The sequence below is a fragment of the Emydura macquarii genome, unplaced genomic scaffold (assembly GCF_026122565.2).
Source record: "Emydura macquarii macquarii isolate MOO-44397 ecotype Brisbane River unplaced genomic scaffold, CSIRO-AGI_Emac_v2 contig_3671, whole genome shotgun sequence".
NCBI classification, from domain to species: Eukaryota; Metazoa; Chordata; order Testudines; family Chelidae; genus Emydura; species Emydura macquarii.
This window is the reverse complement of record NW_027133808.1, coordinates 8149037-8216874: the sequence shown is the minus strand read 5'-3', so window position 1 is coordinate 8216874 and position 67838 is coordinate 8149037. Positions and strand designations below refer to the sequence as shown.

At 42.0% G+C, this 67838-nt stretch overlaps 1 protein-coding gene and 1 long non-coding RNA gene across 6 annotated transcripts in view; one reads left to right on the top strand and one right to left on the bottom strand.

Moving 5' to 3' along the window:
* Window positions 1-7270: 7270 nt before the first annotated feature.
* On the top strand, window positions 7271-42659 carry RAP2A (RAP2A, member of RAS oncogene family). Of its 2 annotated transcripts, none has more exons than XM_067536839.1 (2): window positions 7271-7626; window positions 42527-42659. In XM_067536839.1, exons 1-2 carry the CDS (start codon window positions 7313-7315, stop codon window positions 42531-42533), a joined length of 321 nt encoding a protein of 106 aa, XP_067392940.1. In that variant the 5' UTR covers window positions 7271-7312; the 3' UTR covers window positions 42534-42659. The 2 variants fall into 2 exon arrangements, with proteins under 2 accessions (XP_067392940.1, XP_067392939.1); XM_067536838.1 differs by lacking the exon at window positions 42527-42659 and adding an exon at window positions 36799-38592.
* Window positions 42660-66085: 23426 nt separating this feature from the next.
* LOC137145889 (uncharacterized) overlaps window positions 66086-67838 on the bottom strand; it is a 4521-nt gene continuing 2768 nt past the window's right edge. For all 4 annotated transcript variants that reach the window (XR_010917780.1, XR_010917781.1, XR_010917779.1 and 1 more), the window contains 2 exons: window positions 67301-67426; window positions 66086-66306 (listed from right to left, as the gene is read on the bottom strand). This is a non-coding gene — a long non-coding RNA (uncharacterized lncRNA). The remainder of the gene's footprint in view (window positions 66307-67300; window positions 67427-67838) is intronic.

The following is a 67838-nucleotide window of genomic DNA, read 5'->3' as shown; positions in this document are numbered from 1 at the left end:
GGAAACTTTGATGTGCCTACTACTGCTATTATGCTGCACATTTTTTAAATTGTATTTCTAAATAATTGTTTAAAAATTAAGTACTTACGTAATGAGATAAACAGTAAAGCAAATGAAGGATTTGGGATTGTGATGCAGCACAAGCCTTTTTTGAAAGTCTACACTACTGGAGACAAGTTTAAGCTTCAATCTAGAGGGTCCTCTGAGACCCAGTGGGGAACAAAAGTGAGTACCATGAAAAGGGAGAATAAGAGTAGCATTGTACTCTAGCCCCACCCTCTCTTCACTCCTTCCCCCCACATCTAGCCTACCCTTGACACACCCACTATGCCAGGAAGCATAAAGACCAAAATGGATATAGAAGAAGAGGCAGGGGTTAGAGAAAGGAACTGAGAATGATCAAGCGAATGGAACATCTCATCTGAAGAGACTGAAAAGATATGGCTTGTTTACCTGAGACAGGAGATGTATAAGACATGATAAAAATATATAAACTGATGAATAGTATAGAAAAGATAGATCAGGAACTTCTGTTTTCTCTCTCACATAACAAAAGAATAAGGAGGCATTCAATGAAATTAAAAGGAGACATTCAAAATTGATAAAAGGAAACACTTCAACACAATGTATGCTTGGACTGCAATGCCATTAGATGCCACAGCAGGCAAGAGCGTTGCAAGATTCAAAGAGGGATTGGACATTTTCACAGCTAACAAGAATATCCAAAGTTCTAACAGTTAATGCCAAAAAAAGGGTATTGCTCAGGGCATACACCAATACTCTTTATTAGGAGTTAAGCACATTATCCCACATATGCCTACTACAGGGTTCTTACACTTTTATCTGATGCATGTGGTGCTGGCCACTCCTAGAGACAGGTTGCTGAACTAGATGAACCATGGGCCTAATAGATGCAATTTTGTCATGGTAAAATTCACAGAACAGTCTTGGTAAAAATCTGGGTGCGGTCATGGCAACAAAAAATGTGTAACAGTTTTCAAAATAAAGTATTGCAGTGTAACGTGGAGGTGTTCACACTGACTCACAGGCTGGGTGGCCCACTCAGCTAAGTCGGGGGGAGGTGGTGCTCCCTCCCCAAGCCCTGCCATGCAGGGCTGAAGCCTGAACTCGCAGACAGCTCTTAAAATTACAGAATCAATTATCTCTGTGACCTAATCATAGCCTTAACCATGGGTTTGATCTAGTCTGGCACTTCCGATGTCCCCTTTTACCATTTAGCTGGCATTTTCTTTTGCATCTTAAATTCTCTAAAATTAGAATTTACTAATGAAAAACATCAAATTTAGATTTGCTGTGAGTGATATTTTAGGAAACCTAGAAATAAATAAGCTCAATCTTCTAAAAGTAAAATGATCTTCAATCTTACCAAATCAGGCAGTAAACCAATGAAAGTCTGGTCTAGTGATTAAAGCTCATGAAACAAGAGCCAGGAGATCTGGGGGTTTTTCCTAGCACTGTGACATAGGTCACTGCTCTAACCACTAGACCATAGAGTCACTGTTTCTGACCTAATTCAGATTTATTTATTCAATCATTCAGTTAAAGTGGAACATCTTCAATAGGAGAGACGGAGGAAGCCCCATATCAGAATATTTCATAGTCTAGTGGTTAGGGCATTCACCTAAGATGGGGCAGACCCCTGTCCAAATCCCTTCTGATCATCAGGCATAGGGGGAATTCAAACTGGGAGTCTTTCACATCCTGGGAGAGAACCATACCCACTTAGCTAAAGGTTATATAAGGAAGATCCTCCCCCTCCGCCTCCTTCCCCTCAGCTGTTTAGTGTGAACTCTCCTAAGGGGCCCAACTGATAGGTGGACTATGCGCAACCCTACCAGCATGGGACCCTTTATATGATTCAGACAGCTGAATGGTGTATCTTTCCTTGGTTTGTGACTCATAAATAGAAATGGACACGTCTCTGCAACCCAGACTTAGGCACCTATCTCTGTACCATCATCTCCCATGGGCTAGTGTAGGTGGCTCACTGCCTAGCATGCTGGTTTTGCAGTCATTGCCAGGTGCCTCTCTCCCATTATATAGGTGCCTAACTCAGGCTTTTTGCATTGCAGGGTTATTCCTGTGATTTTTCTAGGCATTGAGACACTCAGCATCTCAACACCCAAGTCCTTTAGTGGGATCTGGTCCTTAACATTTCTGTGCCTCAATTTACCCAACAGTAAAAAGGGCATACTTATCTATTGCAAAGGATGTTATGAGGCTTAATTCGTTACTTTTTAGAAAGTCCTTTGACATCTGTCTGAGTGAGTGATAACAATTACATTCCTTCATTGCAAATTCAGATGCTGATTCTGCAATGAAGCCAGGATGGATGGACCTGTCTGCATGCATGGAGCCCTGTTTACTTCAAAGGGGCTCTGCATAGATGCAAGGGTCCACTCACCCAAGACTCATTGTAGCCTTAGGCAGTATAAAACAAAGTAGAACTGTGCTCTAATCTGTTCATAAAAACAACTGTCTTGTGCTCTTCCTTTAAAAAAGTGTGTATGTGAGAGAGAGAGAGAGAGGGAGGGAATCAGGCATCTTTTCCTCCAGCAGCCAGCATCTTAATCTACGGATTAACCTTTTTTTTTAAATCTAATGAGAATACCAATTCACTCAACAAAAAAAGGATAAGGCAATAAACAAACATTCTGTTTCCTCTAACAATGTGAATTAAAGACTGATCTGTGCTTCATAATAAAGAACTGTGCTAGTACCTGGCTCAGGGCAATCCACATTATGACAAATCTGATTGCCAGCATGGACAGAAAAATATGGGTGTTCAGCTGTGTTTTTCTGTCCACTGCCCTAAAAAAACTGCATAACTGAGTGGAAGAGAGCTGTGTGCTAGCACAATTCTTGTAAAGTAGATGGGCCCTTTATTTTATACAATCTGTTGTATTCAGATATTAAAGGAAATCTTTCAGCCATAGCTATGCAGTTCTTTCCTTTTATTGTTTTCTGTCACAACCTTAATTTTTAATAGTGTAGCTTTTGTTGCATGAATAAAAAAGCTTGCATGCCGTATGAGCCCAGAGAAATTGATAAAGACTTTGTATAAGCGGAAAAAAATAAGAACCAGATATATTATCTTAGATGAAGACAGAATGGTCTAATATCTAGCAAGAAATTGTGACATTATGTTGTTAGCAGAAGATAAAAATCAACATTTGTTGAGAAACTATATTCAATCATAAGACTGTGTGGCTAGCCACAGAGTCCTGAAACTGTCTTCTGGCTTGAAGTGCAAAACTATAAATGTAAACCATAAAAGAGAAGAATATATTGTGAGACAGACTGTAAAACTGTCCAAAATAAGGCCACACAAAAGTTTTTAGCACTTTAGAAACTAGCCAAATCCCAGCTGGATGGCACGTGGGGATTAGATATCTTCCAAGAAGATGGAAGGTCTAATAGGAAGGCTGTGATGCGAAAGAGGGAGCCTTTCTGCTTGTATGAATGTATGGCTGAGATTTTTGCCTGGAGTAAGTCCTGTCTGATGCCTCCTTCTCTCTTCCAGGAAAAGTCCCTCTCCCCTTAATTTGACCCAAATTTCCCTTGCTGCTGGTTGCCAACTACTCTGAAACAAGGAATAAAATGAATGCAGGTAATGTGCATGACCAGGTGAGTCCAGTATAACTGGCACAGAGCCCACAGGGCTCTACATTTATTTATTTCTATAAAGGAGAGAGAAGGGAGTCCTTCTAGGGCAAGGAGAGGCTGAAGAACTAAGGGCAGGTATATCCTCTTCATTCCCCAAGTGCAGAACACCAAGGAGTATACTTGTTCTTGCTGAGAATACATTATGCAAGTAACTCTGAAAACTGCATGTCCAGCAGCAAGTTGTTGTAACAACTGTCTTTGTTTCCCTCTCTTACAGGGTATGCTACAATACATGTCCTCCTTCCATTTGTACTAACGATGGATTTTTTGAAGGGGTCAAATAGAAAAGGGCTTCAGCACTACTGCTTTCCTAACACTTCCTGGTGGGTACTCAACACTTTTGAAAAGCAGACCATTAAGTGCAATCTTTTTATGCTACCACAGTACAGTGCAAACACAGTACAGTGTGGAACACACAAGTGCTCTGATATCTGATATCCATTAGTGCACTGGAGCTTCAGGTCATTGGCATCAGTGCCTCATTCAGTTACTGCTGGAATAAAGGCACAAAGGCTGTTTGGAGCTACCCTCAAAATACTAGCCAGACTTGTCTACAATACTCAAGGCTGGTTCGGGAGAGGATAGCCAAGATTGCTAAGTACAGTCTTACAAGTGCTGACACTTGCAGAAATGCCACTGGCCCTCAAAGAATACCTAAACCATATGCCAAGGTAGGGCTGATATCGCACGTGCCAAATTCTGATGAGACATCATTCAGAGGCTCTCAGCTACTGGCATGAGACAGACTAGAACTCCCCAAGTTCTCTAAGAGTTGTGCCTTTGAAGCAGAGTAGTTCAGCCCAGTCTGAGCCCCTGCACCAGTGCCATTTCAGTTCCTTATAGAGCAAGGAGCAGAGAGCTCACTAAGTGTAACAGATACCCAAATAATATTTTTCTGGTATGACAGAAACAACAGAAACAAAAAAATTAGTCACTGAAAATGTTACCCTACTCAATTCTGAACACACTGACTGGAAGCCATGACCCGAGTACATAGGAATCTGGACATGTCCAATTCCCAGGCAGAAGATACATGGAACATTCTCATTAGAAATCATTAGATAGATATCCATTTGCCACGAGCATCACTACATGCTAATGAGCAGTCTTCCTTCTTGAGAGATTGGGGTATGACAACCTCCTAAAAGACAAAAGGAGATCCCTTGAAGTAAAAATCTTCAAAGTTCAAAACTGGAGCCACAGAAAAAAAAGGGCCTGTGGAAAAAAGGAACCGAAGTGCCAAAACAAAACATTGGGATGACGCACTGGAGACGTAGACAGGGAAAGTACAAAAACATCTAACCAAAAGACCTGACCACAAGACAAGGATTGTGCAAGGTCTCCAGAAACCAAAGACATCTGCTCCCACAACCAAAAGGCATGGATGCCTGAAAACAAAATTAACAAGGAAACAGAACTGGATTTGTCTGAAAAGTAGAGACACAAAAAGGATACTCAAAGCTGACTAAGAGCTAGACAGGATGAAGAACAGAGCAGCACCTGAAGAGGTCAGTCAAGCTGCTCGTGAGCACATTTGCTGATTGCTGTAAAAAAGGAACTTGAGCAGAAGATTTTAAGGGCAGTGGTTAGACTCCTAAGCCACCAGTGGAGTCTTGCCAGTCTTGCCCCCCACCTCCAACCACTACTGCTGACCTTGCAGATCAACAATTTTAGAGAGTGGGGCGTTCCACCTCTCTTTTGTTAGGGAGAGCGAAACCCAGGAGTGAGAATCCTGCCAGAACGACATCTTCAGCAAAACAAAAGTCTGAGGCAAGTATTCTTCCTTTCCAGGTACCTCCTTCATTTGTTCTTTTCTGCTTACCTTCCTCAAAATGTGCTCATCTACATTTATCCCAAAGGTAGAGCTTGCTCAAGATGGGATTTAAACTAAACTATGATTAGAAACAAAAGTAAAGAAAGGTGTTTTACACCCCTGCCCCTAAGCCTGCAAACACTTACACAGTGCAGTAGCCCCACTGCATTACAGGTGGCTGTTCATACAGGCTTGCAAGATCGAGGCCAGGATTGTTGTTGGAAGTGTCTTGTTAAATAACACAAAACACAGAGCCTCTGGGTGATGCAGTGCCAAGTTAGCTCATTATAAGCTGATTTGGGCCTCTTTGCAGCCCAGGCACTTGTTGCCAGCTGAGTGGTGTGGATCACTTTTTTGGGGCCTGTTCCGAGCAGGCTTGCTGCGGCTCCACATCCGGGTCATTTTGTTGAGTCTTATGCCCGGTCGCTTCTATAAGTTCAGCTTCCAGCACCATATGACCAGAACCAGAAATGCATAATCCGTCATCTTTTCTGGGGGCACTGGAGCTGGAAATACATAATCCGCCTCCTTTGTTATGGTAAAAAAATTGGGTGGGGGTGGGTTGCATTTTTGCCGGATGTGCTTCGCTCTCTCTCTTAGGACAGGGCATGGCAACTTCAGCCCTACGTCCCATTTTGGGTGGGACAGTCCCTTCTGAAAGCCCTGTCCCAGCTATCCCTTCTTTTTTGTGTCAGATCAAATGGGACAAATGCCCAGTTTTGCCAAAAAAAAGTGGGGTGTGACCCCCTAAGGGGCATAGAGGAATGTGCTGCGGGGAAAAGGAGGTGGAGAGGCTGGGACAGTCTCAACGTGAACGGGCAGTAAGGAAGGCGGGCACTCGACCGGCCCTGAGCCGTGTCCCGTTTTCCCTATGGGCAAATATGGTCACCCTACCGATAGCGGCGATGTGCATGGATGGGTGGCCGCTGTCTCTGACAATCATACCGCACGTTCGCCCCCTGGCTCCTTGGGCCGCCCGCAGAGCCCGTGTCAGCGCGGGCAGCCGCGGACCCCCGGCCAGGAGGAAGGGGAGCCCGAGCTTGTTCGTCCAGGCTGCTGCTGCTGCTGCCCGGCCTTTGGGTCACGCCGGTGGCGCAGCGAGCCCGACTCACGCCGTCCAGTCCCGTCCCGTCCCGTGGGGCTACAGCAACAGCAGCAGCCGCGCCCCCCGCAACAAAGCCGGGGAGCTGCCGGAGCAGCGGGCGGGCGCGCACGCGGCGAAAGACGCTTCCGGCCAGGTGTTACCCTGTACGGGGACCGCGCCTTGTCTTAATACCCGTCCCGCTCCTGCCTTCCGATTGGCTCACTTGGCCGTGCGCGTGACGAATGCGTGGCCTCCGGTTGGCCATCGGGGAAGCGCGTGCCCGAAGCTGGGCTGGAGGCGGTGGGGGCGGGTCGCTGTTCCCTAGGCTACAGTAGAAGGGGAGGAAGGAAGGCGGCGGCGGCGGCGGCCTCCCGGGCGACGCCCCCTTGCCCTGTGATTGGTGGGAGGCCTCAGCTTCGCTCCCGATCACGTGGCGGCGTGGCTCGCGCTGGCTGGTGGCCGGTGGTTTCCTAGGCGACAGAGGAATAAGGGGGCGGGGAATCTTCGCCGCGCCGCCGCCGCCGCCTGGGGGAGCGCGGCCCCGCGCCAACCGGCAGAGCCAGCGCCGCCCAGCCAGGAGCCGTCGCGGCGGGCGGGCTGGCAGGAGAGTCTCTGCTGTCCGGGCGAGAGCGGGGCGGGGGCGCGCCTATGGCGGGGGGTGAGCGAGCGAGCGAGCGCGGGAGAACGGCTCGCGCTGGCGGCGGGCGAGCGCCGGGCCGGGCGGGAGGATGCGCGAGTACAAGGTGGTGGTGCTGGGCTCGGGGGGGGTGGGGAAGTCGGCGCTCACGGTGCAGTTCGTCACCGGCACCTTCATCGAGAAGTACGACCCCACCATCGAGGACTTCTACCGCAAGGAGATCGAGGTGGACGCCTCGCCCTCGGTGCTGGAGATCCTGGACACGGCCGGCACCGAGCAGTTCGCCTCCATGCGGGACCTCTACATCAAGAACGGCCAGGGCTTCATCCTGGTCTACAGCCTCGTCAACCAGCAGAGCTTCCAGGACATCCGACCCATGCGCGACCAGATCATCCGCGTCAAGAGGTGACGAGCCCCTGCCCCCTTCCCCTGCCCTGCCCCCCTCCCCGCCCTCCGGTAAGCGCCCGGGCGGCGCCCCCGCACGGCCCGCCTCGCCGCGCCTCGCCTCGCCGGCTTCCCCGCCCCACCCAGCCACTCGCCGGCCCGACCCCGGCCGGCTGCTGCCGTCCCCCTCCCCGCCCCGCGCCTGCTCCCACCCCCTCGGTCGCTGCCCGTGGCCGGCTGGGACGGGGGCGTCCATCGGCTCCCGAGGTGTCTGGCTGATTAGACGTTGCCGGGGCTGGCTGTTCTCCGCGCCCTGGGAACCCCTCTCTGGCGTCCGGGCCTCCGCGCTCAGCCGCTTCCGCTGGCCCCGGGCAGAAGCTGGGCTCGGTCTGGGGCCGAGGGTGGAGGATGGCAGCAGGGGCAGTCAGGAGATGCTGGAAGCACAGACAAGTTGGCGATTTTCCTGTCGGCAGTGGGGCGGGTGACTGTCCTTAGTGTAACCCGGTGGCTGTGAGGGAGGTAGCTGGTACTCGGGTATCGGGCACAAAATCCCTTCTTAAAAGTACTTCCCTAATCCATTGTTTGGCAAAGACGGATCCTACAGTGTGCATGCAATATAGGTGTTTAACCGATTGCAGGATTTACCTTGACAGATGACTGCATAGATTTCACTTACCCTCCCCACACCACATCAAGATACTAGAGGACAAACCCTTTCCTCACTACAGAAACTCTGTATTTAAGAATGACTGTGATGCTTAGGCCTCATCTACACACTCCTTTCTCTTACATCTTAGCTGGCTGTTTTTGCCACCAGTGTAGCTTCTGTCATAATAGCAGTGTTTGGTGAATTAGTGTATATGGGCCATCTGTTTTTAACCACCGTATCGAGATATGGTCTGAGCATGGTTGGGTGACACTGGTTGAATATAGGTGGCCAGTGTACATTAATGCTATCACTAGCGGAGCTGCACTAATGGCAGTACAACCATCTGAAATTTTTGAGTGTGGATGAGGGCATAGCTGTGGCCAAACCATCTTAAAGCTGAGTTTATTCTTGTTTGTGTAGACAGAAATAACTGTCAAAGAACCAGTTAAGTAAGTATCAGCCAAGGTTAAATCATGATTCTCCAACACAGACACTTGTTTTCTCTCTACATGTGGAAGAAAAACCTTTGTAATATAACATAGTGTGGCCACAACCGTCATCTTTTTTAATGTAGTTAGGGTGTAGAGCAACAACATTTAATCATGTAAGTTTGTTTATAGTATTATCTATGCAAGCTGTCATTCAAGTTCCTAAGATACAGGTAAATATTATAATGGGAAGGGAAAAGTACCCAAATTCTGGGAAAACAAAATTCTCATTTGAAGGAAGAATTCTAAGTTCCTGAGTAATTCCCTGTACAGGTACTTTATACCTTGTCATAGATTTTTTTCTTTTCATTTCGTTTGAGGTAGTGGGGAAATTTAAAGATGGAGGGTGGGATTTTCAGATGGACCAAAGTTATTTATGAGCACAAGTTCTATTGAAAGTCAGTTTAAACATTATTTGCACTGTGCTGTTCATTAAGGGTCTTTTTTTTGTTTTTGTTTTTGTTTTTTGCTCTACATAATTAGCTATTGTGGATTTTCACATTTATTAACTTCCTATTAGATTGGCTTAGCTAATCAGTCAAAAGCTGATCTTACAACTGCTACTTGTGCAGTTTATATCATAACCAGTAACAGAGATTCTGCGATCAGATCTAAATGAACAATTTGTGGATAGCTGAAGCAGTATAGAATCCAGCTTGCATTTCCATAGTTAACTTGAGTCAGCACTGCTACCATTAGATCTACATGCCTCTCCTTTCCCCCCCCCCCTGTGCCATCTACTCTTACATCTTCTATTATTGTAACACTTTCACTTTTATAACTGGTGCACTTGGATAGTTGTATGAGTAAGATGTCATAATATTAAAGTGCTTTACAAAAATTAAATATAATGCAGGGCTGCAACTAATAATGAAAATACTTTGCCAATCATTCAGCTTTAAATGGAGACTTGAGTTGTGGTTGATAAGGGGAACACATCAACTTTAAACCTAGTCAGTTTTTTAAAAAGCTAATTAAAAGTCATTTTGCGTAGTATTGCCCATTTACTACCCCTTTCCATGCCAACTTTTGCAGTTTTATTATCGCTTTTTTATTTTTCATTTAAATATTTTAACCTTTTTAGTTTTAGTAATCTTAGGTATAGACTTGTAACAATAGTAAGCTAAAAAAAATCAGATGTCATTAAATGGAATGATGAAAGTGACAAGCTAAATAAAAAAAAAAAGACACTGGAATAAGTATGTACACACAGGGAGTTATAGTGCTATAATTATATCAATATAGTTGTGGTGGTGAATTTCCCCATCTGTGTAAGCCCATAAACTCAGCCCTGTTCACAAAGGTTAGGGTTTTACGTCCTGATCCTGCAAACACTTACACAGGTGCTTAACTGTGTAAGTGTTTAGTTCCAAATGCTAAATGATTGGAAACTTTGAGCCTGCCAGAAATATTAGACTTGGTGTGGATACAGCTTCCAAGGGCACTTGATGCATTCTGTGTTGGATGGCAAAGAGAAGCAAAATCTACCTTACTTTACTGCCACCGAGTAAAAATATAAAATATATAAAAATATTAAGAATGCTTACATTTTTCTATTGTACTAAGATTTTTTCCCACAAAAATGGGTGGACAAACTTGGAAACATAATTAACTTTGTGTTGTTTACATTACGCAAATAATCCACTTAATTTCAGAATGAGCTGGATTGTTTCTAAAGAAATGTACTTGTTTGGACAAGGCTAAGCTGTTAGACCAGTGCTACCAGGAGTCAGCAGTGAGGTAAAAGCACAGCAGTTTTCAATGAAAAAAAGATTGAAAGTGACACACCCCAATAGGTTTTCAAGAAAATAAACTAGGTTAATGAAAAAGAGCTAGTGAATGCACAGGCTAAAAAATGTTTCTTTTCTTGAGAGACATTAGCTACACCTACTAATGTTAGAATTTATCTTGAAATATCACTTGCATGATTCAAAAACATATATAGAGAAAGTGTTAAAAATGCAGCTTCCATTGTCTATATATATGCATATACTGCAATGTGCACCCATGTTCTGGCTTGCGTGCATCTTGTTACGAACTAGCCAAGCCCGCCTGTGAATGTCCACACTGCAGAACCTTGCACAACCCATGCCCTATAGGCATGTTCACACAGACGCTGCAGTTATGTGGGTTTGATGCTTGGATTTCTGGATGCATATCCAGAATTCTTCGTGCCTCACTATCTGGTACCCTACCACTCTAGGAATCAGTGTGTGGTATATTATATGTCCTTCCTGGACCACTATGCAGAAGTGGTTTTAGTCCACCAACTCTTTTTGTTGAAGCATTCCAGTTTTGCACGCTTCTCACTTCCATCTGTTCCGGCTGGGGCCAAGTTGGTGGATGAGCTGCCCCTGCTTATGGCTGAACTGTCCATGCAGCAGGGTAGACGTTCTATCAAACAATAGATAGCAATTCACCAGCAGTTTCTGAATGGTGAAAGGCACAGGACTTGAAGGGGTGCTCATTCATTGCAGACTGGAGACATCTTTCCCTTGCTGCAATTGCTGCAGATTCCTCATGTGTAGACTGATTCTGCTGGAACAAGACAATTAGCATACCATGGTGATATCCCATCGTCATGCAGATTTGAGACCACCAGCAGTGGTTCCAGAACTTTGACACACGGAAGCAGGAATTCCTAGAGCCATGTGAAGAGCTAGCCCTGACCCATCAGTGCCAGGACATTCAAATGAGGGAGGCCATGCCTGGGATTCCAGTCCTTCTTCCACTGCTGTCTCCTCCATCTCCTCTGTTTCTAGTGTAAGCATTAATCCATCCCTGTTCAGAAGCGCGTTGTACAAGGCTGTTGCCTCTGCTATGTGCTTGGGGCAGTTATGAGCACCCATCCAAACTCCTTGTAATAGGGACAGATAGAGGGTGAGTTGATGGACCTGTAGTTGTCATACTTAGTCTTGCAATAGAGGGTCTTCAAGTGTTTTGACACGCTCCCTGCTGTGCACACCAGTCCAGTTGATCCCCCATCTCCACCAACTTCTATGAGATGATCTCAAGGAATTGCGGATTTTGGGTGCCTCTCCCAAAATCATGCTCCTTGCTTTACTTAAATGTTAACAAAAACCCCGTAGTGCACTTTTGAGTAGCTAGAAGTATGCTGGGTATGCATCTTGTAATGCTGTTTGGCAGAACTGGGCAGAGCTGTGTTTGAACGAAGGATTAAATGCAGAGCAGGGTATATTTTTGGCAGGTAGCTTTTGGTGCAGACAAGTGAGTGGGAAGTGAGTAGATAGGACTGGGGCAAAGAAGGTGAGTGGGAAGTGAGCAGGTAGGAAGAGCAGAACAAACAAGCCCCAGGAATTGTGGGATATAGTTCTGTGGGAGTTTGTGTCAATGTGGAAGTGATTCTTAGCCACATGCTCTTTGGCAGTTGTATTGTCTTAAATTTCTTTGAGTTTGTCTAGACACATAAGTTCAACTGGCTTAACTAAATTGCTTTTACAACATTTTAGTTCAATCCATGCAAATCCAATGTGAACATTCTTAAATCTGTTTACACTGGGCTTGTGCAGACCGATTTAAGTTAAAACAACGTTAAGTCAGATGCACACCAATTGAAAAGTGCCCACACTGGGAGTCTGCACCAGCTTATCTCAAATCAGTTTTTAAAATGATATAGCTAACACTGGTGCAAATTTTGTATGAAGACAAGGCCTCACTCAGCAAAATTGTCCTTATAGATAGGAGGAAGCTCAAGTTAAAATATTACAAGCTAATATGGTTGAAAATGTGTAATTGTGTACCTTAAACATGCTCACAGAACTGGCTACATGGTGGTATAGTTTTTTGTGATAAATGATGAATTGGTTAACTTTTCCTTAGAAGCCAAAGAGATATGACATAATGCTCTTAGGGTGAGAAGTTTAGGCTAAAAATGTGCTGAATTGCCCTGTTATAAATAGTAGTTCATGCGGGGATAGTATCAATCTATTTAAGATTTCTGGAAAGAAATCTGTACTCTGGGAACAAAATCCAGAGTGCTGGAACTAAATTGTACTGCTATGTGGGAAAGTGTCCCAACAGAGCATTGTCCTGCTGCAAAATTTTTCTTGTTAGTCATGTAGGAGATTTTTTTAATAACTTGAAGGACGTTAGCTTTATTCTGTGGTGACTAAGATAACACACGACTCTCTGGTTTATGTCTACACTGCAGCTGTGAGTGAGCCTACACGCCTAGGTAGACACTCATGCTAGCTGGACTTGAGCTAGTGTGCTAAAAATAGTGTGGATATTGCAACTCTGGCAGACTCGGGTATGTCTTCACTGCCGTAGTAGCAAGCGTCAGTGCAGCAGAATCAATTGAGTGGGTCTGTGTAGATCCGCTCAGTCGATTGAAGAGCGCTCTCTGATCGACTCAATTAACTCACCTCCCTGAAAATAGCAAGGCTGTGTCGATGAGAGGGTGTTTCCCGTCAATGCAGTGCTGTGAAGACACCATGCTACGTGAACATAAGTACATTGACGGGAGATATGCAAGCTACATTATGTTGACCACTGCCACCAGCATAGACCAGCCCTCAAACTAGCCACCCAAGCTCAGACATAGGGAATCAGGTGGGCTTGGGAACCCGAATCACTGCCCAAGCTGCAATGTCTGCTCTGCTATTTTTAGCGTGCCAGCTCAAGCCCTCCTAGCTTGAGTCTGTTTGCCTGGGCTAGGAGGCTCACTCTCAGCTGCAGTGTACATATAGTCACCACTACTTTAGATGAGAAGCTTTTCATTCACTCAGCTTCCTTCTCTTTCTTCTGTGCAGAGGTGTAAAAGCCAAATTATATGCCTCTAGACTCCTGCAGGGATGTTGGTGAGAGAGCAGTCACATATAAGGTACACATTTTTATTCGTGAGTGCCTTTCTTCTGGAATTGGGGTTGCGTATTGCATGGATGGCCAGCTCTTCAATCTGCGGTGTCTTCATTCTAAAACTGAGGTCACTAGGACTGTTATTACTGACCTTCAGTATGCTGACGACTGTGCTGTCCCCATGCATTCAGAGGCTGACTTGCAATCCACCCTAGATCTTTTCTCAGGCGCTTATCATAGCCTAGGAACCTCTGGAAAATGTTAAGCTTTCCCTTACTTTGGTAACCACCACCCCCAGACAGCCAGTCTTGATGTGAAGATTGAGCATAGGATCCGTTGTGCCAGCGTATCCTTCGGAAAGTTGCTCCGTCGTGTCTTGATTGACAGAGATCTGTAGATGGAAACTAAGATCCTGATTTACAGTGCAGTAGTCATCCCCACTCTTCTTTATGGGTGCGAGACATATCGAAGTCATCTTAAGCATCTGGAGTGGTTCCAACAGCGCTGCCTTAGGAAGAATCTCCGTATCAGATGGGAAGACGGTCACATGAATGCCAGCATTCTCTCTGCAGCTAACATCACCAGTGTTGAGGCGAAGATTATGAAACATCAGCTTCACTGGGCTGGTCATCATGTGCAGATGGCTGATACTCGTCTTCCAAAGCAAGTTGTCTTTTCTCAACTTAGTCATGGTAAGAGGACCCACGGAGGACAGAGGAAACGCTACAAGGACTCCCTGAAGGTAAATCTTAAGAAGGGAGGCACTGACCCCATGTACTGGGAACAGCTAGCTGGCGTTAGACTGCAATGGTGTCACATCATACATCAAGCCTCTGCCTGTTTTGAAGAGAATCGCTGTGCTCAAGGGGCTGAAAAATGGCAGAAGGGGAAGGAAAGTGTACAGCATCCCAGTCAACAGTTGTGCTCTCTCCAAGCAATTACCTATCACATATGTGGAAAAACCTGGACAGTACAAATTGGACTCCGCTGCCATCTTAAGTCTCAACAGTGACTTTCCCCCTGGCAGACATCCTCCTCATATTGAGAGATAGCCAACGATGGAGAGAGGGCAAAACTTCTGCAAGCTTGCATGACTCTTAAAGCGTTTTTTTTTAAATTTTCTCAAATTTTAGGTGGCTTGAAGCTAGCATCGTTGAAAAGGGTCTAATTCTTAAAAAAAAAAAAAAAAAAAATCAAAAGCATTACCTGAAATGTAGTACTTTCTGCATGTAGTGTCTGGTTCTGCAGTCCCGTGAGTAGCCACCAAATTCCTGAGGGTGGACATAGGAACCCAGGCTTGCATATATTTGCGAGGGAATCTCTGAATACTCTTAGGAGCAGAGATACTTACTGACCGAAGGAGAGATGCCATCTCCACGTTGAAAAGAACCTGAATACACTCTTACTCTAAACAGTCTTAATTTAATGGTGTGACACTGCAGTTCCTAAATTATAATCCTTTATAAGGCAGGTATTGCTGCTAAGTAGGTTTTGAATTAATAGTCTGGTCTGTGCTTAAAGATTGTAAAAGTGTAATTTTAATGAGATAGAGAAAATCCTGTTAGAACAGTTTTAAATAAGTTTTGTAGTGAGCGTGACTTTTTCAGTGTTTATAACTTGGTTAAAGGAATATGAGAACGTTTTCACTTTGAAGTTTTGAAATAGTCTTACAATATAATCTGCTGGCCTTTAATGTAATTGCCTTTTAAACAAGCTTATGCATTTGAATATTTGTTTCTAGCTAACATTTTTTCTATTTTGCATATTAACCAATATTTTCCTTTATTTATTATTTTATGGCTTGAATAAACTGGGATAAGGACAAAAATAGTTGTTAAATTAAGCACCGAGCTCTAGTTAATTCTGTTAAATCTGGCCTATTCACTTTGCTTGCAGAATAAAACAAAATGTAGTATATATTATAGCATGTATTTCTGCTATTAGTTATGTAACTATGATTAACTGAACAAACTAATGCTGTAAACCAAGAATTTACCACGATAGTGACAACTACCTAGCATTTATTTTTAAATTCTTCATTTCGTAGAAAGGCTTGATGTTGTAACAAATTTTCAAATGTACAATTAATACTATCTGAATATCAAAGACCTACTCCTGCCTCTGCTGCAGGCTTGACATCACATAGCCAGCACTGGAATAGTATACAATACAAGCCTGTTTGGTCATCTTTCTTCCCCCACTGTTACCAGTGAGCTTTGGACTTGCTACCGCCTTTGAAATATTGCATCCAAAATTTTGTATATAAAAGGAGGCATTTCTAATAGGTTTCTTGTAATGGGAAAGAGGTCTCTCAAATAATACCATGTATACCACCAAGGTGGACATGGTATTTAATATGGAGATAGAAGGAAATGCATGTCAGGGGCCACTCTGTTACAATTGTATTGGATGCTGCATTGCAGCATTGCATTGAAATAAAATAAAGTAGTCAGCATGATTCATAGACTTGTTGTAGATGAAGAATGTGTAAGGAAGGTTAAACTAAATTGCTTTAGCAAAGTATCTAAAAGATCACTGTTCTTTCCAAAGCTTTGAGTTCATACAGAGTGAAATGCCCAAAATGCATATGAAGCCAGAGTAGTCGGACTTTCTGATGGCCTGCTAAAGGGCTTATACATTTGTAAGGGGAGGAAGAAATTAACCCTCAATCTGCAAGCATTAAGGGCCCTTGCAGCTGCCGCTGCAGCCTAGGCAGCTGTCTGAAGTAGTAAACATGACTCTTCTTTGCCCCAATGTTGTTGTTCTTTTCTCTGGGACCGACAAGAGCACTAATCCAGTGGTTTACCCCCATCCCAGTCCTCCCTTTCATGTGGCAAATGTGATGTTGGCATGTAGCCCACATCTGGGCACAGCTGCTTTGTGTAAAGAAGTTTATAAAAGAAACTTAAAGGGCTATAGTAGCTCACAGCCTATGCTGAGCGTGGTTCTGATTTAAGATTTGATTTCCCTTCTATGACTGGAGTCCAGCTGACAAGGTTCTCTGAGCTGTCTGTACTGTAGTATCAGAGTGCCTCGCAATGCCGCTGTGTGATAAGGAAGTACTATAATCCCGGTTTTACAGATGGGGAACTGAAGCACAGGAAGACTGAGCTTGTCTACATGGGGGGTTTAATCTTTTTCAACCCGCTTTAGTGCACATGATGAAAACCCTTAAAGTGCACTAAATCTTATTTGATGTAATTTCTGGAGTGCCCTTTCAAAGTATACTAAGTTTGATGCAAATGGAGTTAGTGCGCACTACTTTGGCAGACTTGCCTGCTGCTTTGCGAGTGTCCATGACAACCTGTGTGTCCTCCGCTGCTCTGAGTCAAGTTGACCATGTGTGTGTTCCTCCATTTAAAAACTGGCATAGGTCCGGATCAGCCCACTTGCTCCTGGATTCAAATATATGAGCATTGCTGCAGTATTGCTCCAGAAGTCTTACAGCATGACTTGAGCAACCACTTGGAGCCATAGTGAGATCCTTTATCTCCTCACCACCTAGGGAGAAATAGCAGTGCAGACTGCCTTAGTGGCCATCCACCTCAATAGGAAACTGAAGAGATCTCAAAGCAGAGGGTCAAAAAGAGCCACACCCATGATGCCTGTCAGTGCCGTATTAAAAACCAAACCAATATGGCAAATGTACAAAGACACCAGGAATGACGGAAGAAAATCCGGCACTGGCCATTTGACCGATCCAATTTTTGAGGAGCTGGACACGATTTTTAGTTGTCATGCTGCAATAGAGCCTGTATAGAAACTCAAACCCCCAAGGATAAGCAAGAGCCATCGGAGGAGGAGGAGGACAGCAAAGAAGTCTCCCCAAACAGACAGAGGTTCCTTTTGGACCTCAGGACCCAGAGGGCAGCTATGTCACAAGCCTGCCCAATTCCTAGCCCTGAACGCAGCCCACAACACAGAATGAATATCTTAGATTCTATTGATGAGATCTTGGTATGTGAGTGTTTTCAGTTTATTATTATGCTATACTGTTGTGCTGACTTTTCTTACAGATGCCTCCAGGCCGCTGCCATTTTGGACAGGTGTGGGCTAGGAGCCTTTCCAAATCTCTGGTCCTGTTATCTGCTCGCCGTCCTTTCCTCCCCTGGGTGCCATCCCTCTCTGTTTTGCCTCCCAAACTCATTTTCAAAATGGCATCTGAGCCATCAAATTTTATCTCATGCTGAGGCCATGATCATCAGCTGTTTAGACTCTTGCCTCTGAGGGCACATAGCCAGTGTTGAGCATAATTGCCCGGCAGGAGAGATGTTGGGAGGGAAAAGGGAAGTAGTAAATGGCTATGTCAGGCAGCCTCAATCTCTACCTCACTCCCTCTCCCCAATGCAGTAGACTAAAAATATGACCGGTTTTGCAAAATTCATGTTTATTGAGACAGTTGTTAGAGGTATAAAAGTTTGGTTAGTATTCAGTTTACATGAGGTATACACAGGCATGGATGGTTCCTGCGTATAAAGGTAATAATGCTACTGCTCCCAGCTGAGGCATAAAGCCCTACGACAGGGATTCATACAAGAAAAGAAGTTTAGGTTAGGTCAGCAGGTTTGGGTTAGGTTAGTTGTATAGCTCTCAATGCCTTTCCCCAGGGTTACAAGATTAATAGAAAAGTACTGGGATTGGTTAAGGTTTCAAACAATCAGTGCAAAACTTGATCTGTTTTTTCTCTATACTTTCAACATGTCTGCAGGGGAATTAAAGCAGACTGAGAAATTGCTCGTATTTTTTTTTAGTCTGGACATTTTGTGAGATGGCTGCATGGTCATTGCTCCTGGCATAAGTCGTAGTTCTCTTCCATTCCTGCAGCATTTTGTGGGGGGGAACCATCTTGGTGAATAACTTCACAGTGTATCTTGCTGGTCTGCCCTTTGCCTTTTTGATTAAGGCCATTCTCTGCCTCTTAGTCACTCATTTCAGTGTAATGTCACTGAGAGTCAGGACAGCCTAAAGGTAATGTAGAGAGGATTACTACCCTCTTCCCTGCCTGCACTGCTGTCACTAACTCTCCCAACACTGTATAAATATCTCCCAATGCATGGCATAAACCCCAAGCCCAAACTGGTAACGTGAATCCCAACATCTCAATGTAGCCCTCATTCATACTCTATTTGCCATTTCTGAGGTGTACCCAAGGGTGGGATGAATCTCAGAGGATGGAATTAAGAGGATACAAATTTTCATTACTTTTACGGAAATAAATGTAATATAAACAATAACCACTCGTTTCTTTCTCTACTCCCCCTCCCACAGCCCTTGCAGTGGCGAGACCTTCCAGGACAGGGTCTTTATCAGTGGCTGAGTGGCTGTCCAACGTGAGGGGGAAGAAAAGGAGGTCTGAGGTGGAGATGTTTTAGAGCCCTTCTTACAGACTTGAGGAAGGGGCAGTTAAAACCATGGAGACTTGGGGAGCATTTTAGATGTCTGAGAGGGGGAGAGACAGCATTCAAGTGGCCCAGGACAGTGTTATCATTGCCAAAGACACTGGCAAAAGACAGGGACTTGCAAGAACACTTGCTGGAGGCAATGCCCAGGCACAACGTTCTGCTAGAACGCATGCCACGGTTAGGCCCTCAGACAATGCAGTGCCCTCTACCAGAACCCAACCATATTCTGCAGCCCCTGGATAATAGAGTGCTGGGAAATACCAGCATGTGTTCCCTGCTGTAGTCCTGTAGCTGTGCTCCCTGAGCCCATTCCCTTCTTGAGCCCATTCCCTTCTCCAGCCCCACGCTGGGGCAGTGAGAATGCCATGACATGGGAGCCCAGCATATTTGAATTATCCAATGCACTTGGCAACTTTAGCCTTTGACACTGAACCACAGAAAGACAAGAAGAAATAAAGTCAAGACATTCACTCACCTGTGCATAGGAGCCCTTTCCCCCTCTATTCTCGTGTGCTAACCACCCCTTCCACTGCACTGTATTGAATTTCAGACTGTTTGTTTCCATTTAAATCAGTTTTTTCAAGTTTTTACAGTCACTGTTGAAAAACATTGCATCTTTTGCTAAGTATTACTTTTGGCTGTTATGTACTGGCATAGCTTGAGCAATAAAAGTCCTTAGTCATAAAGACTCCACAGTGTATGCATGGCGTACACAAGCACATTTTCACAGGTTGTCAGTTCTTACAAAAGTATAAAGGCACATAAAAGATACAGAGCAAATCTCTGTACCTCAGCCCTCCCACCCATTGTTAAAACTTTTTCCCTTACTCTCATCAATATTGTACAAATTCAACATGCATTTATTATCCAAGGCAAGTTTTGTTCTGCATAAGTTTTGTCCTAGCCATAAGACAGCACCACCTAGGTTTACGATACTCAAATACCAACTACCTTGTAAATGGTTTCATTAGCTGGGGCAGCAGAGGATAAGATGGGTCTTCCAGGATGACCAGCATAATCTCTACATCAGTGTTTCTCAATTAAATTTGGCCATGGAACCCTTTTGAACTCCATAAATAATTGCGGAACCCCCCAAACTCTTAGCAGTCTTCAAATGTCGAAATAAGCAAAGGTCAGCATTTCTCACTTAAATTACACTTACACTGGCTACCCTCCGCCGGAAAATCCGAGACATCTTCCCTTTTTCGGCGGTGCGGAGAACAGCTGTTCGCGGAACCCCAGCAGTGTTCCCGCGGAACCCCAGGATTCTGCGGAACACCAGTTGAGAAACACTGCCCTACATCATTGATGGCCATAGTGATCCTGGGGGCAAATACTCCATTATTCATTTAGGTAAGCACCTGTGAATTCCAAATGATCCTAGCATGGTGGCTCTTTCCAGACCATCCTGCATTTATGTTTATAAACCTCTCTCAGTGATCAACCAGACCGAGGAGCACCATGCAGAAAATACCTCTTTCTGTTTATAAACTCCAAGGCCTAATGAGAGTGGCAACTGATAGGCACACATGGGTCCCATCACTTGCCCCAATACAATTCAGGTGTAAAGCCATCAATAATCTCATGAGGATTACCAAGCTTTATAATTTAGTTCACCAGTACCTTCTGTATGGCAGCACACAGCTGTGTGACAGTGGCTCCAATAGTCAATCCCCCTATACTGACTTGGTTGGTAACAGTTGGGGATGGTCAGTTTCCAGATAGCAATGATGAACTGCTTCTCAATGGTTATGGGACACTGCGTGCTGATCAGATGTACTGTCAATGCAGCAACAGGGTAGTCCAGCACAGAACTCAAAGAAAGCTGCCTTTACCATCCTGAAAGTCTGTCAGCATAGATCTGCAGAACGGTCCTCTCCCATCAATCAGTTCTGGTTTCCTGAGCCCAGAGACAAAACTGCATTATGTGAAGCTGCTTCGGGAAGATCTCATGTAATAACAATTCCTTGTTGATATTGTCCTCATCCATCCGCTGCTGCTGGAGAAGCCACTACTGTAGCCACATCTGCTTGGTGCTGCAGCAGTCAAAGTCCAAAACAGAAGCCACCCAGTGTTGAGAGTTCTTATAAAGCACAGATAGCCTCTGTGTATTTGCAGCTGCTAGCATGGGGCGCGTAACAGTCTTGCATCCATGTTGGCCGCCAGCAATTAAAAAATGGTGCTGACCCACCCAGAAATAGAGGAAGGATGAGATGAAGGAGGGGAATCCTGGGATTTTTTTTAGTGTTTGTCCCTCCCCCATCCCAGAATTCCCCTGGCTTCTGCTGTGCATCCCCACAGTACTCAGAAAAATCCCAGACTGCACATAGCAAAGCAAAGGACCAGGGGATATCTACCTGATATGCTGCGTGCTTGGTGCAGTCCAAGTTCCCACTATATGTATGCACTGATCAAAAGAGCATACTGTTGTCCCATCTGCATGCTGTTAGTGTGGCTTGTGTACCACTCGGTGAAAGCTAAGATTCCCATGTAGACAAGCTGTGGGTGATTTGCTTGAGGTTACATAGGAAGGCTGTGACTAAGCAGGGAATCAAACCTGGATTTCCAGAGTCCTGGGCTAGTACCCTATTAATTGGCCCCCCCCTTCCTCTTTTGTGGGCAGCGTGCTCTAGAGAGGGTATGGGGAGAGCCCTGCATGTATACAAAAATGTGGATCCAATCCACAAGAATCAATTTATATCTGCCCCACCATCAGTAGGCTCCCTCTTCTATGGCATCCGCACCTGCAGCTCTGGGTCCCCCAATCAGCAGCCTAAGTGAATATGGCTATAAAAATGTGAACATTTTGAAAAATTAACTTATTTCTTATCAGACTTTTTAAAAATGTAAGTAAAAAACAAAAATGCTGAATTTTTAGGTTGTCTTCTGCATCTTGTAAATTTGATAGGCTGCAATTAACTTTGCTTGTGCAATAAACTAAATGCACATAACTGTATTAATGTGACATTAAAAATGTTAACTGGGCAATCTTAAAGATCAGGAAACAATGCAAACATTTAAGACCTAGTTTTTTAAACGTGGGCCCCAAAGTTAGGCATTTAAATGAGTAGCCTAATTTTTCAGAGGTGCTAAGCCTTCCTGTTTTCAGCTGCATTTATTGGTGTTCAGCAACTCCAAAAATCAAGCTATTTATTTAAATGCCTAACTGTAGACACCTAAGTTTGACATTTTTTGCGGAGCATTCTACAGCAATACAACCACATTGTGCACACATGTTCCATTCATGCTTTTCTTTGTAAATGTGTCGTTTAATAGGTTTCTAGTAAAATGTATATAAGTAAAGTACACTCAGTATGAAGAGTGGCTGAATTTGTATTGCTACGAGAACCTTAGCGTTTGTGTTCCCTCCCATTAAATTTGCAACCACACTGTTGCACTGAGAGTGGGTCTATGGATCTTACTGAAGGAAATCCAGGTAAAAGAGAAGTTTTGCCTTGAGTTCCAAATGTGGTGAGGTCTGTGGTCGTTGTCTCTTGAAAGTTCTCTAATATCTAGGTACAACTTACTAAAATCTTCTGTATCTCACACTTCTGAGCCTCCCTCACTGGTTGACAGTTTCCTAGTTACAGTGGAATGTAGCTGTCATAGGAGGTCATGGTTGAAGAAGGAGAGGGATCTCTCAAGAATGAGGGCTAGTCCCCTGGAGGCCTTTAAATATCCAAACTAAGATCTTGAACTGGATTTGGTGGGGAGAAATTGCAAAGATCAGAATGCTGCATTGGTGTGCTCACAGTGACCCTTGGTTGCTAAACAATTAGACTGTTTTATTTTGTATCTTTTGGAGGTGTTCCAGAGTGTATGACTTCATTTTTAGATATGAGATGAAATAATCACTTCTAAAGGTCATGAATGTATGCATTACAGGAGCCAGGTCTGACTCAGGAAAAGATGTACCCTTGAAGATGGGACAGGAATACTTGGTGGTCGTGGTATCAAATGCCACAGAAGACCAGCAGCATGAGTATGGGTGAATTTCTCCTGTCTCTGGGCAGAAGGAGATCATCCTCCAGAGCTAAAAGTATTGTTTGTGAATCATGGCCTATCCTGAAGCCTGACTGAGACAGAGCTGGAATACTGGCCGCTAATACGTGGCATTGGGGATAGTGATACTTTTTGGAGGTTTGCTAGCTTGCTGAGAAAAGGTCTGCAAGCTCACTGGCATTGAGCAATGATATAGTATTGGCTAGACCATTGGATGTTAGAGTGGATATTGGACTCCTATCAAAGGAGGCGTTGGCAATTCATTAGTAAGTGTCCAGATATTCTCTACTCTCTTACTGTCTAAGAAGAACCAGATGACCTGAATTCCCAGTCAGTACTTGTAGGAACTAAGGTAAATTTTTGGAAGGAAGGTGGTGTTTCTGGTTCTGTGCTTGCTTGTTCTTGGTGGCACATGAGGCCATCCTGGATGTGGGTGAACTTCTCAAAAATAATAAGAACTTTTAGAGAAGTGAGTCCAATCCTGAGGTGACTGTAAATAGTCTCAGATTATGCAGTTCATAGTCTGGAAAGTTCTGCTAGAGGTTACTTTACTACTTTTATATCTGAAGACATGTATGATCTCTTTCTGCCATTACACAATTACAAAGATTTGTAGAGATTCCTTGTTTGAGGTTTATGTATTGAATCCTGTGCTCCACAAATGCCATTTGAGGGTTTTTTCCTTCCCAGGTTATCTGTTGCAGGCTGTCCAGAAACATGGTGACTTGAGGACTTTGGTGCAAGAGTGCTTATAGCAGAAGTTGGGGAATGGCTGTAATTTGTCACTAAATTTTCTGTTCCTTGACCTCTTGGTTGGAAGAGTTCCTATAGTATTTACTTTGCATAATAAATACAGTGCCAAGGCATGGACTTGCCAACAATGTATGTGCAAAACTGCAGCTAGTTCTGGCATTGCTTATAGCCAAGCCCAGAAACCCAACTGAAAACAAATACATTGACTATAATCAATCCTGATTCAGTATAAAAATAATTAAAACCAAATCTGTTCTATTACATTTAATTTAGGACCACAGAAAATTAGGTGGCCATATATGCTGACTAAAAAGATTTCTAGTAGTCTGTCATAATTTTTGAGGTAACTTCACTTCAGACCTCCTCATAGTCTCCTTGAGGGAGCCCCACATAGGTTTCTTGCAGGATCCTGCAGCTCTCTCTCTTCAGACTTAGGCTGCAGACTCCTGGAATTCACAGTGATTATCTCAGCAGGTCTGACCATAGCCCAGCACCTGCTGTCCCATCTTCTGTAGAGCAATGACAGGTTTAACCAGTGACCAGCCAGCTTGCATAAAGTAAGCTACTATTTTTTCACAATAAAAGCATTACAAAGAACATATCTGAAAACAGTAAACAGTTGACTTGCAGGTCAAGCTTACCAGGCGATGAGCCATCTTCTGGTTGCGGACCATGGCAGGTTCCAAAGTGCTTCAGGGCTTTTTCACAAGTCCTGTCTCTCTCGGTCACAGTTTCATGTCAGTTTGTGGATTGGGTAAGGGTGACTTATGACAGGGTGATCACTTTATATAGTTTCCAGTTCTTTGTTTACTAGGCCTCTCGAACCAGGTCAAACCAGTATATGTACTTCCCCAGTGGAAGGGAGGTGAGAGAAACTTCTCAGGACTTGTTACTTGTCTTCAGGATTTGCATTAATTACCCCCCAGTGATTTTAATTCCTGCAAAAAATCCTTTAGTTCCCCATTGAATCAATACAATCACTAACCTATAACATTTATCACTATAAAGTTGCTACAGTAATCTGAGTATTGCATGTCCATAGCATCTGTTGGTGTTTTCTTACAAGAGTATGGTCTATATGTCACTTAATACATGTATAGTGCTTTTATTCTTTAGATTGCTTTGCAGATGTTAAATATTCAACATCCTGTGAGGTAAGTAAGTACTATTAGCCTCTCTTGACAGATGGGTAAACTAAGGCCCATAGAGATTAGGACATCCCTAGGGCCACATAAGGAATTCGTGTTAGAACCTGCATTAAAATTCAAGGAATGTTTTTGTCCCCAGTTCCTTTCTTAGAGCATGCTTCATTCCCTAGAGCAGGGGACTAGGAATCAGAACACCAGAATTTTCTTCAGAACTCTGCCATTGAGTTGCTATGGGACTCTGGGAAAGCTACTTAACTACTCTGGGTCTCGTTTTATCCACCTATAGAATAGTTTTAAGGCTTCCCTTTTTACACCCATGTGAGGGTTGCTTAACTAATTGCTGCTCCATTCTTACGCAATCTTAACAGCTTCCAAGACTGTTGAATATTAAATGAACCTAACTGGTAAATTGGAATGAATTGCTAGCATCAACATTCTAGCATCATTCTAGCAACATGGTAGCATCAACTGTTCTTTATGGAGTTGCCTGAGTAGCTAGAATAACATCTATGGTTTGGGCAACTAAGGCACTTAAAACCTGTACAGAAATACAGGTATTTTAAAAATGTGGGGACAGATCTTCAGTTGATATAAATCTGAATAACTAAGTGGAAATTAATGAAACTATGCTGATTTACACCCGATGAAGGTCTAGCCCATAATTTAAAAATTATGACACTAACAAAATCAGGAAATATTAAATTAGGGGAAATGTTTTCCTTGCTAAGCTTCCTGAAATGATAGAGGTAGGCATGCATTCTGCTAATTCATAGATTCCAAAGCTAGAAGGGACGATTGTGATCAACATCTGCTCGGATCTCCTGTCCAACACAGGCCATAGAATTTCCCAAAAATAGTTCCTAGAGCATATCTCTTTGAATGATATCCAATCTTGATTTAAAAATTGCCAAGATGGAGAATCCACCATGACCTGTGGTAAGTTGTTCCAGTGGTTAATTACTCTTCTAAAAATGTACACCTTATTTCCAGTTTGAACACATTGGAATAATTCTGTGGGGCAAGTAGGCTAGGGCACACAGTGTTTTTGTATTTTACATTTTAAAACCTTCCTCTGAATACTAGAAATGGATATAAGGAAAATCTTGCTTGCATTAAAAGTAGTGTGTCTTGCTTTTATGGCTGGCTACCGTCATATTCAAGCTATGGCAAAATTCACCTCAGTCAAGACGGGCACAGGCTAAATTACTGAACTGCATTCTCAGTGGTATGATTTATAATTAACTACTCTGTATGAGTTTGTAAAGGGTTTGGCAAATTTAACTTCCCATTCTTTTAATCACTTAAGATATCTTATGTCATCTAGTTTACTTAGTTAGGCTTTGATAAGATTCTTGTCACTAAAGCTGCAGAAGTCTAAAATGAAGATAAATTCTTTCCCTAACCAAGATCTGTCTGCAGACCTTATTTATATTATGACTGACTCTGCTAATATCTCTTGTCCTTTATGACTTCTGGCTCCTCCTATTAAAAGTACAGGGAACACATAGTAATAGGAGGAAAGAAATAAACTTTAGAGTCTGAAATAAGCTAAAAAAGGCTTACAAGTACAAAGCGTTTCTGATTATGATGAACGCTACAGTCAGGTGTATTTGAATTATTGTTTAGTAATATTAATACAGGGCATAACCAGACATTGACTAACCATAAATTCCTTTAATTCTAAAGGCCAAATGGTGATTATTCAATTGCTTTAAATGTGCCTAAAAGCCTAAATAATAAGCAGTTTACTACATCCAGTACAGTAGCGCACACCCATAAACATATGATCAGTTATAGTCACAGATGTACCAGAGAATAGTCTTCTCATCCTGGTTTGGTCCAGCATGATTGGACTGGATCTGATAAAGAATCTTCAGATTCATGGCTCTGTTTACACCCTTCAACTACTTGTTAGCTTTAGCAAAAACCGTGTCCGAAGCATTTTGTCCTTGATGTTTTCCTTCCTCCAAGGCCATCCTTTCTTATCTTCCCTGCCCCCATTTCCTTGCTTATCAGCAGAACAGTGGAAAGGTTTTGTACTTGTTTCTTTTAAGATAGTTTTTCTTTGCCTTGTTATTGCGGTCCTGTACTTTATTAGTTACTTTTTAAACCATCTATCCTTCCCACACTATATTCTGGTTGTATAACTTGTTATTCTCTCAGTCTTGCTTTAGTTGCTAATTAGGGCCTTTTCCTGCTTACTAGCAAATATATTATTTTCTTAACCAAACTAAGTTAATTTTAATTTTTAAATTTCATAAGTATCTCTGCAGGGAATTAATTCCAGTGGACCCAGGATTTAGCACTTAATAAAAGGGCAGGCCCCACATGAACTAGGGCTGGGAGTAGAATAATACTGGGCTAGGGAGGATATGTTCCCTATGGAGGAATAGTTTAAAAGGGCACAGGTAGCCCAGAAAAAGTGGGGAATGAGTTGTATGTGGCACCAGGAAGCAAGGGTGATGCTTAGAACTGTCAGGAGTGGCAACTGTTTTGTTAGGGCTGCTCAATTCCCTAGGCACTTTGGGAGCTGAAAGCCTTAACAGAGATTGATTGAACAGGATTAAGGGTACGATTGCAGCTGGCTCAGGTCAGCTGACTTGGGCTCCCGGGGTTTGGGTTGCAGGGCTATAAAATCACTGTGTAGACATTTGGGCTTGGGCTGGAACCTGAGCTCTGGGACTCTACGAGGGTGGACATACCTGCAGCATGGCTGTGGCTGATCTGGCTCAGCTGACTCAGGTTCGGGCTATCAGGCTAAAAATCATAGTATAGATGTTCGGGCTTGAGCTGGAGCCCAGTTCTGGGACCTTTCTCCCTCACAGGGCCCCAGAGTTCAGGCTCCAGCCCACGCCTGCATGTCTACATGGTGAGTTCTCAGCACCGGAGCCTGAATCAACTGACCTGGGCCATCCGGGGAATTTTTATCCCTGTGTGGTCATACCATGGAGACCAAGAAGAGTTTGTTGAGCCAGTGACCATGCTTCAAACTGAGATACTCCAGACTAATAGGAAGTGATCCAGGGGAAAATATAATTTAGGGTAGCTCAGTAACTGATCCAGGTGCTTTGATAGAACTGATTTGATAAAACAGGTTCTATCAGGTTCTCTGGATGTATCTTTTATGTTCAGGGGGGAAACACATAGGCAGGTAGCAGCAATTTGGTCAACTTAATGGATCCTCTCTATACACATGCACATGATGCATCATTTGAAATCTTATTATGTCTCCTTTAAGATGAGGTCAAGATCATGGAGTCAAGTGGTACCGTTACCATAGCAATGGAGATAAACTGATACAACCCACACATTAAAATGACCACTTTGAAATATTTGCATTCATTTCTGTTAATTTAATGGTGCTCTGTATTATTTCAAGACATAAAATTAGATTTCTTCGTGACCTCAAAACATCACAACAACAATCTAAAGAGTAAAAGAAAATCTGATAATAAATGTGTATAGGTTATCATTGAAATGTAATAGCACTGGTGATATGTCTAGTCAATATCATCATCTTGTTCATTGTTATGTTCTCTACATTACCTTGGCATGCACACAGTTATGTGCAGGGGCGTTTGTTCTGACTACAGTCATAATTGATTTTCTCAAGTTCTGCTTGTTGGTAAGTCAGTTCTGGATGTGTTCTTGGTTTTTCAAATGCTGCACACTGCATAAGAGACTTTGATTGCCCAGAGAGAGTAATTGACTTTTTTCTTTCCAGTTTGTCAGTGATATTTCTTGAGATGTTGGACTGTCTGCAGACTGTTCTAGAGTGGCATTTCAAGCCATTGAATGGAAGGTATTATTTCTATTAGTGGTCTTTCATGGCTGAGATTTCCACCAGCATGAAGTGGTTCAGTTCCATTTGGAATGAACACACCTCCTTGGAGTCTTTCTACTTCAGTTTTTGCAGCACTACTGATGAATTGCCTCAGCTCATCATGATTATTGCAGAATCCATGAAGGTGTAGTATGTCAATTAAACTGCGAGACCCAAATTCATGGTGAGCAAGGTATATGTCAGGGGTTCTCAAGCTGGGGATCGTGACCCCTCAGGGTCTCAAGGTTATTATCAGGGGGTCACTAGCTGTCAGCCCCTGTGCATGCTGGTAAGGATGGCATGGGGGGGTCATCACAGCCTGAAATATTTTCAAACGGGGTCCCAGCAAAAAAAACGTTTGAGAACCCCTGGTGTATGTGCAGTGATGTGATAATTTTGGGACTGTTAAATATTGTGCACTCTATAATTGAGAGGCACCTTCTTTGAATGTCTTCTAAAGGATAATACTCATTGCTGGCTGAATTATATACTGCTTTATTAACCAAGGACAAACTCCTGCACCAACTGGGGTGGAAAAGTAGCTGACCTCTGTAAAGTTCAATCACCTGGCTTTGGATAATATTCTGAGGCTCTCATTTGACTATTTCAGACCGAAGGATTGAAGCAGCATTATATAAAACCACTTGTTTGTTTACAAGCTGTTTATCAGGCTCATTTGCCAGATGAACATCCACAAACATTTGGATGACTTAAATTCCTGCTTCATATTACTAGCAGCTTGGATAACATCAACTAATTTTATTGTGCTACATAGAGCAATGGTAGACTTGCCTTGTCCATGCTGTGCATAGAATGAAATTGCAGAACCATAGTGTGTTTTTTTTCCCCTGATCTTCCCTGTAATTTTCTGCTGGAATAGTTTGCAGTTTTTACATCTGAGGGAAACAGGGTTTTATATCTTTGAATCAGCTTGGACAGAAGAAGAGCCTTCTTGTTATACAGTACATAAGATCATTTGTCTCCTCAGTCAGCTGATAAAATGCAGTGTCATAAGGTGACTGTATTGTAACTAGATGGTTTTGCTTTAAGATTTTGTTTTACTCAAGTAGGAAGAAAGGCAGGTATTCCACAGATTATTTGCACGTCATGTTATCATCTCTTCTAAAGTGACACTACCCTTAGATTAGTTGTTCTCTCAAATGTTTCTCTTTTATGAAGTTTCTTGTCTCTATTGTGTGTGTTTTCTCAAGCAAACAATGCAACTGGTCCAGTTGCTGGGGGATGTGCATACTCTGGTGACTATAGAAGCAGGTTAACATGATGTTCTCTGATTAGATTCAGAGTCTGTTCTTTCCTGGGTTCTCTACAACTCTGACATGCACAATTCTACTAGCTTGTATTTCTGAAAGCAGCTCATGTGACAGAGTATTGATGAGACATCATCTAACCTAGAAAACTCATCGGATGGCCAGCAATACAATTCCTCTCTCCTGGCTTCTGCTGCCAGCACTGGTGGCTGTTTACAATTTTTTGCATTCTTTTGATTTTCATGACAAATAACACAGTTTTCAAAACTTGGGGAGAGTCTTTTTCTCTTCATTGTAAGCTTTAAAGGGCTTGTATCCGCCACGTTTTCTTACGCTGCAATTTTCCTGTAGAGGTAAAATTCCCAAAGAATACTGTTAGCATTGCCATCACCACTGCCACCATTTTTCATCTTGTGCAAGTATACAGACTTGGGCTAAATTATATCTATATTAGTATCAAACTTGCCAGTTTTGTTTAGTGAGCACTTTGATTGAAGCCCACTGTGTATTGTCATCTCTAACACTAATACTAACCTGTGCATAAGTCTCACTGTATTAAAAAGTTTCTGGAATATTTCAAAGGCTAGTACTGCATGCACAGGCAATTACAAACTAAAACCTCCTACCAAGCAGATTAGATTCTATGTTGTATGTACAAAAGCTTACAAATAGAGAAGCATTACATTAGGAATTCACGTACACTTAAATCTACCCAGTATGCGATACAAACTATGTATTTGTATTTGTCAAATGTTGATATTTGCCATTATTGCCACATGCTAAACAGCTTCATTTCTAGAGGGGGGGGAGGAGTGGGGGAATGGTATTGCTCATGCAAAACAAATAAAAATCTTTTAATACATTGTTTATTGGTCAAAACTGCCAAACACCACCAGGCTAAGGTGTTGAAAATAAATTAAAGAGCAAAAACTGTAGACATAGTCAGTGTTTCTGGAACTGTGCAAAAATGATATTCTCATGGTGAGTACCATTGTTTCACCTCACCTACAGGATTATGGCACCACTTGACAGTTCCACATCATACCCCGTCTAAATGTACATAAAATAAGCTTTAAAATGATATATGATGTGGGTATGTGTAAGATGCGTACATGAAACTAAAAAAAAAAAAAAAAGATAACATTTCTTACATTTTATACAATATTTTTAATTTGGAAAGATTCTAACATCTTAAAAATTCAGTGAACTAGTATTTAAACTATAAACAGGGATCACTTCATGCAAAATGAAAATGCAGTCCTATGTGAGGTAACAACTGTTCAACAGTGCACAGAAGTGTTACCTAATCATTAAGAACAGGAAGTCAAGAACACTTTCATTTGGAACTGTAGGAGGAATTTTATGTAGAATAAATTGCCCAAGTTGGAATTCTGTAAAGTGCTATTACTTCCTAATATATGTTAATTTGATTTGTAGCAGATGTCCATGGAACAGATTAATTTAGTGTTTTGCTGTCTTAGATGAGTAGGGATGTAACTGGACAGGAGTAAAATTCCACATAGGGTGCAAATTGAATCAGTGTCAATGTCTGTGTTAATTTGGCTATAAAGAGACTGAACATGTAACATCTGTAAGAGCTGTCAGTGCACAGTAGCTCTCAAGATCAGCGCCTAAGATAGTGAGAGAGTAAACCCCTTTTGAGATAGGCTTTAGCGTATGGTTCTGCAAAGATGTCCCCATGTACATGAAGAGGTGCCTGGCTCTGTGGATGTGGGGAAAGCGGTGGACATGATATACCTTGACTTTAGCAAAGCTTTTGATGCAGTCTCTCTCAGTACTCTTATCAGCAAGTTAAAGAAGTATGGGTTGGATGAATGGACTATAAAATGGATAGATAGCTGGCTAGATCATTGGGCTCAACGGGAAGTGATCAATGGCTCAACGTCTAGCTGGCAGCTGGTTACAAGCGGAGTGCCCCAGGGGTCAGTCCTGGGGCCGGTTTTGTTCAACATCTTCATTAATGATCTGGAGGATGGGTAGATTGCACCCTCAGCAAGTTTGCAGATGACACTAAGGTAGGGGGAGTTGTAGATACCTTGGAAGGTAGGGATAGGATACAGAGTGACCTAGACAAATTGAAGGATTGAGCCAAAAGAAATCTGATGAGGTTCAACAAGGACAAGTGCAGAGTCCTGCACTTAGGACGGAAGAATCCCACGCACAGCTACAGACTGGGGACTGATGGGCTAGGCAGCAGTTCTGCAGAAAAGATGCCCTGGTTGCCAAGAAAGCTAATAGCATATTGGGCTGCATTAGTAGGAGCATTGCCAGCAGATCGGGGGAAGTGATTATTCCCCTCTATTTGGCATTGGAGAGGCTGCATTTGGAGTATTGTGTCCAGTTTTGGGCCTCCCACTACAAAAAGGATGTGGACAAGTTGGAGAGAGTCCAGTGATTAAGGGGCTGGAGCACAAGACTTGTGAGAAGAGGCTGAGGGAACTAGGCTTGTTTAGTCTGCAAAAGAGAAGAATGAGGGGGGATTTGACAGTGGCCTTTAACTACCTGAAAGGGGGTTCCAGAGAGGGTGGAGCTAGGCTTTTCTCAATGGTAGTAGATGACAGAACAAGGAGCAATGATCTCAAGTTGCAGTGGGGGAGGTCTAGGTTGGATATTAGGAAAAAGTTTTTCACTAGAGGGTGGTGAAGCACTGGAATGGGTTACCTAGGGAGGTGGTGGAATCTCCATATTTAGAGGATTTTAAGCTGCGGCTTGACAAAGCCCTGGCTGGGATGATTTAGCTGAGGTTAGTCCTGCTTTGAACAGGGGATTGGATTAGATGTCCTTCTGAGGTCCTTCCAACTCTAATCTTCTATAATTCTATATAGTTGCTTCTGTAAAATCCTCATCTAGTAATGCATGGTTCTGTCTTTGTGCCTTTATCAAGTTATACTATAAATGCTTGTCCTAAAATATGCATTTCAGTGCATCGTTTTTATAGGGAGAGCTGGCAGGAATGCCAATATTAATGTTTCTCTAACACTTTCCATTGTAAAAGATTCTTGGAATCTTATTTTAAGAACCTATAACCTCTCAATTTTTTGACTCAGGCCTTAGAAATTTGACAGGGAAAGAAGTTGGTGCCAGGGATATGCCTGTTGCTTCTCCCATCAAAATAATTTCAGTTTTGGCTGAGTTATAAGATATGGAAAATCACCATTTTCCGTCTCTGGCTTAGGTCGCACTGAATATTCTAAGGCTTTAGCAGCAGTACTGGGAACCGTTGGAGGCAGACAAAGCACGCCTGCTGCTAGAGCAGCTGTTTTGGGGAGGTGGGAATGGGGAGAGTCTGGCCAGAATCAGCCCCCAGACTCCACATAAGCCAATCCATTCACCTGCCAAGGACACTGCATGGGGCAGGAGCCCCTTACTCAAAGGAGGGTGACGAAGAGGGCCAGACTGGGCTCTTCCCAACCACCCCTAGACACAGCATATAGTTATAAATGCCCATTCCCCTCTTGAGGCAGGAACACCCTCTCCTCACAACCCTGAAGAGGGGAGAACCAGATTGTGCTACCCCTGACCATTTCCTGGACCCAGCATGTGGCCTTAGCTCTTATAGTTGCACATGGTACAGTTGTCCTTTTTTGTATGTAACTTCACTATTTTGAAAAAAAGCTATTGCACTGAAAAGCAGTCCTCAAATGTTAAGTAATGCAAGAATTTACTTTGCACGGGCAACCTGAATTCAGCCTCAAGGTGCCTATGCATTCTGACAGTCTCTTATCACATGATCACAGTTTTCTGCAGAACTTCACCTTGTTCTGATTACATGATGGGCTGTGCTCAGGGATTTGTAGTGAATGAGGCTGATGTCTATAGGATCTCTCTGTTATAGGCTATAGAGTCTAGTAGTTGAAAGATACATGGTGAATGAAAAAGGGGAATGCAGGAAGTGAAAGAATGGCCTTGTAGTTAAGGCAGGTGAACACAAAACAGAACTGGGTTCTGTCCCTATCTTTGCCACAGAGTTCCTGTGTGATGCTGAGCAAGTCAATTAAACCAGACTTTTCACAGTCACTAATTGTGTTCCTTTTCTGAGCCCTCAGGAGGCCACAACTGTCTTGACTTTCAGAAGTGCCAGGCACTCATAATTAAGTCACTGGGAACGATAGATGCTCAATATCAATATCTCTGGCAGTAAGGCAGTGTCATCTGAAGAATGAGCACACGGTTGGGAATCAAGATGTTCTTTGTTCTAATCCTGACTCTCAATGATTCACTGTATGGCCTCAGGTAAATTGCTGTGAATTTGTTTCATCATCTGTAAAATGAGGCTAATACTCATCACCCAAGGAGTTGTGAAGATAAATTCACTTAAGTTTATGAGGCACTTAAATATATATATAAAAGACAAAGAAATGAGTAATTCTGTATTCAAAGCAGGGTTTGGGTGCTGTACAGCAAATAAACCAGGGCCCACATTGAATCATGAGAGTAAAAAGAACTGTTTTTCATTGAGCACCATCCATCCAGTGCACCGAGTGGCAGAAGTCCCGTGGAAAAAATATGTGATTGTGTAGTTAAAGACTGTGTCACACTTCATTCACACAAGAGGGCCAAATTTAAAGTTGTCTGTGCAACCTTATTCTGGCACTTCCTAACTTTTAAGTGTTTGACTTTGCAGCTTAAATAACTGTCTTTCTCAGTGTGGTTTTATTTTGTTTTGTATGTTACTGTTTATACTGCAGTAGCACCTAGATGCTGTACAACTACATAGGAAAAAAAAGGTCTTGCCCATGAGAGCTTCTAGTCTTGAGTACACAAGATAATAAAAGGGAGAGGAATTCTCTCACTTTACAGTTGGGGACATGAGACACAAGGAGACAGTGACATTCGGCAAGTTGCCATGGTTACATATGGAGCCTCATAAAGCCAGGAATTAACCCACATCTGAGTCTCTGTTCGATGCTTTAACTTTAAAACCCTTCTTCACTAAATGGCAAAGCAGTAATCAATGACTATGGATTATAGCACTTATCATCAGTAGATCTCAAAGCATGTTACAAAGGAGGTCAGTAGTAAGATCTCCATTTTACAGATAGAGAAATTGAGGTACAAAGATGATGTGATTTGCCCAAGATTACCAAGCAGGCCAGTGACAGAGCTAGGAATAAATCCAGCTCTTGTAAGTCCCTGTCCATTGCTCTAGCCTTGTGATTCTCAACCTATTTACCATTGTGGCCACATATGGAGCTTTCTATGTGTTAGGTCGGTCACATCCACACAATATATATACTGCCTGTATGGCCATGAGGATGTCACATAGGCTGCAGCTGTGTGCTGATTGGACTGCAGGTTGAGAACCAGTGCTCTAGCCACTAGGCCATATTGCCTAATGTAGAAGGAGGAAAATCAGCTTTTAAATTGAAAGATAAACTGTTTGATCAAATGAAATATTAGATAAGTGTTGGATTCCATAATCAACCCTCATTCTCAGCCCTTCTTGTCTTTGTGAGAGTATCCGCATAAGAATCATATCTGGAATGGGCCTCATATTTTGTTTGCTTTTTAGTTAATGTGCAAGTTTAAAATGTTCACTTAATTCAGTAACTCTATATGGAATTTGACCCTGTCAGGTTGGAAAAAAAACATTAGTAACAGATGAATTTTCATCATTTTAAAAATATTTTTTATTATCCCCATCTTACAGAAGAGGTCTGAAGTAACTAAAATTTCATTTAATGATCTATGCCATCTACTTTTTCTCCACTTTCAGTCTAGACAACAGACCTGATAGTATTGCCTGGTATCTAGCTAATTTCCCTTTTGGCTTGCTGTGTACTAGTACAGTGCTATAACATTTTGAGTTGTAAACACTGCAAGGGAATGTCTAAACTTCTAAAATATACACTAGCGCTCTTTGAACTGCTTTTTCTAGAAGTAGCTGTTGTACAATAGTTTAAAGTAGAGCTGAATTTTCAGTCCCTTTGAATCAAATAAACCTTCACTTTTTGAACGTTGGATGCATGTTTTTGCACAATGCTACTACCAGTTTATAGGCACTCTTCTTCCTTTGGGCATGTCTACGCTGCACCAGGGAAGTAAGCCTCTGAGCCTGGGTAGAAAGAATCTGACTAGCAGGGCTTGAGCTAGCATGGCTAAAAATAGCTGTCTGGCTTTTGTAGCTCAGGGTGCTGAGTAAGGTTCATAAGGCCACCAGACCTCGAGGTCTGAGCTCAGGTGACTAGCATGAATCTCCTCTCAGCCATAATCTCCATACTGTTATTTTTAACAAGCTAGCTAGAACTCTGCTAATGTAAGTCTGTCTGCCTGTACTGGGAGGCTTCCTCCCAGATGGAGTGTAGACGTACCTGAAAGGATATCAGAGAATCCCACTGACATGAATGGGAGTTATGCATGTGAAATGAGAAAATCCTCCTTCGCCACCAAAAACAGCAAGTGCAATGCATCATATTTTGAAAGAGGAAGGGAATATAAACTAAAGTTGGAGGGAGTCTTGAGCCTCCAGTTGATCCCAAATCCTAATCTGGATTGTGTCAGAGTGGGAAGAAATTTTGTTCCACACCAAAAGAGCTAGGGTTGTAAGTGTTCCAGACAGACTTCCTGACTGGAAAGGAGAGTAAGAGGAAGAAGCATTCACTAGAAGATTAAGAAAATTCTGAAGCAGGGAGGTGTAACAAACAGGAACAAGAAAAAAAGGAAACGCACACACTGCTTTTCAAAATGTAAAGTAGGTTTTGATGAATGACTTAGAATTATTTCTCATGGTATGCTGTGTGTGCGTGTCTGTGCGCGCGCGCGCATTTAAAATCATAATCTATTTTAAGGAATCTTAATTCTCTTTTTGTTTTGAATTGTAGGTATGAGAAGGTGCCAGTAATTTTGGTTGGTAATAAAGTGGACCTGGAGAGTGAGAGAGAAGTATCTTCAAATGAAGGCAGAGCCCTGGCTGAAGAATGGGGCTGTCCTTTTATGGAGACCTCTGCTAAAAGTAAAACAATGGTGGATGAGCTCTTTGCAGAAATTGTTAGACAAATGAACTATGCAGCTCAGCCAGACAAAGATGATCCATGCTGTTCTGCATGTAATATTCAATAGCATTAAAAATGACCTAACCTGGACCTAATTTGCAGAATTTTTGTAAAGTGATAAAACTGTCTGCCTCATTTCCTGGATTGTGGATCACTTGGAATAAATCTTAAGTGAAGTAGCAACATTAAATCAGAGCTGAGCAATGAAAGCCAATCACTGTCTCTGAAAATAATAGGGTTAAACAACTACAGCTTCTTACCCAGTACACCTTTGTGCACCTACAACTTCATGGTGTAGTCAGCTGATCTACAGGGTGATCTCAGTTGAGCTATTTGTGTTTGCATTATGTCAGATAGCAGCAGCTATTGCGTACATTCGAAAATTCCTGGTGATGAAAATGAAAGTGCTAGAGAGAAGACCTGCAAAGACCACAAGCAGTTAGCATATTCTATATTGATAACACAAAAGGAGGGGAAAGTCTTTCATTGTCTATATACTGAATTTCAGGAGTTGTATTTTCGCTAGTGGCCAAGTTTACACAAACAAGTATGTTAATTTTATCTGAACTTCTGACAGTGTTAGAGGCAGATATTATCTACCAGACCTGTATAGTTCTTTTTTCCAAAATCAATGCGATTTCTACACTTCATCCCACCTTGTGAAATAGAAAGCACTGCATCAGTACTTGAAAGAAGAGAGAGAAGATCTGAAAAACTAATGGCTAGTGAAAAAAACACAGTATGGCATTGGAATGTTTTAAATCTTCCACTTTGCTGCTCAAGAATGGAGGATCATTTCAGGTTTTGGTCAGACAAAAAGCCAAACAAACCCTCTGTTTACAAAGCAGGAAACATCTTTATCACTTTACTGAACCAGGAGGAAGCAACTGTGATGAAAAAAAAATCGCTTAGCCTTACTATCAAGGAAAACTTTAATAGATTAACTAGTACCATCTTGTAAGGAAAACAAAGCCATGTTGCATCCAGATGTTCCCTTTTGCAGAAACCTCATGGGACAGTATGAACATCCTGCATTTTTAAGTTTGCTAAAGAAGACAATTTCTTTTTTGCCTTTAAGGGCTAAGTTTTTTGGTGTGATCCCTAACTAACCTTTGGAAATCAAGTTTGCTATTTCATAGCTTTAATGTTGGCAACTTTTAAATTGAATAACTATATGAAATCATTTTGGCTCATAGGAGGGAATATAGGTTATGGTTATATTGTAGGTGAGAAAGGAAAAGCTTTTGTATAATTGCCTGACACACTATTCAAAGATTACCCTGATTATTGGGGCATCAAATAGTGGGAATGAATATTCTGTTTTGCAAGGGTGCTCGAGCTCTGACATTCTAGTTTCCTAGCAGTGAAGTATTTATCATTTGCATGACTAATGGCACAGAAATATCTATTCTGAAGTCGTACAATCAAGTATAGAAAAGTTTTCAATCAAAATGTCTAAGTTTTATATGCCGGAGCGATTGTCTTGAGCTGAACCTTTATAGATAAAATTTGGTCATCAAAATGCAATATCACTGAGCCTGTGGTCTAAATACCACCACACATTATATTAGTTTCTCAATCTTGTGCAGTAACAGTGTAGTTCCTTGTGTGTAAATGAGTGAAAACGGGGGGGGGGGGGGGGGGGGGGGGGGTGTGTGTGTGTGTGTGTGTGTGTGTGTGTGTGTGTGTGTGTGTGTGTGTGTGTGTGTGTGTGTGTGTGTGTGTGTGTGTGTGTGTGTGTGTGTGTGTGTGTGTGTGTGTGTGTGTGTGTGTCCCCCTCAGAAATGCTGTAATTGGAGTTTGGTTCTGACAGATTTGCCTCCATCAGCAAAACTGATTTAAAAATGCTCTTAATCTTTTAAATGAGAAACTCAAGTATAAAACAGCATCACAGAATTTCTTATAGTAATGTTTTTAATCTTGTTTAATGGGTGACAGCTAGAGGAAATATTAGTGATGGAAGAGAACTGTCCACCACTGCTCTTAATCCTTGAAATGCCTTCCATAATTAAGGAAACAAGGATGTTAAGTGTGATAAACATGAAACCCTACTATTTAAATTTTTCTAAATCCTTGAAATGTAGGTCTTTCCTACCAACTAATTTCACAATCTTTGATGTTGCGCTTTTTTCACCTCGTATTAACTATCTGTGCACTTAAGCAAAATTTGAGACTCGAATTAATGGTATCTTCACTTCTTAAAATATCTAAATGGGGTAGGGGTCTAATGAATCCATACAATCTATTAATAAAATAGGCAGCTTGTTAATTTTAGACCCATTGCCTAAGTACTCAAAAACATCATCTAATTTGATATCAATTTTCAGTTTGGAATGCATGTGGAGTAATATTATATACAAAAAAAGCTAAGATCTTATATCAAAAATTGCCGTACAACCAATAAAATGGTATAAATAATACGTATGAAGGACCTAATTTGAAGTGTGTAATATAATAACAGATGGGCTTTTTATTAAGGAAAAATTGCACAGGTAAAATTCTAAACAGAAAATGTTAGTAAAAAACATACTTCTGAGACATGTTTTTCCTTACCATTTTACATTTTCAAAATAAGTAAGCAACAGATGGCCCGTCACACAACATTTGGGGAAGGGGGCAGGGGAAGGTGTAAATGCTGTTCTCTTTATTGTACAATTCTGAGGACGTAATTATGCACTATTTGTGTTTCCACTGATGTGAATATAGTGGAGCTTGAGTCGATGACAGTTGCATTTAGCTAAGATACTTTTGAAAGCATAAGGATAGCAAGAAGGTAGTTAAAGATGGGTGGCCACCTGGAGAAAGTCAGTGGTCTTGGATCACCTCTTACTTTGCACCCTGATCAGACTACCAATTATAGATGTGAAAGTTTTTTATAACATGCCTTAAAATATTATGGTTTGATCCAAAGACCCACCTTTTCTTTAGCTGTTTTTGTAGAGTTTTTTACTTTTCTACAAAAACAGCATTTTTTTAAGTTTTATTGATTCTTTTTTTTAAATGTTGCAACTTTCATTCTTTTAGGCTGTGATAATGGTAGTAGCTGTTTTCTCCCACTTTTTTAAACTAGACAAAACAAATAAACCAGCATCAGATCAAAAGTATTACACATGGGTTTTTTTATTAGAACATCAAAAGCAGCTTTTGGTGACTTTCAGTTCTGGCTTGGCCAACAAGCCACCAGCCTCTCTCTACTCCCAGTGCTACAGCTGCCATCACTTTTCTGTGGGAAAACTACTGGTATTTGCTTTCCTGTATAAAGAATGTGGCCTAAAGATGTCAGCCATTTGGTTGGGGGTGGGTTGTGCATGTTTGAGTTTCTTTTTACCAGTGCAGACTCAAAGCACTGGTTAGGCTTTAATGGTAAAACTCTGCAACAAAGCAAATGTGTGACAAAAGCAGGCGGCTTTTATCTGCATTTCTGTGCATCTCTTAATTCTTGATCAGGGTCTCGAGAATGATTGCAGTGGGTTTTGGAACCAGGCTTAACGGTATTGATTTGGGTTTTCCCACAGGTGAATAAATATATTTCACAGTTAATTGTTGAGCTCTCATACAACTGACAACATAAAGATGGAGCAACAATTTATTGTTTTGTAACAATGTCAGTTGTTAAACCTTGATGTTTCAAATAAAAGAATTGTACATAGAACTCGATGCAAACTCAGCAGTTGTATTTGGAGTTAAATTATTTTAACAAATAAATTTATTTAATGAAACCCTCCTTTGGATTTCCTTGTATCATCCATTTTGGTTTTGTCAAATAGTTCAACCAAAGCCCATTAGAACTACTTACTTGTAAACAGCACTAAACAGACCTATTTTGAGTTCAGGAGAGGATCTCCAGCTGAAATGTTCTGCTGATATAAATTGCATGAATGCAAGCAAATTATAGTATTTCCATTTTTATATATGCACATATACTGAAGCTTCACTGATAAGGCAGTGCCACTGGATAAAACATTAAGACAAAGTGTGTTCCAGGAAGGGACTATCTGTAACATACAGCCAGTGGACTGGAAGCTCATTAAGGTACACGTCTCATTCTGAAAGGTTGAATAAAGATTGCTGTAAAGTACTAAAATTATTTAATGAGCTGAATTTGGTCAACCATGAAGAAACCATGAAGATGTAATATCTAGTAATGCCATTATTTTTATTGTATTAAAATTGCATGGGTTAAAATAAGGATTGATCATCACATCAACTGTTCTATTGACAAGTGGGTTTTTGTTCTGTTGTTTTAATCTTGCATAGCTCTACAACATAAATAATGTTAGCAAGAATTTCATTATACATCTCGGCAATGATAGCTATATTTGAACAGGCATGGTGCTATGGATCTAGATAATTGATGTTAATTAGTAGTTACATCTTAGTGCTACTGATATGACTATAATGTATTATCGTGTTCCAACGTGATGGATATTGGGTGGGGTTTTTTTGTTTCCAGGTCGTATGGGTTTTAAGGTGCCAAAAGTTGGAGGCTGGTGCTCTGTGAGAACTCTTTATTCTGTGGACAACACTGTGAAGATTGACAAATGATGTTAATTGTACAGAGCCTTCAGCTGCTCTAGTCACTGATAACTGGCCCATTCATTCTATAAACTAATTTTCAGTGTGTCTGTGGTTAAAACTAGACAACCCCTGGCAATGTTCCATTGATTTAGTAGTATCCTTGGGGTTTTTTGGATAAGAGAATAGCCACATGGGGATAACTGAAATTTATTGAACTGTTCTGAATAACTAACACAACATGCTTACAGCACTGTGTGTGTTTTTCTGGAATGCTGGAACACTTGTTTAGATAATATATTAGACATTTTTCCCCTTGATTCCTCTTTTTAAATACTTACAGCTGCAATGTTCTGCTGGTTCCTTGTGAGAAAACTTTGAAAAACTATATTTAAAAAAAATCTGTCATGTTTTCTGTTAGAGAGATACTCACTGGACAAGCATTTTGCATCCATCACATGAGCAGGCAGTCACTACATGACCTATCATCAGTCTGCTGAGCTATTCTATAAATGGCCCAGAGGAATATATCTCTTACCCTTCAGGTGTTGCTTTATGCTGTCCTCTCTATTGGGAGGTCAGTCCCTTTCTGACTACAAGTGAAGGAGAAATTCCCAAAGTACTAATAGGGCTTTGTAGGCTGCCTAGCTCACAACAACACCCTAGAACATAGTAATACCTTGTCACCCCTCTCTGCAACTTTTTTGATCAGTCTGTTTTAATAAACGTACTAACTTGGGTTCATTTTAGATATCGCTGCTCCCTTGTCAGAGTGGCGAAGCAGGAATGAAAGCCTGACGGCACTATCAGAGCTGTTAGAGAGGCATCACTGTATTATGCACCCAAAGCAACAAGCACTCATTGCTTTGGGAGGAAATAAATTTGCATGTATGTTGAACTGTTGGGCCCTCTAGCCCACCTTGTCCATGCTGAAATCACATGACCCCTTATGTTGTCAACACATCAGGATTACGAGTCTCATTGCTCCTCAGTTTTGATTCTGCATGCCTTTGGTGCCACAGTTGTTTTTCTTCTCTTCCAGGAATTGAGAAATGAAAACACCAGCAGCAGCTGCAAGAAGTGCCAGGACTAGTCTTATTTCCTTTTTAGTTCATCTTGGTTTTCATCACTATGGTCTGAATATCTTTCAAGGACAGTTCATTCTGAAAAGTAACTGTAAAAATACTACCTTACTCAATAGGCCTGTTGCCCGTGTCTATACAAGTATAATTCTGTATCTGTGTTACTTGTTTTTTTTAATGCTGTTAGTCCTGCCAAACCGATGCAGCTCAGAAGTAGGACATAGATTCTGTTGTGGCTTAACTCTGAACACAACATTATGGTTGTTCTTTGAAAGGTTTACAACTGAATATAGCTTTGAAACTTTACCGTGCAGAAGAAAAATGTTGCTTTCCCTTTTTTTTTTTTTTAGTAGTAGTTTACATTTAACACATTACTGCCAGATTGTGTACTTTGATTCCAAATGAACTGTGTGGTTGGCCGGTAACCCTGGTGTTTGTAACTCTTGAGGTTCTACTGTGTTACAATTTTAGCTCTCTAAGTGCAGCTGTTAGCCACAACTATGGTTGCCACTGCGAGGGGAGTTGTATTCCTGCATTTCCCCACCAATGGCACTCCGTGTACACATGGAGCACACCATATAGTCATCTTCTAGCATCAGCTGCTTTAGCACCCCATAAGATGTAACCAAGATGCTGTTGAACTGAAAGAGAATCCTGTAGCCATAGCAGTCTGCCCTTCTCTGCTTATGTCTGCCTGCCCCTCCCTTGAATCAAAAGCTGGTGCTGAAGGAAAGTATGGAGTTCTATTCCCAACATACTTGTCTGGGAAGATTCCTCCTCCACCCATAACATCAGCTACAGGGAAGGATACCTGCAGATCTCAATAACCAAAGGGGACCGATCTCTCCCCTCCTCCACCCTTTTTTTTGCTTGACCAACTGTTCTACAGCTGCAGAGTGCAGGATGACTCTCCTGCCACCACTATTGCTGGCAAAATCTGCAAGATGACCTGCTTGTCCCTGTTCCTGCTGCAAGGAACAGCTGCAAGGCAAGAGAGTCACTTAGCGGAGCCTCTATGATGTACTTGGGAGAAGGAGAAGTTTGATCTATGGAGAGGTGGTACTGGACCAAGTGAAGGGGGGAGAAATTGATTTTGTGAAGAAGTGAAGACATGGAACTAGAGGATTCTTTGGGAGAGAGTATGAATTTATGTATTTATTTATGGGGGGGTGGGTGGATTTTACCTAGGGAGTGCTGTATGGATTGCTAAAATGCAAACACTGGCCTTCAAGTGAAGATTGCTAGGTAAACAAGAATGAGGATCCAAGAATATACAGCTAAAAGCAAACCCTTTAATCAATAAAAAGTATAAAAAAACACCTCTTGATGTAATGAAGGGGGAGAGACTCTAATTATATTACACTTGATCAGTTTTCTTTCAAGAAGTCTGTGCATAAACTTTTTTAAAAAATCCAGAGCAATCTCAACACTGAGCACCTAAAACATAGCATCTCACTTGTCAAATTATGAGAGGTTTATTTTAACACTTTCATCCTATAAATCATCATAGCCTATACTATAATTGCTTTTCAACTTACATAAACAAGTCACTAAGGTCCTTTCCAGAGTTATAGGTGTTGTGACACTTGCAATTATAAAAGCACCATTTTTAGGAGCTTCTATCTTTGGCAAACTTTAACTGGGCTGAAATGTCATGCTGGATGTCTGTGATCAGCTGGTATCTTTTTTTAGTTTGATCTAAAATGGTTAATCTGTTTGTCAAAATGTGGTTAGGAAAAAAGACATTGTTTTATCTATGTTAAATTCTTATAAACATTTTGCTGAGAACTCCTAACAGCTCCATTCTTTGGTGAAGGAACTTGAAATTTGGCAGGGAGATAGCCTGGGTGTCAGAGATGTGCCTTTTATGATCTCCATCAAATTCAGCCAAGGTACAAACCATTGAAAAAATCTCAGATTGCACATGCTCAGTAGAAATTTGCTAGATTAGCTAGATTCTTCAGAGTCCATCTGCACTGAGCATGTTTCAACTCCTGTGCGCCAACTGGACTGCACACACTCCCTCAAGGGACTGCAGCAGCTGAACAGGACTTCCCTGCAATTGCTCCTCCTGGGGGTGGCTGTACCAGTGGTTGCCAAAACTGGGAGTTGACACTCCTGTGTGCTCAGTGTGACACTCCACTGTACACACCTGCTGCTGCACCCAGGCTGCATGGAGGAAAAGAAGGCAGCTGTCTGACTTGAAGGGGGGGGGGGAGGAGATGCAGGACAGGATAGGAGGAGCAGCAGTGGAGGGACAAGGGCAGCAGCAGTGGGGAAAAGATGAGGGAGATCAGGGAAGGGATGGAAGCAGGGATGGGTGGGGGAGAAATTTGTGGGAGAATAGGAGGGAGGGGACAAGAGCTGGGGCTGGGGAACATGAAACCAAAAGGAGTCAGAGACAGGCTGAGGACATAGGAGCAGAAGGGTGTGTAACCACGAGATACCCTGTCCTACAGAACCTGGAACTGAACCCATGAGTCCTGAGTAAACATATCCCTTTACTGTCTAGCAAATAGCAGTGAAATCCACTGACAGTGTCTCTCTCCATATACCTTTAGTGGGAGGTCCACATAGAAGATAACCACCTTCAATTGCTACCGGTTTGGTCTTTAGCTCGCGTGGTAGAAGCTTATGCTGTAGATCTAAAGATAACCAGATCTAAAGCTCTACTGATGACCCCACTTGAGTATGGTTCCACAGGATGTGATGTGGTTGTTTTTTTTTTTGAACTTTTAAGTTTTTAAAAAACTTCTGAAATGCCTAATTAGGGTTGCCTGTGCAACCTTAATTCAACCCCTTTGTGCAGGTGCATCATTATAGTCTCTAATCCCATATTATTTTTTCCATAAGACCTCTGCCTCATGCAGTGCACAGAAGATAAATGTCTACAAAACCCAGAGCCTGATATCTTGTAAATGTCCCTACTAGTGGAAAGCTGCACAAGAGAAATCCTAAATGAGATGGAATAGCATATCTTTCAAAGTTTCCTGTGAATTATCAGCAAGCATTGAAACTTTTCAGCAATACGAGGCCAGTATAATATATATTATTATTACATATTGTATTATATATAATGTATAATACCACAAACACCAGTCTGCTTCTCTGATTATTTCTAGGCTAAATTTTCACCCCTTCCAAGTATGCTTGACTTGTAGAATTGTTTTTGTGAAGGTGACCCACGAAGTGGGTGGGAGGGAAATTTGGGTTTATATTTTTTAATGCTTCATTAGGAGAGAGAGTAGTCCAACCTCTTCTTTTCTATCCTCTCTATGCCGCCTCAAAATTCTGCTTGTTCCTTACATTAGACAGAATGTTATTGTAAAGAGTCAGTACTCTCACCTTTCAATTAAGAGAAATAATTGAAATAGAAATCACAATAAGGCAGTCCCAAGCACTCCTCCTAGACTAAAGTTGACGTTTATTATTCCTAAAACAAAAACAAAAGGGGCAGAAAATCTTTTTTGACGATGGAGATGCAGAGGGCTCTTCACCCCCTTTTTCATGTACATAACAGTCTTCCTTAAATAGAGTATGTTAAACCCAAGCTCCATATTAAATGTGGTTTTAAAAAAATAAACTAACCTGAACTAAACCACTGTTAAACTGAATTTAGTGCATCTACACACAAACTTGCACCCATTTAACTAAGTCAGTTTAAAACACACCTTTAGTTAACTGGTGTAAGTCTCTGTGTGGACAAGATCTTAGGCCCCTATTTTGAAGTCTGTTCCGCTCAGGCAGACCCCTATGCCTGTGGAAGTTTTGCTTTATACAATTGTCTAGCATTAAAAAAAATATTGAAGTCAGAGGGCTCTGCATGGGAGTGGTGCCCAACGTACAGAATAATTTCCAGGATTATTAGGTTCTTAATTTGTAGACTCAGTTATACAAGCAAAATGTGGTCCTTGAATAATTCAATTAGAATGTGAGTTAGCCCCCAAAATACCTTGTTTTCAGAACTCCTTACTTATGCATTTAATATCAGAGGTCACATCAGTTAAAAGTTGCTATGAAGATCTGTAACATTTAGCAACATTTCCCTTGAAAAGGGTTTACCTAGGGGAACAAGGATTGCACCTGGTACATTTTACAGGTACTGAACCATTATGACAAGTGCTTTAAGTGGCCTTTGCTAAAACACAGCTCTCAAACAGGAGAGGCATTTATCTGAAGAAGTATGATATATGTACCATACCAATGTATCTTACATTAGAAAGTTAAAGTGTAAAGGCTTTACCATAAGTTAAAAGAATTGTTTGATCATGTAAAGGAAATTGCAGTGCAGGATGTGAAAATAGGCCAGGTAAGATATATGTAACGGACAGAAACAGTACAAAAACTAGAACACTCACTATAGGAGATTTTAGTGCATCTAACACTGACTAAAGTAACTACTTCCTGTAATTTCAGAGTGCGGTACTCAATGTTTTTTCTGTAGTTAATTGAGTAACCAATAAGACCAGAGAGTTTTACCGGATACTTACAAAATGACTCAACTCAGAATCAGATGAGAACAAACCCTGGGAGTCTTCTTTGAGATAGTGATTGCAGTGTGACTGTACTTAACAGTGCTCTGCTAGGAGGACTGTGCGACAAATGGCAAACAAGGGCTTTTGAAGGCATGTATAAAAAAAGTCACTATGAGTAAAAAACTTGGAAACTTCTATTGGGTATCATAGAAAGTTAGTAGCAGATCCATAGTTAAAGTTGAAGCTAGCTTCATGATAAAAGCCTGATTTTTTGAACCTCTCCCCTCCCCAAACGCAACTGCTCCAAAAAGAAGCCACTCTCCCTGGAAGGGCTGAGCATTCACTCTTTGAAAATTAAATAACTTAAATTCAGGACACAAAAATTGAGAATCTCAAATTGCTAGTCATTTATGGCCTTTTCTATTAAGAGTAGAGCTGTGTGAACAACTGATTTTTTGGGGCGTTTAGTGGCCATACCAAAATATCTGAAAATTTAATTTCAAGTTGACAATTTTTTGGTATTTTTCATTTAAACAAAAAATTAGGAAAAAAGTTCATTTTTGGATAGAACAAAATATTTCCTTCAACCCAAAATGAAATGTTTCATTTAATTTGTGTGTGGTTTTTTTAACCTTTTTTTAATTTTATTTTTAGTTAAATCCAGCTACATTTTTAAACAAAAAGCTGAAGCCTTTTCTTTTGAAAATGTCCAAACCCACATTTCAAATGTTTTGGAATTTCTTTTCCCATATTTTTCAGCCAAAACTGTTAGCTGAATTTGCAAATAGTTTCGGTTGACCTGGAACTTAATTTTTTGGGGGTGAATAAACTATTCACTGAAAATTTTTTCCCGAGTTCTAGTTTGGAGGACTCTGAGGCATCTTTCTAATCCTCTTATGCTCAAATACCCGTTAAGGGAATGGCCTTCCCCTAGGACACTCAACAGAAATCATATTGTCATGAACCTTTGTAAGCAGTCTCTGTCATAACAGCCTGAGGATAACAAGGCGTTGAGGGAAAATAAACTGAAAAAAATATTTTTACAGCTTACCATTGCTAGTACACTGCATTAATATAATGTTTTCAAGCAAAAGTCCCCAAATACTTTATAAAAGGTGGTAAATACTATTTCCCCCCATGATGGGGTGCCTGTCTCTCACTGTCAGGAAAGGGTTAAGAGGGCCCTTGGAAGGGCAGTGAATAGGAAGGAGCTGTGTGGCAGCCAATCAGGGCCCAGGAGGCCTCTCTATAAGGAGCTACAAAGCAGAGCAAGGACAGTGACTCCCAGGAGCTCAAAGGGGGAAAGAGTGGTAGTACCCTGGACAGAGCTATGGCCAGCTGCTGGGAATCAGCAGAGCCAAAGGCCCTGAAGCAAGGGCGGAGAAGGTACTGGGGCTGCGGGGAAGTGGTCCAGGGAAAGCTCCGGAGAAGTTGGAGAAAGGCTGTTGCACCTAGTGTCCCTGGACTGGGACCCAGCGTAGTGGGTGGGCCTGGGTCCCTCCCCAAACCTCTGATTGCCATAGCACTGGTGGTGGGACTGCAGTGGTCACTGTGGGAAGGGGCCTAGAATGGATTGCAGAATCCCCCCAGAAGAGGAGGAGCACAGACTGTGACTCGAGTGGAGGGTTGAGTCATGAAAGCGAGGGTCGAGCGGAGACAGGCATGAGACAGCGCAGAAAGAGGCATCTGCCTGGCTGACGGCTGATTCCCCAATAACCAGCAGGAGGCACCAAGGTGGGGAATCGCACCATGCTACACCCCCATTATACAGATGTGGAAACTGAGTCACAGAAATGTGAATATTTGCCCAAAGTTGCATACAAACTTGGTGGCAAAATGGAGAACCAAATCTAGGTCTCCTGACTCCTAGCATCCTCCTCTAACCACTAGAATGCTATCACCCTATTAAAAAATGAGGAAAGCTTTCCTTAAATCTTAGAAACCAAAGAAATATGAAAAACCAATGTCCTGTCCAGTGGATCTAAGATCTATAATATTTGGGAAAAAATAAGCACCAAGGGAGGAGATGAGGAAGAAAGTTATAAACCACTGTGTTGTAGTTGTTTCCTATGATGACTTGTGACCTAAACTATTTTTTTCTTGCTTACAAATTCTTATGAACTAAAATGTAGCTTTTGTGAATCATGTACTTAAAAACAAAGGGTCTAGGGCAACACAGAAATTATACACCAATTAACTTGGTGTTCTTTATGAAGAAAGATGCAGAAAGTATTTTAAGTGGCCAACTGGGGAATCTCTGGAAAGAAGCCATTTGAGTAGAGCCAGCTACTCTTGTTCCAGGAAAATAGGGGAAGGTCAGGCTTAATACATTTGCAAGAATTATTTAAGAAAAGTGCTATCGTGAGAGACAAGGGGAATGCTGTGGAAATAATCTATGTGTTAAATGGTACAGTCCTCCTAGCAACAGTAACATCAACTATATACAATACTACTTGTGGCAGAGGTCCCTGATTTTTTTTATGGGTGGTAAATATGAAGCTGCAAAAGCAAGCAGGTAGCAAGTTTCTCTTTCTATATCTTCTACAGTTTGGATTTATGACATCTGAACAGTAATTTTTCCTTATCGGAGAAAAGGTGACTGGGGGGGGAACAAAATTAAAAAATGAATCATCGCTTTGTGAATGCAACAATTGAGGTCACATACACAGAGGGGAAGGTATCTAGCCTGACACGTATAGTTAACAAATGAAGAGCGAGCCAACTAGGCACTTTCCAGATTTTTGTCCACAGAGACTTATCCTCTACAGGCCATTAAAAAGTTACACTGTAAGTACAATGCACTCTGAGTTCAACAATGCAGAGAATACCTTGAATGCTGTAGGACTGAGAACTATAAATTAATATGAGACCTGTGGGAGAGACAGGTCTGTAATTACTTTATTGATAGAGAAATTGTGATGGAAGGCTTACATCATCGATCAGCCAGTTTGTGAGCTTGCCCTGCAGAAACAACAGTGCCAAAAATAAAACAAAGAAACAAGAAAACCCCAAACCATGCTCTAAAGGTGAGAAAATAGTCCAAATCCTGGTTCATGCTACCAAAATTGCCTGATTCTGAGTGCTTTCATGAGTGGTTTTTAAGAACCGTGTCAAGTGTATAGTTTTACTAATGTGCATGGATAGGAAAGCACTGCTTTATAGTTGCTGAAAAATTTTCCAGAAGCTTTTCCATGCTGATGCCAGCTGGCACTTGCTCATGAAATTATCTTAGTTGAAATGGCTTTCAGGAACCAGTTTTCAAAATTATTTCAGGATCAGGTGTCTTTGGTCAGGAGCTACAGGTTTAAATAGAAAGCCAGAGTTTCCAATACTGCAGTGAGGCTTCGCTCTCATCAGAACTTTCCATGCAGGTTCTTGAAATGGTGTATTTTTCTTAAGGTTATTCTTCATCCACCATTTGAAGGAATACATTTAATATAAATGAAAAACCATCTAGCTGTGAAAAGAGAAATAATTTCAGAAAACTTATTTTGTTTTCAACAACAACAAAAAAAGTGGTGGTTCACATACAGGGCTTGTCATGAATAAAGGGAAGTTTATATTATAGCTTTTTTAAAATGGCTTTCTTGGGACTTTCCAAAAGTTAAAATTAGCCTTGAGGAATCCTCAGCCAAGATAATGTCCTTCCAATTGTTTTGATGAGTTAGATTTTCCCACGCTTTCATGAATAGCTAAATTTGAAATGCTGGACATGAAAATATACTTCCGCTGCTTGGATGAATTGCATAAAATACAATTCTACAACTTGCAGATAGTTTATTTTAAATTTATGTGAGTGCTCACAAAAGGGACAGGATTAACTGGTACTGAGACTGACATCTGTTTAGTGATAGAATGGATATAACAGCATAAAGCTCTGGTAGTGCAAGCTACCTTCCATTGTATGGCCTATTTGCCTCAGTGTTAAGTTGAAAGGACCAATTTCTTTCTCCTATGAATGAAAGAACCAACAGTCATGCTGCTTGGTTCCTCTGCTAAAACTTAAAGGTGAATTCAGCTTCCCACCGCAGCATGCACTTTGCTTGGTCATCTTGCATTGCACATACAAGCATATTGTATTTAAGGGAATTCTCAATTTACTGTAACTGTTCAAACTAAAGGTTGTGTTTTGTAAGTATAATGGTTGTAGTTTTTACATGGGGGGTGTTATCTGATCAGTTTGCATCACATGTGAGTACATCTTTTTTCATAGAATCACAGAAATATAGGGCTGGAGGGAGCCTGAAAAGGTCAAGTTCAGCCGCCTGAACTGAAGTAGGACCAAGTAAACCTAGACTACCCTGACATGTGTTCAGGGGTTTTTAAGAACAGGTTGGACAATGATGGGAATTCCACAACCTCTCTTGGTAGTGAAGCTCTGTAATAGGCTTCCCTTATAGTTAGAAAGTTTTTCCTAATATCTAACCTAAATCTCCTTTGCTGCAGACTAAACCCATTACTACTTGTTCTATCTTCAGTAGACATAGAGAACAATCAATCCCTGTCATCTTTATAATAGACCTTAATATATTTGAAAACTATTATTCGGTCCCTCCTCAGTGGTTTTTTTCCCTCAAGACTAAACATGTCTGGTTTTTTTAACCTTTCTTCATAAGTCAGGTTTTCTAAAACTTTTGTTATTTTTGTTGCTCTCCTCTGGACTCTCCCTTTCTCCAATTTGTCCACATCTTTCCTCAAGTGTGGTGCCCAGAATTGGACACAGTACTCCAGCTGAAGCCTCACTTGTGCCAAGCAGAATGGGACAGTTACCTCCTGTGTCTTAGGTACAACACTCCTGTTAATGCAACCCAGCATGAGTAGCCTTTTTTTTAATGGCAACTTATTGTTGACTCTTATTCAGTTTGTGATTCAGTATAACTCCAAATTCCTTTTCAGCAGTACTACCACTTAGCCATTTTGTAGTTTTGATCTTTTAATTCCTAAGCGTAGTACTTTGCACTTATTTTTATTGAATTTCACCTTGTTGAATTCAGACCAGTTCTCCAATTGGCAAGGCCATTTTTAATTCTAATCCTGTCCTCCAACGTGCTTGCAACTCTCCCCAGCTTGGGGTCATCTGAAAATTTTAAAAGCATACTCTCCACTCCATTATCCAAGTCATTAATAAAAATATTGAATAGTACCAGACCCAAGATGGACCCCTGCAGGACTAGATATACCCACCCAGTTTAACAGCAGCCATTTAACAGCACTCTAAGCGTAGTTATCAGTCTTTCAACCAGTTGTGCCCCCACTTTATAGTAACTTCATCTAGACAAGTGGTTCTCAATCAGGAGAACATGTACCCCTGGGGGCACATATTGGTCTTCCAGCAGGTAAGTCAGCTCATCTAGATATGTGCTAAATTCGGTATTTCTCAACCTGGGGATTGGGTTGAAGGATGTATTATGGGGGGCTGCAAGTGCAGGACTGGCACTAGGGGTGGTAAGCAGTGCAATTGCCCTGGGCCACATACCACAGGGTGCCCTGTGAAGCTAAGTTACATGCTTCAGCCCCAGGTGATGGGGCTCAGGCTTTGCAGACACTGAAATGTAAGTACAATATTTATATTCCAATCAATTTATTTTATAATTATAATGTAGAAATGAGAAAGGAAGCAATTTTTCAGTAATAGTGTGCTGGGATACTTGTGTATTTTTGTGTGATTTTTTTTTTTGGTAAGCCAGTAGTTTTTAAGTGAGGTGAAACTTGAGGTATGCAAGACAAGTCAGACTCCTGAAAGGGGTACACTAGTCTGGAGGGGTTAAGGACAACTGATCTAGACCACATTTCCCTAGTTTGTTTGTTAGAATGTCATGTAAAACTGTATCAAAAGCATTACTAAAATCAAGATATACTACAACTGCTGCTTTTCCTCTATCTATTAGGCTAGTAACCCTGAAAAGAAGGAAAAGTTGGTTTGGCATTTTTTTATTTTTGACAAATCCTTGCTGGCTATTCCTTATAACCTTACTATCCTGTAAGTGCTTACAAACTGACAGACTAATCATTTGTTCCAGTATCTTTTCAGGTATTGAAGTTAGGCTGACTGATCTATAATTCCCCGAGTCCTCTTTGTAACCCTTTTTAAAGATAGGAGCTATGTTTCCCTATCCCCAGTCCTCCTCCAAACCTCACCCATCAATGTTTTCTCAAAGCCAATTGCTAATTGTTCTGAGATTGCTTCAGCTAGTTCTTTAAGAACCCTAGGATGAATTTCATCAGGCCTCTCCTACTTGAATTCATCTAACTTGTTCTTTTCCTATTTTAGTTTGCATTCCTTTCACCTTGTTAATATTAATTGTGTGAGTATCCATTCATTTTCTATCTTTTTAGTGAAGATCGAAGCAAAATAAGCATTAAAACCTCAGACATATTGATGCCATCAGCTATTAGCTCTCCTTCGTCATGAAGTAGCAGACTTACACTTTCCTTCATCTTTCTCTTGCTCCTAATGTATTTAAAGAACATTCTTTTATTGCCTTTATGTCCCTTGGTAGATATAACTCATTTTGTGCCTTAGCCTTTTTGGCTTTTTTTTTTTTTTTTTTTTGCTACATGCTTATGCTATTTTTTTTTTTTTTTTTTTTTTTTTGTACTCCTCCTTAGCAATTCGTCCAGATTTCTACTTTTTGTAGGATTCCTTTCTGATTTCTCAGGTCATTGAAGAGCTCCTCATGCGCCATATTGACCTCTTAGCATTCTTTCTGTCTTTCCCTTGGTGAAAAGAGCTCTTCTTTTTTTAGGTAAGATTATACATAATCTCCATTTATAAAATGAGCAAAGCCAAGGCTCACCAAGTAGAGCTGAGGTACTGATAGACAGAAACTGGGAGCAGGCGGAAGCCTGGCTCTAGACGTAAGAACCTGTCTGCTCAGCTGTGATGCAGTCAATAGAGAATTCCTGAAAATGAGCTATCGTAGCTTGGCTTTGTATTTGCTTTTTTTTCCCTTTAACCTTAATGACCCCCAACACACACAAATAAAAGACACTAAAAGAAAAGGGGAGAGAGAGGGAAAGGCAGCAATGGCTACACTCACTGAGCCCCTGGGACATTTTGATGAAATGGTGGGGCTATGGAGCTCATATACTGAATGTTTTGAGCTTTTTGTTGCAAATGAAATTGCTGATTGCTGATCTCCAGTGTTGTGGGAGTTAAAACATTTAGTTTGCTGCACAGCCTGGTGCAACCTGATAAGCCAGGCACAATCTTACAGTGACTTTGTGAAAATCCTGGATTTTCCCCAAAACCACTGGTAATTGCAGAGAGATTTAGGTTCCATAAAAGGAATCAAGAAGGTGAAACAATAGCACAATTTGTAGCAGCTCTTAAGTGTTGGAGCATGCCTGCAAATATAAGGAAGATGAGTCAAACAGAATAAGCAAGCAGGAGAAAAAGAAGCCTATCTGGCGGACCAAAAAGGAAAATCTGCACGTGGTAGAGCAGGCTCAGGATGATCAAAGTGACACCCAGTCAGAAGAAGTGCCACTCCACATCTTGTCTATGGCAGTTGGCTCACGTGAATACTGGGTAACCCCGCTGTTGGAAGGCAAACCTGCATCCATGGAACTGGACACAGGAGAAGCCGTTTTTGCTGGTCTCAGACGCCGTGTGTAAGGAGAAGTTAAAGCATCTTCCGCTTAAGCCAACAAAAATAGTTCTGAAGACATACACTGGAGAAGCTGTACCTATGTTGAGTACTGCTGATGAGCAGTGTGTCCATTGAGCTCCACTTTAATAACTGCCACTGTTTGTAGTGGAAGGCAATTACCCTGCCTTAATTGGAAGGTTATGGCTTAAGATCCAGATGAATTGGGCAGAAGTGCACATGATGGCTAAGGGAGAAACAGGTTTGACAACTGTATTAAAGAAACATGCTGCTGTTTTGAAAAGAACCTGGGAAGTCTGACAGGAATCACTGTGACATTGAACATTCAGCCTGACAGCCAACCAAAAGGTCTGAAAGCCAGAACTGTGCCATATGCCATTAGGCCAAAAGTTGAAGCAGACCTGGAGCACCTGGTCAAGAATGGAGTCCTAGTTCCAGTTACCCACAGCCAATGGGCAACACCAATCATTCCAGTATTGAAGAAAGATGGCTCCATTCAGATTTATGGGAATTTTAAGGTTACTGTTAACCCGGTGTTGTGTGCAGAGCAATACCCTCTTCCGTGCATCGATGACCTCTTCACTGGCTTGGCTGGTGGACAAAAGTTCAGCAAGATTGATCTGCATCAGGCATATTTACAGATGCACGTCGATAAGAAGTCTCAAGAGCTGTTGACTATCACGACGCATTAAGGGGTGCACCGATACTGTCACTTGCCCTTCAGAATAATGTCTGCTCCAGCTTTGTTCCAGAGGACCATGGACCAGATCTCGAGTGGCTTGCCAGGACTCCCGTACTATCTTGACGACATCTTAGTCACTGGCAAAAATGAGGAAGATCACCGTAAGAACTTGGATGCTGCCCTGCAAAGACTGGAAGAGTACAGCCTATGAGTCCACAAAGACAAATGTGAATTCTTCCAGCCCTCTGAATATTTGGGACATATCATAGATGCTACTGGCCTTCCTAAGGCTCCTGCAAAACTCAAGGCTATTGTGGAAACTCCACCTCCTAAAAACGTGAGCCAACTTCGCTCTTTTTTTAGGGCTCTTGAACTATTATGGAAACTTTATTCCACAGTTAGCAACACTACTAAAACCACTACATGAACTCCTTTGCCAGAACAAGGTCTCGAAGTGGACTGAAGCCTGTGACGTTGCATTTAACAAGGCTAAACATGCATTGCTAAATTCAGAGGTTCTGACACATTTTGACCCATCCTTACCACTACAGTTGGCCTGCAATGCCTCTCTTTATGGTGCAGGAACGGTCGTGTCACACATTATGCCTTCTGGAGAGGAGAGACCCATTGCTTTTGCATCATGCTCCTTAAGCCAGGCTGAAACTAACTATGCCCAAATCGAACATGAAGCACTGGGAATCATTTTTGGAATTTGGATGGAAGTTCACACTTCTCACTGACCATCGACCTCTAACATCAATTTTTGGACCACACAGGCATTCCACCATTGACTGCTAATCGTATTCAATGGTGGGCATTGTTGCTTTCCTCAAGACTGCCTTTACCAGTTAAACATCAAGATATTGGCCAGAAAGAAATTCTCTACTTTGAACAGGTAGAGAACACACCCATCACTGCTACCCAAGTAAAGAAGGCAACGTGCATTGATCCAGTACTGTCCCAAGTTATGGACCTTGTGATGCATGGAACATCTCTACGGGACTCTCAGATCTCTCCCGACCTTTGTCCCTACATCTCCAGGAGGATGGAGTTATCAATCCATTCCGGTTGCTTGTTGTGGGGGTTTTGTATCATTATTCCACCACTACTGAGATCGCAGATGTTAGAACAGCTAACATCTAACAGTCAGGTCACTGTGGAATAGTGCACATGAAAGAAATTGCCCAAAGTTACTTTTGGTAGCCTGGCCTGGACGGTGCCATTGAAGAGAAGGCAAGAACTGGTATTTCATGTCAGAGAGTGAGGAACACACCTCAGATGGCACTCTACACCCATGGGACTGACCTGGAAATCTGTGGCAGCATATTGACGTTGATTTTGCTGGCCCATTTGAAAGAAGTATGTTCCTGGTTGCTGTCAACGCCCACTCCAAATGGCCAGAAGTCTCTAATGCTGTCCACTACTACTGAAAGTACTATCCAGAAACTGCATGAAATCTTTAGTCATTTTGATCTCCCAAAATAACTTGTGAGCAACGACGGACTGCAGTTCATCTCTCAGGAGTTTTGAAAATTTTATGAAAGCAAATGGGATGCATCACATCACTTCAGCAAAATATCATCTTGTAGGCCCAAAGCTTGATTCTGTTATATTGATTCTATGTGAAATACCCTTTTTCTTTTGGTACGTGACAAACCACCACAGCAGTTTCTGTGAGGCTTTGCATTTTGGGTATGTAGGGCGATCTGTTCACTATTGATAAGTTTGTTTGAAACCACCATCAGTTTGTCCAAAATTAATATCTGGTCATTGATTATCCTGTTTGTAAAGTTACCAAAGATCATTCTGTGAAACTGTTGCTATTATTAAAGTACACGTTTTAAGATCACTGCTTAAAGTAACATCAGCAAATGTTCTAAAACAAAAAAAAATCAATATTAAAAATGTTTTGTAATAGTAAATATTTTAAATAAAAAATGTTGTTGTTTCTAATCCAGCAATGGATTAACAGAAAGGTTTGTGCAGACCATGAAACAAGCTTTCAAATCTGCATGGGGACATTCAGCCATTCGAAAGCATCTGAATACCTTCTTACTATCCGACAGGAACACACCTCATGCTACGACCAAAGCGTCTCCAGCTTTTCTGATGATAGGATAACAGCTGCACACTTGCTTTGACCTGCTGAAACCCTCCAAAGCACGACAAGTTATGCAACAACTACAGCTACAGCACAACTAAGTCATCAGATGTGCACACAGAGCAAAAAACTGAACCTTTAGTTCTGGACAGCCTGTCCTAGCTCCGAACTATGCTTCAGGAGCTAAATGGATCCCTGCTACAGTCATCGCCCAAACAGGACCTGTTTCCTACACTGTCCAGACTGCAAATTATCTCACCTGGTGGCAACATGTAAATCAGTTGTTGCCAACTCACACAAGTCCCAAGGATACATTTCCAGTTGAACTGTCTGACCTCACCATTGCAGGTGAGATGCCCTCAAGACAAGAGTCACCCATTCCTGACTCTCCTTCTCCATCCACCTCTGCAGCAGATACAGCCCCCTCACCTGTTTGAGCTATGAGTCCTGAGCCCATTGTTAGACCCGCACCAATAACACCTTCCGGTACAGGAACATCAGAAGTCCACCATCTTCTACCTAGAAAGAGAAGGCCTCCTCAATGGTTGTGTCTTTAGCTAGGGCAAACCCACGTTTATGGGGCAGAATAATCCCCGGGGTTTAGCTGGGAAATGAGGTAATCTGCCCTCATTAACGCAACAAGGGATTGTTCTGTTTAATGGATGTTTTCATTAAGGGAGAGGAATATGTTGTGTATTTTGTGTCCTGCCTTGCTTGCTGTAGCTAACAGAGCTAGACTAGTATGGGATAGCTCAGCCAGTTCTGTCTGGTTTTAGAGTAGAAGAATAAACTCAGTCTTTGCCCTGGTCTACACCAGGGCACAGGGCACTGACCGCTCAATCGATCCAGATAGGTCGATCTGATGGCAGCGACTTTGTCACCATCAGTGTAGATGTACCCTTTGTGTGTTTACCTCTCCCTGTGCTCCTGTCTGCTGGTTTCTTTCTGAATGCAGGTTACTTCCAAGTATCCAAACATAACATCACCTATTCCCTTATTGCACATAGCATTTAGAATCAACTTACGCTGTGCAAATACTTGTTATTATTTAAAATGTACTTTCCAATAATCTACAATTTAAAATTCACTGTTTCAGTGAACTGCCCTGCCAGTACACTTTTTGTCTAGAATATTTTCTTATATAGGGAATGCTATTCTTGATAGGTTCTGAACCTGCCCACATCACCACAGCATATGAGAGCCTTCTAGTAGTGCATTGAATGATCTAAGTAGTATCTGTTACATGGAATATGCAAAAGAGTCATGAACATAATCAAGTAAACAAACTTAAAATTACTGCCAACTATTCATAGTTAATTTTTGTGCCATTTGCTCAAGCTATAGTTGTGGTCAACAACAGCAATATTCTGAAAGTTTGAATGAATGCAAGTACCTCAGATACATACCTTATTTTTCACACTACAGAAACCTGTTGGTGAGAAATCTGATTCCTGCCAAAAAAAACCCTGCGGGAATTAGACTAAATGATCTGCTATGGTCCTCTTTGACTCTAACAATTCTATGACTGTCAGCAAAAAAAACACCAGGCAGAAAATCTAGTTAGCACTGTCAAATAAAAATATGAGAGACATGACGGGTGAGGTAATGTCTTTTATTGCACCATCTTCTGTTGGTAAAAGAGACAAGTTTTCTAGATCCACAGAGCTCTTCTCTCTCATATCCCGAAACCACCATGGCTACAACAATATTGCAAAAAAATTAATCTGTCATTGCCAATCATTTAGTAAAGGCGCTCAAACCACTAAAGTGTCTGTAGCAAGCAAAAGATAATTCTGATTATCAACTAAAACAGGCGGGAGAGACACTGAAAACAAGGTAGGAAAAAATTGATACATTTTATTATAGCCAAAGGTTAACAGTAGAGTGAGCAATTGTTCCAAACAAGGATCTGTGATTAGTATGCTCATTAATGAGCTGGGAAGGGGGAGAGAACAGTGCGATGGCAAAACCTGCTTCTACCACTATCTATTTTGTCAATACTAGGGAAGATTGTGAGTAGCAGCTACTCGTAAACATTACTGTGTGGTAAATTAATTCTAATCACTTGGGGAAAAGATCTATACTTAGTCATGAAGGGACACTTAATTAAGTGAACAGAGTTAGTGTTTAAGTATGTGATGCACTGGTTGAGCAGGGTTAACCACACTCTGTGGTCTGAGGAAGCCATGCCCCTTGCCCCTGTTGGGCATGCTCCAGCTGGAACTGGAGTATAAAAGGCAGTAGCTCAGCTCAGTCTGGGCTGGCCACTGATGAGAGCAGATGTGTGTTGTAGGCTCCTGCAAGGAGACTGCCAGAGCTCCTGGACACAGAAGCCAGCCAGGTTGAAGCTCCAACAGAACCCCAGCCAACTGCTGCCACTGACAGAGGAGAGACAGCAGAGGCCACAAGACTACCAGCCTTGGAAGGAAGGGTAGGAAACAGCTCAGGGATTGGGACTTTGGTGACGGATGACCAAGACTGAGCAGAGAAGTACCGGTTCCCTAGGGCATAGTTTCTCAATCTTTGGTACGCATAGCCCTGGGGATACGTGAGATACAGGCAGGGGGTATGTGGCAAAAACCCAGTGAAGGGAGGCAAGCAGCAGCTGCCAACTTCTGGGGAAGCCAGGTGGCAGCTTCCTGCTTCTGGCCTGGTCCTAGCTCCCAGCTGGGAGGCAGGCAGCCCACACAGTGTGATTTGCCCCAGGCCTGCACCCCCCTAGGGACGGCCCTTGGGAATGCTGTTATCCACTCTGGTGGGCTGCTAGTGCCTGCTCATACCTCATAAGTTCCTGCCTGTGTGAGGAGAATACCACGTGACCCTGCCATCAGGCCATAGTGATTGGCTGGCATTGACCTTTGCTCCTGTATGGAGGAAGGGGAGGAGGAAGAAAGGGAGAAACAGCAGGGGGTTTTGAGATCTGCCACAGCCACCCGGCACTGCAGAACTCAGAACTCTCCTGCTTTATGAGAAATACAGTTGTCTAGCGGTAAAGGAGGAAAAATTGTATTTCTCAGAGTGGAAAATTGAGTGTTGGGGTACTTATTACAATTTTCAGAAGTTAGGGGGTACTTGCTACTTAAAAGGTTGAGAGAGGTTGGGACCCAGTGGAGAAGGGTGGGCTTGGATCCCCCTACTCCAGCTGCCCCACTATTGGCAGCTGACACCCAAAAGAGCAAACTGTGTGGCAGAAGGACTGTCCTACTGACCCTGGCCATTAGGCCATACTTCCCTGAGCAACAGGGCCACTATATAGACTTGGGCCACTAGGCTGTGCTGCCCTGAACAAAAGGATAGCCTTATAGGCTCTGACTATTGATCCACAGGGTAGTTGCAGTGACTCTGGTCACTGAGTCACGCTGTGCTATGCCAAAGAGCAGCTGCATTGACTCTGGCCATTGGGCTAATCTTCCCTAGGAACCAGAGCAGCCATTGTGACATGGAAGACTAGGCCAAATCCCTATTCTGATTCCCTCACAACCCTGCGCCCCATGACAGGGTGTACATACCCTGCAACAAAGTAATAGATTGATATTTTGTCTGTTTTCCATACTATTTTATAATTTATTCCTCATCTGGAGTACTATTTGAAGTTCTCATCACACTATATCAGAAAAGATATCAGAAATGGAAGAGGTTCAGAGACTGGCAATGAAAATTAGTGGTATGAAGAAATTTCCAAATGAAGGAACCAAAAAGATTGGGTCGGCTTGGTTTAGAGAATTGATGAATAAGTGAAGATATGATAGTTATGGGACTTCCAGGAGCTAGCAAGGATAATGGCTTCCTAGATCTGGAGCTCCTGCTCAGCACCACTAAAATCCACCGATATCTGCTATTCTGAGGCCAAAGTTTTTATCTCTGGATGGTTGATCCTGCTCTTTAACATATTAGTAGCTGATGGATCTGGTTTTGACCCTCCCTTCCTCCCCAGACTCCCCACAAATCATGAAGATACAGAGGCTCTCTGACAGCTCTGGGCAGGGCAACATGGCACCATTTTCAGAAGAGGCCTCAATAGGCCTGGATCAAGTCTTTGAAATGTGAAAGCAGATATCCTGAAGAGAGATCCTGCTTAGGAAAATATCAGAGGATATCTCTGAAATTAAAGTCATGACTACAGCACCCCTGGTCACTTTCCAGAGGTTATCTTCCAGGATTGGGGAGACTGAAACTAGAATTTCTACCTTTAGAGGACAACATGAGGTCTGTTTAGATCACTACACACCAGCAACAAAGGCTGATCCAGAAAGCTACAAGATAGAATCAACAATATGGATGGCTAATCCAGATCAAATAATATGAGGGTGGTTGGGTTCCGTGAGGAAGTGGAAAAGGACAGACCAGAAGAAATTTTGTCTAAGACCCTATTTGAGATCCTTTCCTTACCCCATGATACAGAGCTGGACATAGAAATAGTCCACCACACTCTAAACTAAGGCCAACCCAAAGGTAATTATGTTAAAAGCCCTAGGAAACTTGAGCTGGAAGGGGCATAAAATAATGATTTTTCCTGACTACAGCCAGGACATAATTGGAAAAAAGCTTTTCAATATGGCAAGAAAGCTGGCCAAGGAGAAGGGACTGAGCTATTTTATAGACTTCCTGGCTATTTTTAGAATCAATGGGGCTGTCCAGCTCTTTAGATTTTCCAAACTGGGAGAAGCAGAAAACTACACTACCACCATATAATAAAACAGATAAACTTACATTGCCATGGTATTTACCGTTGCATTCAACAGTTGTATTGCCAGTAGCCAGTGATGGGACACTAGATGCGGAGGGCTCTGAGTTACTACAGAAAATTCTTTCTCGATTGTTTGGCTGGTGGGTCTTGCCCAGATGCTCAGGGTCTAACCTGATTGCCATATTTGGGGTCAGGAAGGAATTTTCCCCTTGGGTCAGACTGGCAGAGACCCTGGGGGCTTTTCACCTTCCTCTGCAGTATGGGACACAGGTCACTTGCAGGTTTAAACTAGTATAAATAGTGGATTGTCTAATTTCAAATCTTTAAACCATGATTTGAGGACTTCCATAACTCAGCCAGAGGTTATGGGTCTATTACAGCGTAGTGAGTCACTGGGACCTCCCTCTGAGCCAGAGTGGGAGGAGCCACACTCCCTACCCAAGGGGGCAGAGCTGGAACAACCTCGCCCCTCCCATTGGAAATGGGTGGGTGGGACAGGCAGCACAAAAGGCAGGGCCTCTAGGTCAGTGGAGGGGGAGCTTCCAGAGGAGAAGGATGTCTTTCCCCCAGAGCTGGGGTATGAGCCCGACCTTTGCACCGCTGAGGCGCTGCCTGGGGCCCAGAGGAGTTGCCGGAGCTGCTGGCTGCCTGCGATGCAGAGCACCTGCTGGGGCAGCCACTTTCAGTTTACCCCGGGGAGACTGACGGCGACACTGAGGCCCAGGTACTGTAAGGAAGGCGGGGTAGGAAGGAGCCCTGGCGAACCAGACAACCATCTGGTTGTGTTGTGGCCTGCAGCTAGGTCAGCGAGTTTCGACTGGAGCCCTGCTGACTCAGTGGCAGAGCACTCTGCCGCTGTTAGGGCCCTGGGCTGGGACGTGGCAGAGTCAGGAGGGACCGCCTCCCCCTCCGCCTTGCCACCTTACCCCCGGGGTGGCAGCCTTACCCCAGCCTATAAACCCTCATTGGGCCACAACCAGTTTGTCTGACCGAGCCTTATCTGAGGGCCAGGACTAGCGACAGTTTGTTTGCCCCATCTGGCCTGAGGACTTGGGCTATAGATTATTTGCTCTCCCCGCTCCACTCTGCCAGAGGCCTGGAGGCAATAGACAACTATTCAACTGATTGGCTAATTCCCCTTGCCACTAGACAGTGAGCGAGTGAGGCGGCGTGGCCTTCCTCCAAGGCAGAAGAGGAGGAGCGACCAGCACCCCTCTACATACAGGAGTGGGTGGGTGAAGTTCTATGGCCTGCAATGTGCAGGAGGTCAAATTAGATGATCATGATGGTTCCTCCTGACCTTAAAATCTGCAGTTGTTGTCACTAGAGGTAAGGGAATCCAGAGAAGCACCCAAGTCAGCTCTGAATCTCACATATCTGCCATCTTGCCCTATGTAAAGACAGGCAGATCTATTGGACACTCACTTGCTGCACCCTGGTGAGCAAGAATCTGGACTGGCCTGGCTCCAGAGGAGACAGTATCTATATCCTGCCTTCTTACTAGGGTAATTGATTTACCTAACAAATAGGTTGGTCAGCTATCGATCCAGATTTCCTGATTCCATTTCTAATAATGGTTATGGAATTTTGTTTTATAGATATTTGTGGCTGGTAGGGGAGAAGTGGTTGCTGTTTCATTACCTTACTCATAGTGTTTTTAAGAACAGCATACTAGTAATGTATTTAGTTTAAATTGTGAATGGTTATATTGAGTGACAAGCCCAGGGCTGAGGGTCATATTTCAGTTCTTGTGAGTCTTTAAATAGCTGGCTGTTGAAAGGCCATACACTGGGATGTCAATCCTATTCAGCAAAAACTGACCATACAAAGCCTATCAACTGATTAAAAACACAGAGGGAAGACTCTTAACTGTTAAAGTTCAATCTCTGATGTATCTGATTCTTGTTATCCTCTGTGCCCCTAACAAAGATGATCCCTCCTTTTTCAATCCATTTCCAAGATGAACTCCTCCCTAGAAAATGTGGTTATAACAGTGGACGTCAACAAAGTGTTAGAGCCACTTTTAGATAGCTTGAGGAGACTCCAGCTCTCCCACTCCTCTGTTAGGCAGATTGCTATTGGCCAGATGGAGGAACTGGGTTTAAAGGACATATAGAGGCTGCAGTTCCCTATGGCTAGAAACTATACCTTTTTCTTACCTCCCTCATTCCACATATTGACAGATCAATTATTTTTTGGTATCCGGTGGCTTGGTGAGCTCAATCATTAAGAATGAAATAAAAGCGAGCATGATCTCTGATCATGTTACAGCTCTTATGTCCTAAAACAGTGGCTCTCAACATTTCCAGACCCCTTTCAGGAGTCTGATTTGTCTTATGTACCCTCAAGTTTGACCTCACTTAAAAACTACTTGCTTACAAAATCAGACATAAAAAGACAAGTGTCACAGCATACTATTACTGAAAAATTGCTTATTCTCATTTTTACCATATAATTATAAAATCAATTGGAATATAAATATTGTACTTACATTTCAACATATAGTATACAGAGCAGCATAAACAAGTCATTGTCTGTATGAAATTTTAGTTTGTACTGACTTTGCTAGTGCTTCTTATGTAGCCTGCTGTAAAATATCTAGGCAAATATCTAGATGAGTTGATGTACCCCCTGGAAGACCGCTGCATACCCACAGTGGTACACATACCCCTGGCTGAGAACCACGGTCCTAAAAAACTAGGCACTACCAGAAGATGGAGGTTAAGCTCCTCTTTACTACTAGACATGCAATTTTAAGTTAGTGGAGAAAATTTTTTTTTCTTAGACACCAGTGATAATCCCACGATCTCCTGAGCACTCTTCTGGGGCACTTTCAAGGCACACTTAAGGTGCAGGATAATATTGAACTTTCCCCATAAAAAGAGCCAGGTAGGCTGAGCTGGTGAATTTAATAGAAAGGCTGAAGCAGGCAGACATCAGTTATGCTGACTCCCTAGGTTTGGATATACTCTATGAAGTGACCAATCTTAGATATCAAATTTATAAATTAACCTCCTCTCAGGCTGAATTTGCTTTGTTTAGACTAAAACATTCTGGAATCTTCTAGTAAAATTAGAAAGCTATTGACACACAGACCAAAATCCCCTCAGTTTGCTCAAGTTAAGGCCAGATACTTGCTGATCAAAAAAGTATTAATGAACAAGACTACCCTCCCCTCCCCTCATGATCAATTACTTAAGGAATATGCCCGATTTCTGCAACCCCCCCAGCTAACAGAACAACAAATTTGACTGACTTCCTCATTATGTGCCTCTGAAATTGACTGCCATAGGCAATGTGAAGTCGGCCATGGGCCTGTGCAGCTTTCCAGGTGTATTTTATGCCCAATTCAAAGACTAGCCAAAGTATACACTGACCTTTTGGTAAAGGCACTCTATCTTCCGTGAATGAAGCCTTAATCTCAGTCATACTTAAATCTGACAACAGTGCCCAAGAAAGTGCGAGCTATCGACCAATATCTAACCATTTCTGCTATTAAAATATTGTCTAATATTCTAGCTGGACAATTAGAAAAAGTAATGAGGAACAGAATACACTTGAATCAGGTGGGCCTTTTACAAAAGAATCATGGGTTGCATGACACTCATCAACTTATCAATGTGCTGTCCTGCTATCAAAATCCTTCAAAACTGATGGCTATGTTGTCTCTGGATGTGGATAAAGCCTTTTGACAGATTTAATTGGAGGTATTTGTTCATCATGCTACAAAAATTTAAAATTTAGTCACTCTTTCATTTCCTGGATTAGATTTTTTTGTACTCCAATCCTAGCTCCCGTGTTACAACCTTTAACTATGTATCCGCTCCTTTGAATCTCCATTGCGGTACTACACTGGGCTGTTCCTCATCCTATTTGAGTTGTCCATAGAGCCACAAACAATACAAATTAGAGCACACTGGGGGATCCAGAATATAAAAATAGGGTCCCAAAAGACAAAAATGTGTATATGTTGATATGCTTTTATTCGTCAGCAATCCCCTTCAGCACATTCCCAACATATAACAAAGCATTACATTATTTGGGAAAATCTCAGATCATCAGATTAATTGGAACAAGTTGGAGGGTCTCAGTATCTCTCAAGGGGATCATGTCATAATGTCACCCTTTTAGATGATACTTTTCATTGGCAGCAGATGGAAATAAGGTACTTCGGAGTCCTCCTTCCTAGGAATATAAAATAAATAGTCAACATTAATTTAAATCCTCATATAACACAGCTAGCTTTGGATTTATATAGGTGGCAGGCCCTCCTTCTATCCCTTTGGGGCAGAGGCAATATATTAAAGATGAATGTCCTCCTAAAGCTTCTATTTGTCCTTAGCTCCTTGCTAGTTTACATTCCCCCTTCTGTGTTTGTTTTTGTGGCTTTTTTTTTTTTCTTTTCAGAATTAAGAGTATTTTCAAGATCTTGGGGGCAACAAGCCTAGATTATTCTTTGAAAAAAATGCAACTGCCTATCAAGTTAGAAGGCTTCGGTCTACCCAACTTTAGGCATTGCTATAAATCCTCAGGCTTGAGCAAAGAATCACAATGGTTGATCCCCTCCCCCCATACCCTGATACCCAGGCTTTCAAGCCTGGCTGTACATGGAGGAAGGATCTGTAGCCCCAATACCACTAGAATCAGTCCTAAACTCATACTTCTACAATTTTCCTAAGGAGAAATCTGTCACAGTTTTGGCTGCTAGGAAAGCCTGGCATCTGCTACTAAATTTAAATTTAATCTCTTATTACCCGAAAGTGAAGATTATGAATGTAACTCTTAAATTTTAATTGCCCCCTAAACCTGTTATATGGCCCTACTGGATTAAAAAGAATGGGGGGGGGGGGAGGGCGGGATTTTGCACATAAACCACATCATTGGAAATTTATTCCTTCATGCCTTTTTCTGTCCACAGGGGGAAATTCCAACTGGACCCAAAGAAGGAATGGCAATACCTTCAACTTAAACATGCTCTGCAATACCAGTTTAGTCCAGATGCCTTTGCAGCACTGCCTGCTCTTCCCTCCCTGCCCTCTCAACCTTGGGGCTTTCTGAAAAAGTTACACTGTCACCCTAGGCTGTTGCCTATCCTGTATTCCTACCTATCATTGAAATCGGCAATCAGCCGTGACAACATTAGAAAGAAATGAGAGCATGAGCTGTCAATGTCCCTTACCAACATTTAGTAGAATCAGATTTGTTCCAACAGGCAGCATTGTTCATAGATTTGGGTTTGGAGGATGCACTGGACTTCATGTAGACTTTTCAGGTCAGGAGGAGCCAGGCTTCACAAATGCTGGTTCTGCAATACAGCAGATCCTAGTTTACAGGGCAATCCCAAAGCACATGGTTTAATCTGTCCTTTCTGGACAGAGGTAAATATTTGGGCCAATTTCTTTCTCTCCACCAAGGTGGAACTTCAGCTGGGCCATATCTTCTTAGGTCTACCTAATCCATCTTGGAAATGGAAATTCTTTGAAAAAACAATGGTCGGGTAGAGAATTTTGATCATATCAAATGTCTAGTTCTACAACGATGGAAGTCCCAAGTGTACCCAACTATCACAAAAAGGTGCTCTGACATGGGGAGCCTGGTGGCAATGATAAAAATGTTTTGCAATAGAAAAAACCAAGATAAATTTATAGATATACGGTCCCCATTTTTGAAAGTATAAGTTTAATCAGTTAAATTCTCCCATTGGGTAACCCTTTTTG

What these genes read in the sequence shown, in the direction of transcription:
- RAP2A (XM_067536838.1), top strand. Translation starts at nt 7,313, where the DNA reads ATGCGCGAGTACAAGGTGGTGGTGCTGGGCTCGGGGGGGGTGGGGAAG. An exon ending in CAGATCATCCGCGTCAAGAG is followed by an intron (nt 7,627 to 36,798) that starts GTGACGAGCCCC and finishes TTTGAATTGTAG; the next exon opens with GTATGAGAAGGTGCCAGTAA.